General features: G+C 41.6%; 5 protein-coding genes and 1 long non-coding RNA gene across 9 annotated transcripts; 4 read left to right on the forward strand and 2 right to left on the reverse strand.

Annotated features, from left to right (window-relative positions):
* Positions 1-12,059: 12,059 nt before the first annotated feature.
* On the reverse strand, positions 12,060-17,099 carry fbxl15 (F-box and leucine-rich repeat protein 15). The gene is made up of 6 exons (XM_010868588.4): positions 16,930-17,099; positions 16,481-16,640; positions 15,860-16,362; positions 15,520-15,667; positions 15,050-15,135; positions 12,060-13,111 (listed from the first exon to the last, which is right to left on the reverse strand). The coding sequence occupies exons 1-5, from the start codon at positions 16,953-16,955 to the stop codon at positions 15,094-15,096; spliced, it is 879 nt and encodes a 292-aa protein (XP_010866890.1). The 5' UTR covers positions 16,956-17,099; the 3' UTR covers positions 12,060-13,111; positions 15,050-15,093.
* Positions 17,100-17,833: 734 nt separating this feature from the next.
* gpx9 (glutathione peroxidase 9) lies at positions 17,834-19,503 on the forward strand. 2 transcript variants are annotated; one of them, XM_010868608.4, is made up of 5 exons: positions 17,834-18,130; positions 18,307-18,413; positions 18,691-18,821; positions 18,945-19,075; positions 19,209-19,503. In XM_010868608.4, the coding sequence occupies exons 2-5, from the start codon at positions 18,341-18,343 to the stop codon at positions 19,297-19,299; spliced, it is 426 nt and encodes a 141-aa protein (XP_010866910.1). In that variant the 5' UTR covers positions 17,834-18,130; positions 18,307-18,340; the 3' UTR covers positions 19,300-19,503. The 2 variants fall into 2 exon arrangements, with proteins under 2 accessions (XP_010866910.1, XP_010866901.1); XM_010868599.3 differs by having other exon boundaries at positions 17,835-18,130; positions 18,320-18,413.
* Positions 19,504-19,827: 324 nt separating this feature from the next.
* On the forward strand, positions 19,828-22,937 carry ndufb8 (NADH:ubiquinone oxidoreductase subunit B8). The gene is given in 5 exon segments (NM_001303745.1): positions 19,828-19,934; positions 20,712-20,838; positions 21,826-21,925; positions 22,334-22,489; positions 22,780-22,937. Coding segments are annotated over 5 exon segments (567 nt in total). The 5' UTR covers positions 19,828-19,843; the 3' UTR covers positions 22,873-22,937.
* A 1,127-nt stretch (positions 22,938-24,064) lies between these two features.
* On the forward strand, positions 24,065-42,769 carry sec31b (SEC31 homolog B, COPII coat complex component). The gene is given in 27 exon segments (XM_013134167.4): positions 24,065-24,189; positions 26,878-26,993; positions 27,198-27,321; positions 27,707-27,902; positions 28,030-28,125; positions 28,253-28,261; positions 28,779-28,919; positions 29,306-29,448; positions 29,766-29,865; positions 31,107-31,268; positions 32,269-32,421; positions 32,649-32,882; positions 33,289-33,456; positions 33,652-33,778; positions 34,051-34,229; positions 34,733-34,859; positions 35,037-35,182; positions 35,534-35,707; positions 36,087-36,261; positions 36,805-36,897; positions 36,899-37,024; positions 37,700-38,113; positions 39,279-39,334; positions 39,836-39,994; positions 40,452-40,571; positions 40,668-40,739; positions 40,847-42,769. Coding segments are annotated over 26 exon segments (3,753 nt in total). The 5' UTR covers positions 24,065-24,189; positions 26,878-26,914; the 3' UTR covers positions 41,027-42,769.
* An 867-nt stretch (positions 42,770-43,636) lies between these two features.
* Positions 43,637-47,365, forward strand: LOC105009118 (amine sulfotransferase-like). 3 transcript variants are annotated; one of them, XM_034292594.1, is made up of 6 exons: positions 43,637-43,781; positions 45,733-45,884; positions 46,021-46,223; positions 46,305-46,389; positions 46,504-46,674; positions 47,219-47,365. In XM_034292594.1, the coding sequence occupies exons 1-6, from the start codon at positions 43,657-43,659 to the stop codon at positions 47,344-47,346; spliced, it is 864 nt and encodes a 287-aa protein (XP_034148485.1). In that variant the 5' UTR covers positions 43,637-43,656; the 3' UTR covers positions 47,347-47,365. The 3 variants fall into 3 exon arrangements, with proteins under 3 accessions (XP_034148485.1, XP_034148486.1, XP_034148487.1); XM_034292595.1 differs by lacking the exon at positions 46,504-46,674 and having other exon boundaries at positions 46,305-46,431; positions 46,914-47,325; XM_034292596.1 differs by lacking the exon at positions 46,504-46,674 and having other exon boundaries at positions 46,914-47,325.
* Positions 47,366-60,395: 13,030 nt separating this feature from the next.
* LOC105009110 lies at positions 60,396-64,852 on the reverse strand. Its single transcript, XR_827749.3, has 5 exons — positions 64,724-64,852; positions 64,401-64,491; positions 62,714-62,827; positions 62,488-62,631; positions 60,396-60,583 (listed from the first exon to the last, which is right to left on the reverse strand). It is a non-coding gene; the product is annotated as an uncharacterized LOC105009110 (long non-coding RNA).
* Positions 64,853-71,571: the final 6,719 nt, after the last annotated feature.

Genomic DNA, 71,571 nt, shown 5'->3' on the forward strand with positions numbered 1-71,571 from the left:
ACTGAACATGTTTCATTCACAGCTGATATTATAATCTTGTATGTAGTATCCATCCAGCACTAAAATGGAGAGTGGCAATTGATATTATAATCGATTGGATGCACCTGTATTCATCCATCATTCATCCATCCATTCAACCATTAATTCATCCATCTCTCCATCATCCCTAAAATCACGATTCAATGCTATTCCACTATTACTATGGCTCTTTTGTAGAAATACAATACAGCTGTTGTTCAATTTCTTTAACCTGCCTCTAAAATAGAATCTCTTTCTCAAGAAGATGAACTGGCTCAATCTGAGGTCAAGTTAAACTCTCTGCAAAATGTGAGATGACTTATAAAAGTATTGACCACTAGTCATCATTACAACAAATAGCTGCAACTCTTAGTTTCTGAACATGTTATATTCACAGCTTATATTATAATCTTGTATGAAACATCTATCCTTTACTAAAATAACACGTAGATGCAACATCACTAATTTAGAGTTAAAAGTAAAAGAGAAATGCTCATTTACAGGGGTTCACACTTATTTGTGAACACACACATAAAAAAAACACTATGTCAACCTGACTGATGATATTGATGTTTCATATGGTAGTGTGTCAGTTGGTATTCATCTATCATATTGTACAGTGTCAGCTGATATTCATGCTTCATACTGTACAATGGAAGCTGATATTCATGCTTCATATTGTACAGATTCAGCTTATATTCATGTTTTCATTGGTACGGTGTCAGCTGATATTCATGTTTCTTATTACAGTGACAACTGATATTATTATCGGGTGGATGCATCCATCCATTCATTCACCCATCTCACCAACGCTCGAATACAAATTTAATTATATTTCACATTGAACAATGATATGTATAAATACAAAATTGCTGTTGTTTAATTTGTTTAATCTGCCTCTAAAATAGATTTGCTGTCTCAGGAGGACAACGACGGTCAAAATGACGGTAATTATATTTAAAATGAATGTATTTATTTTCTATAAATATATAACTTTACTGATAGTAGTAATGACCACTAGTCATCATTACAACACCCAGCTGTAACTAACTTGAATGTGAACATTAATATTATATTAATGTTTCATATGTTAAGTGGCAGTTGTGTTCATGTTTCATGTGTACAGTGGAAGCTGATGTTCATGTTTCATGTGTACAGGGGAAGCTGACATTAATGTTTCATATTGTCTATAGGAAGCTGACATTCATGTTTCATGTTGTACATAGGAAGATGATATTCATGTTTTTTATTACAGTGACAACTGATATTATTATCGGGTGAATGCATCCATCCATTCATTCACCCATCTCACCAACGCTCAAATACAAATTTAATTATATTTCACATTGAACAATGATATGTATAAATACGAAATTGCTGTTGTTTAATTTGTTTAATCTGCCTCTAAAATAGATTTGCTGTCTCAGGAGGACAACGACGGTCAAAATGACGGTAATTTTATTTAAAATGAATGTATTCATTTTCTATGAATATATAACTTTACTGATAGTAGTAATGACCACTAGTCATCATTACACCACCCAGCTGTAACTAACTTGAATGTGAACATTAATATTATATTAATGTTTCATATGTTAAGTGGCAGTTGTGTTCATGTTTCATGTGTACAGTGGAAGCTGATGTTCATGTTTCATGTGTACAGGGGAAGCTGACATTAATGTTTCATATTGTCCGTAGGAAGCTGACATTCATCTTTCATATTGTACATAGGAAGTTGACATTCATGTTTCATATTGTACATAGGAAGATCATATTCATGTTTCATGTGTACAGGGGAAGCTGACATTCATGTTTCATATTGTACGTAGGAAGATGATATTCATGTTTCATGTGTACACTGGAAGCTGATGTTCATGTTTCATGTGTACATGGGAAGCTTATGTTCATGTTTCATGTGTACAGGGGAAGCTGATGTTCATGTTTCATGTGTTTACAGTGGCAATTGCAACAAAATTACTGCAGGAGATCCAGAACCCTCCCCCAGGCGTAAAGTTGCAAAGTCTTTGTTGGCGAAGACGTTGGTTCTCATACAGATTTCTCAGGGGCTTCTATCCCCGCAGATGGCGCCGCTATTACCGCTGTTTCTGGTGAATATGCACCTTTATGTATAGTCTCTGTTTGAGAGCTCAGTTGAGTGTGTGTGTGTGTGTGTGTGTGTCTGTCTGTTAATTTGTGTTTGTATGGTTTCTTATTATGTCATTTATTGTAGAAGGGATGGAAAATCCTGGATGTTTAAACTCCACCGTCTGGTTTCATTCAGGTCCTTCCATAAGTATTGGGACAGTTAAGTCCAAATTGTTATTTTTGCAAAACTCAGAAGCCATATGACAACGGTCCCATAAAAGTGCTGTTATTTAATTAAATGTTGAAACGGACAGAAATAAAATGTGACATTCTACACTTTTGCCTCATATATTCATTTTTTCATTGTATTTTCATATGCCTTGAGTGTACAACAAAAATAGCAATTTTTACTTTACTGTCCCAATATTTATGGAGGGTGCTGTATTTTTTGAGCACAGGGATGTTGTCCAACAATTGCAAACAATCAAGTGTACATTTCAAATAAATATTACAACAATTTGTAACATGCAACATTTGTGTGTGTGTGTGTGTGTGTGTGTGTGTTCATCAGGTATTGAGGATCCTCTCCAGTCTCCATATGAAATGTACCACAATGGAACTCACACGTCTCCTGACATCACCTCTCACCAACCTGATGTATCAACAACCTCTTAGACTCACATCATCACTATATCTACTGATTAATGTCTGCAAAACCAGACCTTTACGTCACCTTTTCTCGGTCTGTATTGATACTAAAACAATGATGATAGATGATGAACACTGACTATGTGAAGACATGGTGGTAATGTTGTATGGCTGATCTGTCAAACTGCAAACCTTTAATAAACATTTATCAAGCATCATACATTATCAGCTGTGCTTAATGATTTGCCCAATATTTACAACCCCATTTTCAAAAAAGTTGGGACACTGTGTAAAATGTAAAGAAAAACAGAATGCAATGATGTCCAAATAATGTAAAGCCTATTTTCAATAGAAAATAGTAACAAGACAACATATCAAATGTTGAAACTGAGAAATGTTATTGTTTCTTGGTATAATACATGCTCACTTTGAATATGATGCCAGCAGCACGTTTCCAAAAAGCTGGGACAGAGACACCAAAAGACTGGAAACATGTAATGCTAAAAACTTAAAACTGTTGGAATATCACACAACTAATTAGGTCAGTTGGCAACAGGTCTGTAACATGATTGAGAACCTGGAGTAATCTCTGTAGGCAAAAACCAATACTGGATGGCCGTGATCTTCGGGCCCTCAGGCTCTGTAGTGAAAGAACTGGGTGCTAAACTGGCTTGTCTACAGTCCAGACATGTCCCCTAATTAAAATATTTGTTGTATTAGGAAATGACAAATAGAGCAAAAAGGACCCCGAACTCTTATATTGAGAATGAATGGGAAAACATTTCACTTTCAAAACTACAGCAATTGGCATCCTCAGTTCCCAATTGCTTTACAAAATATTGTTAAAAGAAAAGATGATGCAACACAGTGTTAAACACGCCCGTCCCAACTCTTTTGAAATATGGTTGCTGCTGGCATCAAATTCAAAATGAGCATGTATTTTCCCAAGGTTGTCTTTGTGCTATTTTCAATGAAATGTAGGAATAAATGATTTGCACATCATTGCATGCTGTTTTAATTAGCATTTTACACAGTGTCACAACATTGTTGGAAACCGGGTTGTACAAACATCACTGTCTTTTCTCATCAGATTGACACAAGTTCATTGATTATCATCAATGGTCCTTACATTTGTGTAAGGTGATGCCCAGCTTACCACGGCACCAGTTTTGTCCACACTTATCCATTTAATGGCACCAGTTTTAGCCATGCTCATCCCTTTATTAGAACTAGTTGGACTTTGGAGACGTACAAATGTAGAAGTGCATGACTGCATTCATTCTAAAAAGTCAATTTAAAAGTGAACGAGAAATGACCAGGAAATGTTACTCACTGTACTTTTGTTGAGACTGAAAGACTGCTGATGAACATAGTGTTGTATAGATAGTCATGTAAACTGCTGCATTGTTTTTAAATGAGGATGCCACTGATTACATACTCACATTGTCTCAGAAAGGCATTGTGTTTAATTTGTGGAACTCCAGTATGATGTATATTTAGTACCTGGCCCAGGGCATGTCTTGACCTGGACAACCTGTGTAAATATTAAGTCAGGCCTGCAGCGGGTTCTCTAATAGGATGAACCAATATCACGGATTAGTTCCCTATAAACAACCAACCTGGTGAGATAAACAAAGTGGTGAATAAAAAAGAAATTACTCCATGTTCTTTATCTACCATATTCACATCATATAATAACCATTTATTGAACAACTATAGCCCATTTAATTGATCCTAAAAGCCCTTGAAAATCCTATACCCAACACGCAATATAACGTGATGCTGATTACCTAGGGTTAATTTTTTGATCGCTTCAACATCCAAAGATTGAGAGGGTCACATCATGGCTTAAGCAGAGGGAGTTAAGGTTGGCAGAGGAAAAATCTGTGGTTTCAATTGACGAGGATGATTCGAAATTCAGGGAAAGCATATGTTTTATGGAGATTTTTTATCTATATTTAAATATAACAAATCAGTTTTCAAATAACAGGCTTTCCACAAACACAATCATATACCACATGCTGACATTGAAGCAAAACCTCCAGCAGTGCTCTACATTCCATGAAGGGTACAAAACATTCAAGCATGAATTCATTTTGCAGATTGTTCCACTTTGCCTACTTCAGAAGCTACACTTGGAGTATCAAGTACTAACCTATCCTGTGTTTTTGCCCTATAGTTCATTGTATTGTTATGTGAGATATTCTGGATGTTTCTGAAAGAGCACTTACGAATAAACCTGTCAGTGTCATTAGCTTCACAAATAGATAGTATGGACAAATGTGTTGACAAACATTTTTATATGTTTAAGAATTACAATGAAATCTCTCACTTTATGTCAGTGTAAAAGTACAGTATTTCAGATTGCAATTCATGAACCCCATTATTGTTAAAACCTTTTTAATATTTTGTTTGTGATTAAGGCCCATCGCCGCAACTCTTAGTAAACACAGACAATCAAGATATTATTTTCTCCAGAGCACAACTGATGTTGTTCTAAACTAATCCAGAAACTAACTGTAATCCTTACACGCCAGAGAGAACACACGCTCCTGAAGCAGCTAAATGTAAGGCAGCAACTTTAAGAGGTTTTTCAATTATTTTGAGCCATTGGTCCCTGTTTTGTTTTAAGGATATGTTGTAGATGTACAAATGTACAAAAGTGCGTGAAGACACTTATTTTAAAAAGTTGACTAGATATGACCAGGAAATGTTGCTCATTCTACCTTTAATGAGACTGAGAATGCTAATAAAGATGTTGTTTAGATATGTAAACAGCAGCATTGCTTTCAGACATAGGAAGATGCCACTGATTACATACTCAAATTGTCTCAGAAAGGCAGTGTGTTTAATTTGGCAAATTCCGGTAGAAGGAGGATCTGATATAGGATGTAAACTCAGTACCTGGCCCAGAGCACGTCTTGACCTGGACAACATGCTGCAAATATTAGGTCAGGCCTGCAGCGTGTCCTCTACTAAGAATATCACAGATTAGTTCCCGGTAAAGAACCAACCTGGTGAAATAAACAAAGTGGTGAATAGAAAAAGGAATTACTCCATTGTCTTTATCAATGTCACGATGGTGTTGTGATAGAGAGGAGGAACCAGGCAAAGGCAGAGTGGCAGTCAACGATGAGTATTTTAATAGAAAACAAACACAGAGCACTTACACAAACTGAATCCAAAAATAAAGACTTAAACTAAACTAAACACTCACCACGTACATGAAACATGCGGAGACAAGGAACAATGACCGATATATGAGGGGAGCAGAGGAGCAACATTCAAACACATACTCATGACCGAAATGGGACCTGGTGTGACTGATTTTTAAAGACAAGACACATGACAAGTGTGTGATGTATTCGTGGATGAAAAGAAAACCGGGAAAAGCTGGAGATGAAGAGGCTGTCCGTCACCTCACTGTCACAATTTACCATATTCACATCATATAATAACCATTCACTGAACAACTATAGGACCTTTAATAGATCCTGAAAGCCCTTGAAAATCATATACCCAATACGCAATGTCACGTGATGCTGATTAACTAGGGTACATTGTTTGATCGCATTGAGCCAGTAACGAAAATGTTCCAGGTTTGAATCACAGAACAGTAATGTAGAGTCAAATATACTATGTGTATAAACTGTTCATCACTCACTCTGCCCTTGATCAAGACACATATACTTAAGCCGCTCTGGGTAAGTGTGTGCAAAATGACTTAGATGCCATATATAATATACGTATATACTATAACCATTATGCAACTTTGTAGTAAGCACAAAGAAACATTAATACAAAGGAATTGAATTTTCAGGATTCATAACTTCTGTCAAAATAATCCCATTCACGTCTATCCAATTGAGTTTTTCAAAAATATTTCACCTCTGCTTCTTAACATGTTTAATCACTCTCTTGAACTGTCAACCCTCCCACGGAGCCTCACAGAGGCTCTTATCACAGTTTTACTGAAGCCAGGCAAAGATGCAAAGGACTGCAGATCTTATAGGCCAAAATCTTTGTTGAATGCAGATATTAAGATTCTCTCAAAAGTTTTGGCCACTAGAATAAACTCTGTCATATCAGATAAAATTTCAATTGATCAGACAGATTTTATGAGAAGGCGTCATTCATTCACCAGCATCCACAGACTCTTTAATGTAGTGCATTCCCTAGCGTCTGGGGTCGCACCAGAAGTGGTGGTGTCCCTTGACGCGGAGAAGGCTTTCGACATGGTCGAATGGGGCTATCTCTTTTCCGTGCTAGGTAGGTTTGGGTTTGGTCCATATATAATATACGTATATAATATAACCATTATGCAACATTGTAGTAAACACAAGGAAACATTAATACAAACAAATTGAATTGGCAGGATTCATAACTTCAGGATTTCCCATAACGCTTCTTTGGTTTCTTGTTGTGGAGGGGGGTTCTATCAAAAGAATCCCATTCAGTTACTGTATGTTGAGGTGGAATCATCTACTCCATGTAAATCTTGGTCACAATTTAGGGAAACGCAGGACACCAGGTGCAGAGTTAACGGACAGTGATGTATTTATTGAAAATAAACTAGGGCAGGCAAAAAACCCACAATTCGTCAGGAATACAAGGCTGGACACAAACAAAACACACTCATGACTCGACAAGGGCTGAACAGAACTGGGCAGACTAAATAGGGGCTAACAAAGGGATAACAAGACAGGTGAAAACAATAATGACTGTAGGACAAGCTATTTTCAAGTACAATGGACAAAAACCATACAGAGCAGGCTACATTAAAGGATAATGGCAAAACCAACATGGAACAAAACAGAACCTCACAGGTCAAAACACAGAAAAGATATTTCACATTTGACTTTTTTACAGTCAACTAATGTCGTATCCAACCAGGTATTCCATTAGCATTTTACAGTGTATCAGCACATCAAACATAATGGTATTCTTAGGCAATGGCAGAGAAACCCTTGTGAGTATAGAGACACTGACTTTTTCTAAAATATTTTGCAAGATTTACAAGATTAGAGAACACATTGAGAGGGATTGTTGTCCTCTATAAAATACAACATTTTGAGCAACTTTTTTATAAGAGACGGATGAATGGATGGATGGATGGAAGGATAGATATATTGCCTTCTTCAATTCAAACCTCGGATGTTCAGTGTGGTTTAAGTCTAGAGACTGATAAGGCCCTTGCAAAATGTCACCAAATATAAAGGTATGTGGAATTTAAATCATTTTGGGGGTTATTTCTTTCAAATGCGGCCAAGTTTCAGCTTTTTTTATAATCAAATATTTGATACTGTATGCAATATTCCAGGTTTTTGGCTAAAATATCCCGGGAACATTGCATACAGTATCAAATATTTTACAGCATCAGTTTCATTTTAGGGTATTTTTGGAGGATTTGTGACTGAAGTCAATTCTGTATGAAAGCTCTGATACACCTGCCTAGTCTTAGACCAAGATAATAATGTATCTTAAATCCTAAATTAAAATCCTGTATTTAAAAACATTTACCAGGCATTCATTGGATCAATGATGAATTTCCTCAGAATTTTGTCTGCAATTGTTTATTGAAAACAAACACATAAAAACTTTATTGATACTCTTCAGACCCTTTTTACAAAAGTGTAGTGACCATGTTCATTGAGTATTGCTGTCTTCATAGCCTGGAGCAGGGACTTCTGAAAAACATATTTACACAAGTTCACATCAATTCTTAGGAAATCAGGTTGTGGAAATTATCCTACCAGGTAGGATAAAAGACAGCCAAAGGTGGTAGATACGCAACTTAGTCACTTGACTCCATTGCATTCTGCATCTAACAACTCTGTGTCTCCAGAACAGGTGAGTTAAATTCAAATCATTATTGATATCCTTCAAGGAAGTGTTTTCTGCTGTTGCCTTTGCCATCTCTGGCAAGCAGGTTATTGTAAATGACTGTGGGACATTTTCTGATATAATAAAATCTTTAGGAATTCCTCCATTAAATTATTAATTGTTTGGTTGATTGACTTATTGCCCAACCTGAATGGGGGTTGTTTTCTTCGTAGAAGAGGATGAAGACCCTCAGTGTGATAGTGATGTTTGCCCTCCTGGGTGTCCTGTTGGCAAACCCTCCCAACGAGGTTAATCTGGAGGAAGGTAGGTGTAGTGTGGATGTGGGTTTGTCTGCACGTGTACACGTGTGTGTATGAATGTGCGTGGGTGTGTGGAGGACAAAGCTGATCAAGCTTCTTTTTTATTTGTATTTTCTGTACTTGTGTGTTTGCAGAAAAGGATGCATTGAATTCAGTTTAAACCAATTAATTGGATGTACTCTATGACAGATGTGGTTGTCAGTGTGTTCATCACAAAATAATAAACTAATATATTAATATTACAAGATTGATAACACTGTAATAATAATCATAATAATAATAATAAAAAACATTTCAGTAAATGTAATAAACTTTTGTTCAATCTGTCTCTATGAAAGATTCTCTGCCTCAAGAAGACAAAATGGCTCAATATGATGGTAAGTTAAACTCTCTACTATTTGTATGATAACTTATAATAGTGATGACCGTTAGTCATCATTACAACACATAGTTAAAAGGATTAGTGGAATTAAGATGTTTCATTCACAGTTGATATTATAATCTTGTATGTAGTATCCATCCAGCACTAAAATGGAGAGTGGCAATTGATATTATAATCGATTGGATGCACCTATGTATTCATCCATCATTCATCCATCCATTCATCCATTAATTCATCCATCTCTCCATCATCCCTAAAATCACAATTCAATGCTATTCCACTATTAGTATGGCTCTATTGTAGAAATACAATACAGCTGTTGTTCAATTTCTTTAACCTGCCTCTAAAATAGAATCTCTGTCTCAAGAAGACGAACTGGCTCAATCTGAAGTTAAGTTAAACTCTCTGCAAAATGTGACTTATAAAAGTATTGACAACTAGTCATCATTACAACAAATAGCTGGAACATTTAGTTTCTGAACATGTTATATTCACAGCTTATATTATAATCTTGTATGAAACATCTATCTTTTACTAAAATAACACGTAGATGCTCATTTAAAGGGGTTCACACTTATTTGTGAACACACACATAAAAAAACACTATGTCAACCTGACTGATGATATTGATGTTTCATATGGTAGTGTGTCAGTTGGTATTCATCTATCATATTGTACAGTGTCAGCTGATATTCATGCTTCATACTGTACAGTGGAAGCTGATATTCATGCTTCATATTGTACAGATTCAGCTTATATTCATGTTTTCATTGGTACGGTGTCAGCTGATATTCATGTTTCTTATTACAGTGACAACTGATATTATTATCGGGTGGATGCATCCATCCATTCATTCAACCATCTCACCAACGCTCGAATACAAATTTAATTATATTTCACATTGAACAATGATATGTATGAATACAAAATTGCTGTTGTTTAATTTGTTTACTCTGCCTCTAAAATAGATTCGCTGTCTCAGGAGGACAACGACGGTCAAAATGACGGTAATTTTATTTAAAATGAATGTATTCATTTTCTATGAATATATAACTTTACTGATAATAGTAATGACCACTAGTCATCATTACACCACCCAGCTGCAACTAACTTGAATGTGAACATTAATATTATATTAATGTTTCATATGTTAAGTGGCAGTTGTGTTCATGTTTCATGTGTACAGTGGAAGCTGATGTTCATGTTTCATATTGTACATAGGAAGATGATATTCATGTTTCATGTGTACACTGGAAGCTGATGTTCATGTTTCATGTGTTTACAGTGGCAGTTGCAACAAAATTACTGCAGGAGATCCAGAATCCTCCCCCAGGCGTAAAGTTGCAAAGTCTTTGTTCGCGAAGACATTGGTTCTTTCGGAGACTTCTCAGGAACTGGTATCCCTACCGTTGGCGCCGCTATTACCGCTGTTTCTGGTGAATATGCACCTTTATGAATAGTCTCTGATTCAGAGCTCATTTGAGAGTGTGTGTGTGTGTGTGTGTGTCTGTCTGTTAGTCTGTGTTTGTATTGTTTCTTATTATGTCATTTATTGTAGAAGGGATGGAAAGTCCTGGGTGTTTAAACTCCACCGTCTGGTTTCATTCAGGTCCTTCCATAAGTATTGGGACAGTTAAGTCCAAATTATTATTTTTGCAAAACTCAGAAGCCATTTGACAATGGTCCCACAAAAGTGCTGTTATTTAATGAAATGTTGAAACGGACAGAAATAAAATGTGACATTCTACACTTTTGCCTCATATTTTCATTTTTTCATTGTATTTTCATATGCCTTGAGTGTACAACAAAAATAGCAATTTTTACTTTACTGTCCCGATATTTATGGAGGGTCCTGTATTTTTTGGTCACAGGGATGTTGTCCAACAATTGCAAACAATCAAGTGTACATTTCAAATAAATATTACAACAATTTGTAACATGCATCATTTGTGTGTGTGTGTGTGTGTGTATCAGGTATTGAGGATCCTCTCCAGTCTCCATATGAAATGTACCACAATGGAACTCACACGTCTCCTGACATCACCTCTCACCAACCTGATGTATCAACAACCTCTTAGACCCACATCATCACTATATCTACTGATTAATGCTGTGTTCCAAATGACACCCTATTCCCTTTAGAGCACTGCTGTTAAGATGGTCTAAAGTAAAGTTAAAGACAGGGAATATGGTGACATTTCAGACACACTTGGTCACCATTTCTCTGTTTGTTTTGATACTTTAGGAATGATTAGAGATGATTAACATTGACTATATGAAGACATGGTGGTAATATTGTATGGCTGATCTGTCAAACCGCAATCATTCAATAAACATTTATCAAGCATCACACATTATCAGCTGTGCTTTAATAATGTGCCCACTTTGGGTCTTGGCCCATCTGTTTGACACAAGTTCAATGATTAACATGAATGGTTCTTAAAATCATGTAAGGTGATGTCCAGCTCACCGCAGAACCAGTTTGGGCCACACATATCCATTAATTGGCACCAGTTAAGGTCACGCTCATCCCTTTAACAGCACTAGTTTTGGTCACGCTCATCCTTTCAACGGTACCAGTTTTGGCCACACATCCATATTAGGCCACCAGTTTTTGTCACGCTCATCAAGATTGACATCATTTAATTTTGGCACTTAAAATGCAAATCACAATGTTGAAGCTCAAAAATCAGTCATTGGTATGCAGTTATTTGTAGCTTATTAGTTGTGTGGTGCATTTGCACAGAACCCTGGCCTTGGGGAAAAGATAAAGTCAAGAAAGCTCATGTTAGGCTGCAGAATAGCAGAATTTATTTTCTTTAAGGTGCCATTTTTGTATGCTCCTCCAATTACAGTAAAATAAATGCTAATATAATCCCTCAGTAAATACAAAACAGTGTGTGCGTTCAGCCAATCACATTTACACGGAATAACGTTTGCATTGTTCCTCCAAGATGTAAAACTCTGATTGTAAAATGTGATAGTTTAGAAACAACTAAAATCACAGTAAATTTATAACAAATATAATTTGACAAATGTTTGTGTTGCTCCCTCATAACCTACTATATGAGAAAGATAATGAAAGATAATTATTAAACTAATTCAGTTTTTTACAATTAGGCCTGTATGTTTCCAGACTTTGTAATAGAAAACTAGATGTGCAAAGGTAAACAGGCAAAAGGACGACATATATAAAGATATAACAACATATATAAAGATGGTATCCAGACTTTTTAACATTGGCTGGACAGGAAAAACATGATCAGATGAGGTACCATAAAATAATGTAAGAACATAATAGCTACAGTTAGTCAAAGGCAAATGCAAACAAACCCTGCTAAATGTTTTCCTAAAACCTACACATTTTGAAATGCTTTATTTGTAATGACACATTAAGAGGTGAAATACAAACAACAGAGTAATAGTATGCAAACAAAATAACATACAAAAACATGTTATATGATGGAAAAAAACAATGTATTCTGTTTTGGTTGAATTTGCCCTTCTTACAACTCACTTCACCACAACATTGTATATTACCTTTGTATAAGTGCGAGATAAGATGTAAAGAAATACTGCAGGAATCTATGCGATTCATGACAGCATTATGGAAAAGTGCATGGATCCTTCAGTCTTTTCACAAGTGCATAATTATAATCAACAAATTAAAGATACACAATTGTCTCCCCAGAATAATACAGAGATCCGACACTGTAATAAATTAGACGTTACACAATATATGTTTATCATATACATCGGTTGCTGCTTGTCCTTGCATTGCTTAATTGATGTCCCAGCACAACTGAAAAAGGCCATTCTAATAGTCAGGGAAAACCTGCAAAGAAAACAAACTGATTATATACTGCAGAAACATTTTGTTGTGTCCCAGCAATCCATTTTCAGAGCCACCGTAATTCTATTGTTCAGCATTTTTTCCCCCAAGTGCATCTATGGCCCTGACTACTGCAACAGCAGCAAATTGGCTCAGGAGAGTTGAGGATCACAGCAGACCTTCCCGCTAAGCCACACTGCTTGCCCAACCAGGAAGTCACATGGGTCAACACGCAGTCTCGCACACTCACCAGACCTTTTAGCTTGTAGACTCTGGATGTCACCTCGGTGCTACAAAAGAGCGCCTTAAGGCGATTGAACTACGTGGGAGGCAGAGTGCTGGATTCGAAAATAATCTACTGGTATGAGAAACATAGTAAAAACGACCCTGTATGTCCAATATATGATAGGGATATATGATATAATTAATCTCTTAAATGTATTATGAGGTTTATGGTATAACAAAGTGGATGTATATTGTTGTGTGATGGCTGTAAAAGTACAGAGTGGATAAATATTTCTGAGTGATAAAAATGGGAATGTCTGAAAGGGGAATTGAACCAGGAGGAAAATGTCAATAATGTGCATCAAGGTCAGGGATGTTCCCAAAAGACCACAGGGCTTTCAGGGACTCAGATCAGCTCTGTATAGTCTCCAAAAACTATTTTTACCTCAGCCATGAAATTATTTTCTGAAATAATGTGAACAACAGAACAATTATTAACGGAACTAAAGTGTACTCTTGTACAAAGATTGCTTTAGATGGCTAGCTAATAGCTATACAGCCAACCTATAATGAAAGTCATGGAGTGACTTCAATCACTCCATGACTGGTTCCTTTCTTTAGAAAACAATAACAGTATAAAAGGGTCACGTAATACAATGATTCTCTTAAAATTATGACATTCATGGTATTAGAGAGGATGCATATTGTTGTGCAACAGCTAAAAAGTACAGAGCGGATAAATATTTCTGAGAGACAAAAAATGTGAACATCTGAGAGGAGAATTGAACTGGGGTCAAAATATTAAAGGTAAGGGATTTTCCCACAAGACCACATGGCCTGCTGGTACTCAGTTCAGCTCCGTATCATCGCCAAATGCAACTTTCACCCCAGCCATTACATTTTGCTGAAATAACAAGGGCAACAGATTGTTTATTAACAGAACTAAAGTGTACTCTTGTACAAAGATTACTGTAGACGGTCATCTATGCAATAACAGTTGAATAGCTAACCACAACGCTATGTGAACGACGCTATGGAAATTTAAATCTAAAGCGATATGTTTATTGTAGGTGCAGTTCATCCATCGCAATAGAACCAGAAAGTTTTATTTTACACTTTCTACAATGTAGCTACTGCAGATTGTAGGCATGAAGGTTTAGTCTGAACAAATCCTAACGCCTAATTTGTTTGGTCTGTGGTGAGGATCGAACACAGGTCAACTATGTGAGTCCACGTCTCTAACCACTAGGCTATTTAACAATGGGTAGTTAGTCAGTCAGTCAGTCAGTCATACAGTCACTCAGTAAGAGCCATCCGCTTACGCGGTCCGGCAAAAGAAATGATATTTCACCTGTGCACGGCTTCAGCTAACGGGTTACTTTCCTAAAATAATTATAATTTCTCTGGTTTATTTTCTTCTCTGGACCTTATAAGTGCTCTCCAGATGTGGTTTAGGCAATGTTGTAATTATAGAACATCAGATTTCTGTGTTTTTCAGTTGAAATGTGTTATTTTGATAGCATAGGACTGAAAACACTAGGAAAATGCAACCTTGAAAAAACAAAATGGAGGAAAAACGTTAGTCCTTGCATAAAGCGTAGTGAACGAGTGTTCACATCAGGATATTTGTAGGCATACTGCATGAATACTAAGGCAAACACATCAGCTCAAAAAGATTCAAAGCCGTTTCTGGGAACCGCTGGGTATCCAGCCTACCTGTTTCAAGTTGGCTGGATGGAAAACTGCAGATGTCCCCAAGCCTAGATTTGAAGATTGATGAAGGGAGCAAATCCCACCACGTCCTTAAGTAACATGACAGAAACATTTTTAATAAATTGACACTATTCATTCTTTCACAGCACAAATGTTTTCATCAATGCCTCAGTGAATCAAAATAAGATTTCTGCTCAGCCATACACATCAAGGAACGGTTTCACAGACATTACACCTTGGACTGGACAAAAAAATATATATCTTAATTCCGTTAAAAACATTTTGGCCAGGAACAGCTTTATGCTGTGTCAACGAAACCACGCTGACACAGACAGATGGATAAGACTGGATAACTCTTTACGGCTTGATAAAACATTTAGTGACTATTCAAATACCCTAGCCGTTACTTTATGAGCACAGTAAACGGGGCAGGGTGAAATAACTGCGCGTGAGCGTGACCCCTGACCTCATACCTGCAGCAGCACCAGGGCCCGGTGTAACGGGGGATCCACGTCGATGTCGACGCCGCGCTTCCGCAGGGCGTCCAGACTGGACTCGGTCACGTTGTGACAGTGGTTCACCTTCAGGGAGTGCAGCTTCGGGCAGTACTCCGCCACAGTCCTGCACGGGCAGGGAGGACACATGTGGGACGAGAAAGGAAAGGAGATATGGCCCGGAAACAGGGACCTGGCTGGTACTCTCTACGAACACTATAGGGGTTTACTAACACAGCACAGGCTCATTGGCTAAATAAACACACAAGGCGAAACCCCACATTCCATGAGCACATTTGACGTGTCCGAAAGGCGGTACCTGATAGAGTCGTTCCGGACCCTCAGGCACCCCGTCAGGTCCAGCTGTTCCAGCTCCCGGCAGTTCTTGGCCACCTCTTCCACGGACGCATCAGTGATGTTGGCGTTGACGGCCACGGACAGCGACCTCATCTTCAGACACTTCCTGGCCAGGTAGCAGATGGCCTCGTCCTTCAGCTGGCGGCACGCGGTCAGGTCAACGGACCGGAGGCCCGCGCAGTGGTCGGCCAGGCTGCGCAGGGACAGGCTGTCCACCCACTCACAGTGCGCCAGACCCAGGTGCTGGAGGCGTGCACAGCTCAGCGACACGGCCACCAAGGAGTGCCGGGTCAGCCGAACGCACCCCCTCATGTCCATCCGCTGCAGGTGCTGGTTCTGGCCGATCACTGGCAGCAGCTCCTTGTCCGTCACCCAGTCAGAGCAGTTCTGGACGGACAAGTTCTGGATCACTTTGTTATCCCGTAGCATGTTGCAGAAGGCCTCCTTGGGAAGGCTAGGGCCTATCTGTGAACAGGATATGACATTAATGATCTTCGAAATGCATATTTGCGTTGAAAAATAGTACCTGTCCCAGAAACAGTAAGGAAAACCAGGACTGAATGAATTATTACGTGTAGTCTACCTGTGTGAGGTCAAAGGTACGGCAGTTGGCCAGGTACACTTGGATGAGCGCATAAAACTGCTTGCTCACTCTCTGTAGCCGCACCAGGTGGCGTAATGGCAGGTGGCAGAAAATGTGGGTAACAAGCACATCCTCCCAAGGTAAATCCAAGAGCTGACATCTGCCAACAAAGATCGCAAACGGGATCAAGGGACGAACAGGTTAATGGACTGCATAGATCAATATTTTCCTCGCGTTGAAACCAGCTATACAAGTATAATCGGTAGTGTGTAGTTTAGCCGTGTATCCAAACAATTATCCCGGAAGGCGTGATGGTGTGATTCTGCAAGACAAGGAAGGACATGCATTTTCCGACTGCCGGAGCAAGCTTGCTAACTATGTTAGCAAACTTAGCTCAAATAACGAGGTGGCTCAATTTACACTATTTTATTACAAAATATATTACATACTTGCAACTCCCTGTTTCCACATCCATTTGGAATTCACAGAAATATGCGACAAAGCTAAACAAAATAAACTGTCGTCAAAAACTATGGTAACTAACCCCGTCTTTGCTCATGTGTTTCAAACCCAAAACCCAGTCGTAGACACCGCTATCTAAGCGTTTTTGGTCAAAACTTCCGGGTTCGTCCTTCAATGGGTGTGTTCCATAAAGCATGAGACCTGGATGCACATATAACTTCATTGCGCAGGAATAGAGCATCAACATCTTCCATAAAATGAAGTCGAAATACAATCGTTTTTAAGGTGCATACTGCCACCTATGTACTGGAATAACCAATCAATAGCTTAAAGACTAAAGGTCTTAACCTAAACAATTACACAGAAGTTGCCTAATGTACAACTATATTAAATTATTCTACCAACTCCTGTATTATCCAGAAAAAAAACAAACATAAGAGCCTCAGCTACAGCCAATCCCTCCCCCAGCCCCAAAATCCCTATTAACATTCCAACTTTATCCACCCTTGCACATGAACGTCTCAGTATTGTGTTTGAGTTAAGAAAGATAAAGTTAATGAAAAAATAATACATCAGAATGATCATTGATTTTCTTTACCAATTATGTGGGATGTACCGGTCAAACCAATAAGGCTGACTAAGAGTTGGACAGCGAGGGATCTCAGTGTAATTCTACCACCTGTGGACTAGTTTTAGCAATTACAAAATGCACCCACTGCCCGCATACCTGAAAACGGAGCGCTTGTCACATGGAAAACACTATCACAATGTAACTGCATCAATGTCTAATACCATCGCTAAGTATTTCCAATAAACCAATGACTATCTGTCACTAACAGGATCTGCAGAGCCACGCAAACTGCTGAACAATGGCCTGTCAATTCATCTCTTGGCAGACAGCGACACAATGGAGTTATTCACGCTGAACAATTGCTGACCCAAGAGTTATGGTTCCCTGAATGAAGAGGGCCAACGGAGGCTGACTGCAGGACACCCACTACTGACCGACTGCTCCACTCTGGATACAGGCTACAAGCTAAATTATTAACTCTAATGGCGTGTATCAAATCAATCTATGATTTCAACGCTGAGACTTTGGACGGCCAGACCATTCCCCTGAGTATCTACAGGGGCAAGGTGCTCCTCATTGTCAACCTGGCCACCTTCTGAGGGTCCACGATAGAAGAGGTAATGTGATGGCTCTTGCAAGCCTACAGGGAAATAGCCTCACCTGGTCAGCTCACATGACTATTAGTTGATTGTGTTGTGTGGCATTAGGGATATTGTAAGTGAGACCAAATTCATTTCAGGTGCTTTTGGTGCAAAATTCAAAGGAATTTTCAGGTGGTGTTCTCATTCTACAGTTCTGTCCGACAGTATCACAGACTGAATGCACTCATGGAAATGTTTGGTCACCTGAACTTCACAGTCCTGGGATTTTCCTGTAATCAGTTTGGTCTTCAGGCACCTGGTAGGAGTCTATTTTAATAGAATATAGCTTTTATATATATATATATATATATATATATATATATATATATATATATATATATATATATATATATATATACTGTATTACTAAGTAAAATATATATTAGGCATACTTTTTAATACAGTCAAATGTGTTGACAAATGACATATGTGTAGTTTGCTTTTCATATTATCATGTGGAACATTAATAACATATTTTGTCTTGTAAGCTTAATAAATCACAGTTTTTTTCTGTATGCTGTGGTTTCTACCTTTAGAGGCAAATCATGAAACCCTCAACATTCTCAAGTACGTAAGACCAGGTGGTGGTTTTGTCCCCAAGTTCCCTGTGTTTGGCAAGATAGAGGTCAATGGGTTAAATGAGGAACCTCTTTTCACCTATCTCAAGGTAGTATAATTGACATGTCATTATGGAATGTTATTTGTTGCCCTAGGGGCAAATTGAATATGTGATTTTTGTCGACTACACATATTTTAAGATCTAACGTTCTTTAGTTCTTTGTTTTTACAGGAGTCTTTGCCATATGTGAACCCTGTCATAGGAGATATTAAAAAGTTCTATTGGTCACCCATCAAAGTCAATGACCTTCGCTGGAACTTTGAGAAGTTCCTAATTGCTTCTGACGGGGAGCCTTACAGACGGTAAATTGAACACATCATACACATCTCAACAACAACATGAAGGAAATAAAATCTAAAGATGTTTTCATTAATTTACTATAAATGACTATGTGTAGAAATACGTAATTGGTTGGTCTGTCCTTTTCCCCCCCAGTTATGAACTTCATGGGCCAATTGAAAACGTGGAGAAAGATATTGCTGGCCTCGTAGATGGAGGCATCTGCTCTTTTCTGGGCTGTCAATAAAGCCGGGCTTCCAGCAGCAGAGGCACAGTGACGATCCCTCAGTAAATGCAGGCCAAATGTACCTGAGCTGGATCTGATGGAGGAGGGATTTAGGACTCTGAGTTTCAGTGCATTCACTCAGAGTATTAGATCCCACTAGCCCCTGCTGATGATCAGTAGGCCGATCAGTATACAGTTGTAACTAGCCTAACCCTTTTGGTGTGGGAAGTTAATAAATCTTTGACTGATGTCTTAAAATGCGTTGTGTATTGTTTTTAAATGTGTATTTGTACGCTACAGAAGAGGCAAACTGAGTCTCGATACCATATGGAAAGAAATTCAATATGCCTTCTGGTATGGAATGGTATACCATAAATAAACAAATGCATACAAAATTAACTTATTTTGAAATGTTGGACGTTTCCATGCCCTCACATTTTTCTGACCACATAGTGGAGTAGTTGTCCATTCTTTGCACTCGATCTGAGAAGACCCTTCTGACTTGCCATAGTTCTCATGGGACGCATGCGTATTTCACTCTTTAATGTCACTGCAACCATCGAATATGGCTGCGGTTGGTTTCAGAAACTGGGCTAGAGCCCTTTCCAAGGGGAAAGGGCCGGGCTTTTCTGCGCTTCTATCCCAAGTCAGAGCGGGTTAGTACATTTATCTTAATGTTTAATCGATGTATTGGTCTGATGCAAAATAAAGTGCATTAACACTGAAGTTACAAGCTGAAGTTTTCGCTAACCTTGACGCTTGTCTTGAGCTAGCCTAGCTTACGAACAACAACACAGCAAAATCTCGCAAATGTTGGTACAGCACGTAACTGTGGGAAGCTACCTAAATTTACAAAGCTAGCTTTCCGTTGTCCTGTGTTTAGTCTTGCCACCAGACTGCAAAAAGACCGAAAACAGTTATTAATTTGACCGTACTATTGCAAGGATAAGGGAAGATCGTAGCAGGTTATCGTAGCCAGTTTAGTTCCCTGTCTAAGTACAGTAATTCTTAGGTGTCGGATATTCAATTGTCAACCCTCTACTAGTGGTGCATTGTTACTTACAGTCGTGGCCAAAGGTATTGCCACCTTTGCACTTCCTTCAAATAACTCGCATTGAAGAAGTTTTTTTAAGTCTACAGGCCATGCCAATGTCCGCCATCCAACTGTCCACTCGGTTACGGCACTAAGCTAATTTCGCACCAGGCTCAGCTGGTTATCCGGTAACGTCAGTGTACCATGACCAGGATATAAACGCTTGGTCGACATGGCGCAAGGCATTGACTTGAGTTACTGTGCCAATCCGGGGCTTACTCTGAGTGTTTATGGGACCCCACATTGGGTCTTAGATACTTTTTGTGCATATGGCTGCCTCTACATGGAAATATTAGTTTACTGGTGCCGTATTGTATTGACTGGAATACCTGTTTTATAGCCTCTGGACCTTCCAAGGCCATGTTGCCTGGTCCATACCCCAAGACCCCTGAGGAGAGAGCTGCGGCTGCCAAGAAGTACAACATGACAGTGGATGAATACGAACCAATGCCTGATAATGGCGAGGGGTAAGGAAGATGGCTTCAATGAGTGAGAATGGTTGATTGGGTAATTCATGCCTCATTTCCACCGGTGCTTTCTCCCGGGTACCAGGGCTACACCAGTGATTTATGCTAATGTTGGATCTGGACTTTCCTGTTTTGACTACATGTTTAGTACCAAGGACATAAGGAGAACTCCGATGGGGAGGGAAGAGTTAACTAACAATGTGATTTGTTTTTCCGGCTATGAAAAATGAAGGCGATATTTTTCTGGTAGTAAAATAACAAACAATAATGCAAACTATAACGCCGTGCTCAGTGTGTTTATAATACGGCTTTGGAACTTGAGTAATAAATCTAATTTCTTCCTGAAACTCTTGCGACCGGCTACTTCTCCACCTACATTTGTGACACAGCAACTAAGCCTGTATATTCAGTATTTAGTTTAATTAAGTATTCTGTCAAAACTCTCTCCCATTAATAGGAGTTGGGAGAATTCTGAGGCAGCTTTTTCTTATAGGTTCTGTTATAACGTCTCAGTCTAGCTGCTCCGTACTTCTATTTAGTCAGTGGTATCGTACCACGTTTGTTCATTCCAACTCTTTCTGTTGTGAGTCTTTCCGGTACTGTTGCTTTATTTTCTTTTATCATGGATCCATTTGTTAGATTGGATGAAACCCAACACGAGAAGCCTAAGAAAAAGCAAATCATACACATTGCTATTTGAATAGCACATGTGGCGTTTCCAGAGCATGTAACGCGTCAACACGAAACTCGGCTGACTGGTACTGGTCCGTGTCAGTGGAAACAGAACATATTCTGGACTTTGGGGTAAAACACCAGTGTTTGGCACCAGTGGAAATGAGGCACAAATGTGTCATTCAAAATGGCACACGATGACTTGCACTAGTTCTGATCAAAGATCTGTGGGTTGCACTGTATGGAGACATACCAATCTGGACAGCAGTGATTTCTGCATTAGCCTATGTCGGGGTTTCTGTTGTGTTTTTGTAGGTATGGAGACTACCCTAAATTGCCTGACAGATCCCAGCATGAGCGAGACCCCTGGTACTCCTGGGACCACCCTGACCTGAGGAGGAACTGGGGAGAGCCGGTAAGACCACAGCATAAACACTGACTGACTGTGTTGTAAAGACACCCTGTCGTGGTTCAAACAGGACTCAGTATACTAATGAGGAAAATCTGAATATGCAAATCTGACCACCTGTGCAAAGCAAACAAATGAATGTCACCTTTTGATCACGTGACTGTACTTTTTTGTATGTGCTTTAAGCAGACCTTAGACATGCACAGAGTTGGGTTAAAAATTAACTGTACAAATTGGCATAACATGGCAGGTCTCTCAATGAATTTACAACTAGTAAACATTAGAGAAAACACTATGGTGGACAATAATTTGACCCCTAGTTGCACCACACTTCCCGCTGTATCGTGTTAAAATGTACTTGTATGTGTTAAACAATAGTGATTCTGGTTGTCAACCATATATTTTTGCTACTAGATCCACTGGGACTTTGACATGTACATCAGGAACCGAGTGGACACGTCGCCCAGCCCCGTCGACTGGAACACTATGTGCAAACGTCTCTTTGGGTTCATTGGATTCATGATGCTAATGTTCTACTTTGGGGAAAAGTTCCCGTCTTACCAGCCTGTGGTGAGCATTGCAATGAGTATTCTAGTTTTCTGATTTACCCCCGGTTTTTCTTTCATTCACAAAGCAAAGATTTCTAATAGAAAAACCTCAAAATCTGAAAGAAACTTCCTCTGATTAGTCTCAATTGTTGGTACTCCATCATTATTTGCTATATTCAACTGTGTATTTCCTCTTTATATTTCTGTGGTAATTATTATTGTATAGCACACACACACAACCTGTGCCCACTTAAGGTGAATAGCTCTAAATATGTCCAACCTCTTAGGATAAACCCGGTTCTCTATTTACAGGCACCAAAACAATATCCTTATAAAGACCTGTACCTAGAGCGAGGAGGGGATCCTGGGAAACAGCCTGAAGAAGTCAAGCATTTTGAAATATAACAGCTTAAATGTATCTGCTTCACAATGTGTATATTACTATCTCTAAATAAAGTTGTATTAATGTGACTTTGCATCGCCAACCCTCAACTTACCCTCTAGTGTGACCTGTTTCAGCACACACATTTTTCACATTTTCTTGGGGAACGCTACTCCTGTTACTATTAATTTCAACTTACTAGTTTTAACCGATGCTTTAATATTTTGTTTTATTAGATTAATAGTTCAAATCAGGGGTGCTCAATCCTGGTCCTGGAGAGCTAGGATCCTGTAGGTTTTCACTCCAACCCTTATTTTGCACACCTGATTCTAATAACGAGCTGGATGAAAAGCTAAGTCAGGTTTGTCACAACTGTTGTTGGAGAACCTACAACCTCTAGATTTCCAAGACCAGGATTGAGCACCCCTGGTTTAAATGGTAGTGTAGTTGTAAAATGCTACAGCATCACCTCGAGTGCCACAGATGCACACAAATCACTTGAATATGTATTTAAATTGATAATGACCGATTTAAAATAGACAATGACTGATGTTGCTGTCACTAAAAATTAATATCCAAAACCCCATATGCTCCCATTTTTTCTACAAATGTGACAGAAGCCAAAAGTTCTTATCTAGTGTGTTATTGCAGCATGTTCAGTACAGTATATTTGCACAATTGCAGTTTTTGTGTCAATTAACACATTTAGAAATTGCCACTTTCTCAATTTGGCAAACACAACAGGTGTGGATTTTGTTTACAGGAGTCTTTATAAATCAGATGTACAACTGTTACTCATTTTTGCCTGACGTCTGCCTGTTATTGATATTGGATGTTTTAACGTTGCACAAGAGATTTCAAGTGGTTACAGTTAACATTTCACCCTATACCAGTAGCCGTATTGGGTGATATCACCCAATAGATAATGTCTTGGTAGGTGATGAAACCTCCGTTCAAATTGTTATCATGATAAACGAATTCAAAACAATGTAGCAGTTAAAAGTCTGGATGCTTGAAACCAAATGTTTCTTAATGGTATTAATTAATTTTATCAAAAGTATTTTCACTTGTAGGTCTACCACAGACCTTTTAAATAAAAATGATTAAGTATTTTCAACAACCATACAAGTCCCCTACAGAAAACTATAGCAGCTTGCACAAGACCCCATGAAACACAAGAATCAGTTGGTCAAATAAAGAGTTACTGCAATGGTTAATGATACCATGTCGGCCACCGTAGACGAGGACAACATAATATCTAACACTGCTTTGGGAGTGTCGAGTGGGATTCTTTCATTATCTGTAGCCGACTTGAAACATTTATAACAATACATACCTACGTAAGTACTGTATATTGTGTGTATATACATGTGAGGGCACAAATTATGTAGTATTAGAATACAAGTATTTTGCACGTATTTATATTTTTAGACTTCGCTTTTTACTGAACGACGCGTCTGCTCGATGTAGGTAGCATCGCTACAGCAGTGTTGCTGGTTCTAACGTTACTTGCTAGCTAGCTGGGAAGCTAACCAGCTAGAGATATCTTATTCAGCTAGCTACCTAACTATGGCCTCTGGAATGGCGAACTTTTAGCTGACAAGCTAGCAACACTAGCAGCCAATGACACGTAGCTGTAACTAGCCTAGTGCAGTACCTATCTAATGTTGGCTGAACTATAAACTACCTAGTGGATTACGGTAGTATAGCAGAACATATGTATATACATCCAAGTAAGTTGAAGGTGAATAATTCTTAGTTCTAATTGTGCGTATTAGTTTGCGTTAGCATCGCCTTTGCAGCCGTTTTGGCTGTTAATGGACTGTGCGTAGCTGTGGTGTCCAACATTGGCTAGTTTTTATGTCACCCAACAGTAGTTCAATACCAGGTTACCAGTAGTACTTCACTGGACAGAAATGCAACATGTAACGTGTTGGTCCGGTGTTTAATCATCTGAAATGGGCCTAGTCATTAAATCCATAGATTACGGCCCAATGAATTTATCTGGATTGACTGATTTCCTTAAATGAACGGTAACTAATTGAATGCTTTAAATAGTTTCATGGCGTTTACATTTCAGTTCGGTACAGTATAGTTGTAACTATCCATAATACATACAGTCGCGTAGCCGGTATTAGTTGATTGATGAGTGCCTAAACTTGATTCTTCTAGCGAGTGTCAACTGTTTCAGTCGCAGATAACTGGAACTAGTACAGTATCTATCTAACGTTAATTAATTAGGCTACCTAACTAGTGTAATTACTCAGGAACTATGGCTTAACTTTCTGTTTGAAATAACCACGTGAAGATGGGGTCGTGGCGTTTAAAAATGGTCTGTCCATTAATCCGTGTGATCCATTATCGCCTCTTTGGGCTACAGTACCTCAAAAGTTCAAAAAAGGTTTATTTGTCATTTGCAATAAGTTATGGTAATGAAATGCTTGGTTTTCCTACTCCTGACAGTGCAGTTAAAAGTTAAAAAGTAACAGTAATTATAATTTTAAAAAATGAGATAACAACATAATCAATCAGTAATAACACTATACAAAAACACCCTTCAATAATAACTATACAACCATAGTGCAATGTAAAAGTGACAGGTGTGCATGGACTATGGATGGAAGGGAAGAGGGGTTCCTGAGTTGAGCCGCCTTACAGCCTGTGGAAAGAAGCTGTCCCGTAGCCTGTTTGTTTTGGACTGAATACTCCTGTACCTTCTGCCTGATGGCAGCTTGGTAAACAGTCCGTGGCATGGGTGGCTGGGATCTGTAATGATCCGTTTGCTCCTCCTCCTACACCTCTCTGTGTAGTGATCCTGCTGGGATGGCAGGTCAGACCTTGTGATGCGCTCTGCTTTTTCAATTACCCTCTGAAGTGCTTTACGGTCGAGGGCGGTGCAGCTGCCATACCAGGCGGTGACACAGCCGATGACACAGCTCTCGATAGTGCATCTGTAGAAGTTGGTGAGTATCCTGGAATCCATGCCAAATCTCCTTAATCGGTGTAGGAAGAAGAGCCGTTTCCTGGCCTCCTTCACCACGACGTTAGAGTGATGAGACCAGGTCAAGTCATCACTGATGTTGACCCCGAGGAACCTGATGTTGTGAACTCTCTCCCATTGATGTGTATGGGGGCGTGGTCTCTCTGCCACTGCTTCCTGTGATCAACAATCATCTCCTTAATTTTGCTGATATTGAGCTGGAGGTTGTTATCCTGACACCACAAAGTCAGTGACCTTACTTCGTCTCTATAGGCCGACTCGTCGTTGTCAGAGATCAGGCCTAAGATGGTGGTGTCGTCAGCAAACTTAATGATGGTGTTGGAGACGTGAGTTACCAGGCAGTCATGGGTGAAGAGAGAGTACAGGAGCGGGCTCAGCACACAGCTCTGGGGGGAACCAGTACTGAGAGTCAGTGAGGAGGAGGTGGCGTTGCCCATCCACACCACCTGCCTGTCAGGAAGTTCAGGATCCATCTGCACATAGAGGGATCGAGTCTCAGATCCGCCAGCTTTTGGGGCACAATGGTGTTAAAGGATGAGTTATAGTCAATGAACAGCATTCTCACATATGTCCTACCTGCTGTCCTAACAGTGGTGTTGTGTTCAGTATGGCAAAGAGGTGTTCAATGTGGTGACTGCTCTGTGACATCATATTTAACTGCATAATCAAGACAGTTTGCAGATAGTCACGTTTGATGATTGTGTATCACTGTTACTTGGTATACAGGCTCTAATGAACATTTGTCCAACTCACTGTTGATTATGGGTTATAGTGCTTCAGTTTTGAAGGATCCTGCACGCCATTTAACTGCCATGTTATTACCTGGTGTAAACTGTATGTGACAGTTGAAATTTAATTTGTCATCGGTCACACCAACCCAACAGGAGCCATCGAGCGCCTCAAACATGCACAGCAGTGCTCTATGCTAAATGTCGTGTTCATCACATACCACGCAGAATGTGCAAACATTAGACACATGCCTTTTCTTGAAACGTCAAATTAAGTGCTTGTTTTCCCCCTTCTTCAGGACTTTGATCGAAGCATCTCCTAGCCAAGTGAGGAAGATGAGGCTGAAGGAGGTCCAGAGGACTGCCCATCCAGCATGGAGTCCTGCCCCCCACCACCCTATATGCCTGGCTCTAGGTAGGGCACGGCTACTGGTATCAGTCCAGAGTATACCTGAGCAGTATGGCGTGAGGGGTTGTGGTATATGGCCTTAACAGATATGGGAACAAGCTGGCAACTGATGAACAGGGGTTTGGACGCCTCACTTTTAATGGGGGACACTTTCATACTTGAGGTCTGTTTGAGTATCGGCTTTGGATAATAAGTTTCACTCGTTAACAGGTACATCAGCACAGCAACTGGATGCTTCGTTCAACACCACGGCCGCCCTGGAAATATTTGAGTTGGATTTTGCGGATCCTTCTCTTGACATGAAGCTCAAGGGCTCTTTACCTACTTCTAACAGGTGAGCACCAGGCTTAGCATTGAGGTAGCTACTAATGCAATACACTGTTTTTATTTTTTTTACTTCATTTGTATGGCGAAATCAAACTGAGGCCTAGGTAGATTTTTGCAGTTGTGCCCTGTATTGCAGCAGTAATAAAAGAGAGCATTCTCAAATATTTTGACAAAACAATCAAAATGAACAAAAACAGCTAAAATAATTCCTCAAGCTTCTCAAATTCTTCATGGGCGACAGAGCGTCTAGCTTAAGGCTACCTTGCAAACCGTTCCAGGAGTGGCCTGTGTAGCAGCCCAAAGCAGTTCATTTTCATGTGGTTGTAAGTCGACGCTGCCGTCTGTACAGGTGAACGTAACACCTGCATTTGTGTCCACCCATCCAACCTTAGGCTGCATAGTCTGGTGTGGGTCGATTTCGGGGCGGGCGAAGACGGTTTGGGAGGGAGGCTCATTGGAGGCAGTGAGAATGGCACAGTGACTGTGTACAGCCCTGAAGCCATCGTAACGCCAGGAGAGGAGGCCATATTGGGACAGTCCGACAAACACACCGGACCTGTCAGAGCACTGGACTTCAACCCCTTTCAGGTGGGGACCAGTTCTCACGAAATAATGTTTTGTTTTTTTTTAATGGAAGATGAGCGTTATTGTGTTTGCTGCAGTGTCCACGTTCCATGGGTACTTTTTGTTGCTGATCGTTTAACTCACCTTTCAGAGTAATCTATTGGCGTCAGGGGCGAACGATTCGGAGATCTACATCTGGGATCTAAACAGTTTCAGCAATCCAATGACACCCGGGACGAAGTCACAGGTAATGTCTTGCCTCCTCCCTCTATTTCCTTGTTATTCTCTTGTGTTTCTCCTCAAAATTGAAACGGTGCGCGGCGGGGATCTTAATTTCGTTTTGAGCGTTTTTTTTCTGTTTCCTATCTCTGTAGCTGTGTGAGGTAAGACTGAACCCCACTGTGTGTGGTTACCGGTTAGTATCTGTTTGAGCTGACTTCAAGCTGTGCGGTGCTCATGGGATTGTGGAATGAGGACTGTGAATAACAATAACTGTATAAACTATGTTTATAAAGCGATATAGACTTTAACACTACAGCGTGGTTTTGTGGCCCATTGGATGCCGCTCAAGGATACAGGCCTGAATGTTTTCGCCAGAACCGGTGTCATTACATTAGTCAGAGCTGCCTGGGGACAAATGACTAGCTTGGGGGAAATCAATTTCCACATCTAATACTGTATTTGTAATATGCCAATGCATTTTTTTAAATGCTTAAAAAAAATGGAAATCTGAAATGCATTTTCATGTGGAAGAGCTGGAAGTGTTGGCTGTGCATGTTAGTGTGTAACAACTTTAGTTTGAATCTTGTAAAAGGATAATTTTTTTAAAAAACTTTTTTTAAAATATATTTTATATCTTACCTGTGTTATATAACAGCAGTCCTTCTCTCACCCACCCAGCCTCCTGAAGACATCAGTGTGGTCTCTTGGAACAGGCAGGTTCAACACATCCTGGCCTCGGCCAACCCTAGTGGGAAAGCAGTGGTCTGGGACCTGAGGAAGAACGAACCTATCATTAAGATTAGTGACCATAGCAACAGGGTGAGTAGAAGGAGTCCTTAACCTATTCTACTTCGAAGTTGTATTCTTTATAAAAAGGGCCATTTTTGTCTTTGGCTTACGGTTGGCTTATACCCATATATTGAGAGAAAATTAACTGTATGCCTAAGGCATAGCCCTAGTGTCATCATTTTATGTGGTCAGTTTCCCAGACACAGATTAATCCTAGTCTAGGACTATGAAAGCGATCTTAATGGAGTTTTCTATTGAACTAGATTTTTTTGTGTCTTAGACTAGGCTTAGTCCATGTCTGTGAAACCGCCCCCTGCGCCTGGCCTCTCGGCCTGAATGTGCCTCTAACAGCCCTCGGTGGCGTCTCTTCGCGGCCGCAGCACATCTAATGTGGTGGCGGTTGCCCTGTGTTGTAGATGCACTGTTCGGGAATGCTCTGGCACCCAGAGGTGGCCACACAGCTGGTCCTGGCGTCTGAAGACGACCGCCTGCCCGTCATTCAGATGTGGGACCTGCGCTTCGCCACGTCCCCCCTCAAGGTCCTGGAGAACCACACCCGGTGAGCCTGTGGGCCGTGGTGCCGTGTCTAGATGTGTGTGCTGCTGTAGAACGATTGACGGCAGGCCGGTGTGTGTGTGGCCGTTTAACCTGGTTCACAGAGGATTAGCTGGTGCATCGTTGAGCGTGATGTGACAGGGAAGACTAGCTATGTAGAGCAGCTTGCAGCCTTGCAGTGGAAATTGTACTTGCATTATTGTTTTCAAGTGATTACACCTGAGGACTAGAGCAACATCAATTGTAAACTTTATTAGAGAGATAATGTTTGTAATGTCAATAATAATCTGCTCTGAATATATATATTTTTTCCCTTCTCAGTGGACTCCTGTCCATTGCCTGGAGTCAGGCAGACCCGGAGCTGCTGCTCAGTAGCGCTAAAGACAACCGGATTCTCTGTTGGAATCCCAACACTGGAGAGGTACGTCCCGATGTCTGCTTGTAAAGGCCTTGTCGTGCCTGGTGATGCATGTGGCCTCTACAACAAAGCCCCTCTTCTCTTTCGTTGGATACATAGGTGGTGAGCATTTAGGACAATGAGATGGGTCGTGAACATATGACACACATTGATTTACAAACTCTAGTTTAATGCCAAATCAAAATGGGCCGAGGCGTTCTCCATTTAATTTGTTATTAAACGCCTTTATTTTGGGTATGGGTTTTTCAGTTTTATCAGAACTATGCCAAGACGTGCTTAGGAAATGTCTAAAGATTGCTCTGTGGGTGTTATATCCCACAGGGCAGATAGCCCGGTGGTTGTTGGTTCCGACCAGTAGCCAAAATGTTGCTAGCTCAAATCCCTGAGCCAGCGAGGTAAAAATAAATCTATAATATTGTCTTTTAGCAAGACCGTTAAGTGGACCTCTCCAGTTTTAAGGGTTTAGGCAAAAAGCTGAAATCAAATTTCCTTTTGACACTGTTTTTCAGTTGACGACAAAATGTAACCCTTTAACCCTCATCAGCTGCATAAATAACAAACGACATTGCCCGTCGTATAATAAAATGTGAATTACCGTCTCTGAGAATGCCATTGTGTCCTCGGATGGCGCCACAAACCAGGCGCCAACACTACGAACATATAATAGAAGTGTCTTAAGCATTATTATTATTATTTTATTAAGCCCTTATTTCAACAAGAAACAGCGATTGAGCCCAATGTCCCTTTTACACCTGGGCCCTGTGTATACATGTTTACACACACAGTTTAGGTTATGTGATTTAAAAACTAACACCGATAAGAGTTGACTGTCCCCCAACAGCATCATGGGCATTGCAGACGGAACCACTTTAATATGTTTTGTTGCTTTAACCCGTTAAAGGAACACAATGAATCCGCTGACCCATGGAACTCATGACTTTCCTGAAAATAAAATTTTCTATTTGTGGCAACCCACAAGTAAGACTGAAAGAGACATTCACCAGGGGACTGTACCTTTAAGGAAGAGGTGTTAGGTTATTGGAGTTCTGGGTAAACGTGGGTGGCTGCTGTTGTTCTCACTCACTGTACAGTGTGATATAAAACAGGAAGTGGAGAGAAAAGCTGACTCGACGCATCTCCGTCTCTTGTCTCCTCATTTATTGCACTCCACTTATTACACTAGGGGATCTATTTTTCGATGATCCCAATACGAGCTTGGTGTTTTCTCCCGTTCGTGTCTGTAGGTGATCTACGAGATGCCGACCACCAACCAGTGGTGCTTTGATGTACAGTGGTGCCCCAGGAACCCAGCACTCCTGTCGGCTGCCTCGTTTGATGGACGTATCAGCGTCTACAGCGTGATGGGAGGAAGTCTGGAGGCTCAGCAACAGAGCAGGGCCGACAAGGTAGAGGGAGGCTCGGCGACAGAGCGGGGCCGACAAGGTTAGAGGGAGGCTCGGCGACAGAGCGGGGCCGACAAGGTTAGAGGGAGGCTCGGCGACAGAGCGGGGCAGACAAGGTAGAGGGAGGCTCGCCGACAGAGCGGGGCAGACAAGGTAGAGGGAGGCTCGGCGACAGAGCGGGGCAGACAAGGTAGAGGGAGGCTCGGCGACAGAGCGGGGCCGACAAGGTAGAGGGAGGCTCGGCGACAGAGCGGGGCCGACAAGGTAGAGGGAGGCTCGGCGACAGAGCGGGGCCGACAAGGTTAGAGGGAGGCTCGGCGACAGAGCGGGGCCGACAAGGTTAGAGGGAGGCTCGGCGACAGAGCGGGGCCGACAAGGTTAGAGGGAGGCTCGGCGACAGAGCGGGGCCGACAAGGTTAGAGGGAGGCTCGGCGACAGAGCGGGGCAGACAAGGTAGAGGGAGGCTCGGCGACAGAGCGGGGCCGACAAGGTTAGAGGGAGGCTCGGCGACAGAGCGGGGCAGACAAGGTAGAGGGAGGCTCGGCGACAGAGCGGGGCCGACAAGGTTAGAGGGAGGCTCGGCGACAGAGCGGGGCCGACAAGGTTAGAGGGAGGCTCGGCGACAGAGCGGGGCCGACAAGGTTAGAGGGAGGCTCGGCGACAGAGCGGGGCAGACAAGGTAGAGGGAGGCTCAGCGACAGAGCGGGGCAGACAAGGTAAAAAGGGGCTCTCAGATCTTTCACAGTGCTGTTGATGTTACTTAAAATAACCAATTAATGGGAACCAAACTGAATTAGGATGCCTTTGTGAACGTTTCTTTACTCCTCTGACTGTCCCAGAGCTCTGCCTTCCCCCCTTACCAACCAGGACCTGGACTGTATGTTCCCCTGTATGACCAAAGACAAAATTTCCCCGTTACCCTTGAATTTACTGCTTCTGTAACAAAGAGAAGATGGCCTTGTATTTCTACCGTTTGCAATCCTGTTCTGTTCACTGACCGCAGATCTCGTCGTCCTTCGATGCCATGGATCCGTTTGGGACCGGTCAGGTTCTGCCTCCGCTGCAGGTCCCCCAGCCCGCTCCTCAGACCACCCTCGTGGCTCCGCTGAAGAAGCCCCCAAAGTGGGTGCGCAGGCCCGTAGGAGCATCATTTGGCGTAAGTGACTGTTGTACATCGGAAGGTGATTAACATGAAGGGTATTTGTCCTGTGAGAATTTCTTTCTGGACCCAAACACCCAGTGTGTTGCTGAATAAGCCACAGTGATCTCCTCGTTAACAGGTCAAGCCGAGTGTTTCGGGGGAGTGTCTCCCAGTACGACAGACTGGATCTGTGTGTTCCGTTGTTAACCCTTGGTCGGTGTTCCCGTCTTTTTCTTTCGTAGTTCGGTGGGAAGCTGATCACCTTTGAGAGCCCCCGGCCCCCCGTCCAGAGCCCCCAGTTGGCCCCCGTCCCCAGGCAGGTGTTTGTGAGCCAGGTCACCACGGAAACCGAGTTCCTCCAACGCTCCAGAGAGCTGCAGGCTGCCATGCAGTCCGGGTCCTTCTCGGACTACTGTCAGGCTAAGATCCGCAATGCCCCCACCGACTCCGAACAGGATATATGGCGGTTCCTCCTGGTAGGAATGTCGTTTATTTAAACTTTTCCGTTTTACTCATTTAGCTGCCACCCTTGTTCAGAGCGATTTTGTGGTTGTGAATGCATACATTTCCAGCAAGGTCCCCCATGAGAATCAAACCCTCAATCTCTGGCATTGCATGCCCCATGCTCTACCCCCTGAGCTACATGGGACTATAAAAATCCAGGAACAGAAGTACTGAAAATAACTGACCACGGATGGGGTCAAACCCTTAATCTTCTGATTCAAAGTCAGACGCCTCATCCATTTAGCCCCGTGGTTTAACATGGAATCCATCATTCAAAAAAAAAGACACTAGAACCAGGATCAGCATGATGTCTGTTCTGATCACAAGTTCAATGCTGTGTTTTTATTTATTGTTTTAAATGTTGTCCACCTGTTGCAGGTCAACTTCGAAGATGAAGCCCGTGTGAAATTCCTCAAACTGTTGGGTTTCAGCAAAGATGAATTGGAGAGAAAGATCTCCACCTGCTTGGGAAAGAACCTGCAGGCTAATGGGCACGGAGTGGATGCTAACGACCTGGCTGAGAAGATGCAGCTTCTGTCTGCTCAGGTAACACCAGCGACGTAGTCCTTCACATAGTCCTGTGTTCATGTTTCTACCATCTCCGGTTGAGTCTGCATTTCTCCCAGCGTCCACCAGAGGGCAGTCATGAACATTGAAACGGGCATGATCACTTTCTGGTGCAATATTGTATCCCTAGGAAAATCACTTGTGCCATTGATCTATATTTTTGTTTTTCCACAGAGATCGGAGGAGTCTGGTGAGACGGTTGAATCCACCAAGACCCCTAGTTCAGCCTCCCCTTCCGACATCTTCAGCCAGGTGCCACCAGAGAAGGAGAAGGTCAGCTTCCAGATCCCCGTGTCCGCAGGTACCAGTCACCCTCCTTTCAGTGGCATAACAGTTGGATGTTCCTCTTCCCGCGCAATCGAAACATTTCAGAACGGTTTCCAGGCGCAGGTGGATCTTTGTTTAACCCGTTGTCTCGTTTAGTTGTATTTTGTGTTGATTTCAACCGGGAGCCCCACTGAGGTGTCGGTCTCTTGGGGCTCCCTTAAGAGATTCCTGCGTTTTAGGCGCCTCTCACACATTTGACCAAACACGGGCGGTGTACTTGACACGGTGTTCCTCTTGGGGTCGTAGATACAGACGGTCTGATCAGCCAGGCTCTGCTGGTGGGTAACTTCGAGGGCGCGGTGGACCTGTGTCTGAACGACGGACGCTACGCGGAAGCCATCCTGCTGGCGATCAGCGGAGGGGAGGAGCTCCTTCAGAGGACACAGCGGACGTACCTGGACAAGCAGAGGAGCTGTGTTTCTATGGTAACACGGCATACATTCCTACATTGGACCTCCCCTCTGGAACTCCCTTCCTGACTCCCCTTCCCTTTAACAGTTGGCCTCACATTCCCTTTAATCAAATTATACTGTACGTTATTATATAATAAAATGTATTATAATTTTTGTTTAGTGTATTATCATTATAGTTTAATATATATTATATTTTATTTTATAGTTCTGTTATTTAATATTATTTTCTTTTTCATGCACATTTGAGATTATGCCTCTACAATGCAAAGCTTTACAAGCTTTGCAAATGCAATACATTATTATTATTATTATCATGACGTGAAAGCTGGTTCCCTGACAACGGCCTGTTTGTTGTGTGCTTAAAAAGAAAATGGCGCTCTAAATTCGGAATTTGGGCGCCTTTTCGCGCACCCCCTTAGAGCTGTCTGCTAGTGGGCCGTTTGTATCACTTTTCACCGTCTTGCCCGAGTCAGTTGGGAGTGCAGCTGGTGACGCCGTCGTCTCTCTGTCCTCAGTTGATCTCGTCTGTGGTGACTCAGAACTGGCGCGACATCGTGCAGAGCTGCGAGCTGGACAACTGGAAGGAAGCCCTCGCTGCCCTCCTGACCTACGCCCACCCCAGACAGTTCGCCCATCTGTGCGGTAAGAACGCTGAGACGTCGGCCGATGCCTTCTTCGAAAATCAAGGGAACGAAGCAGCAAGGGACCTACCTGGGGAAAAAATAAATAAAAAAGAAAAAGAAAACGGACAATCTTCTGCCACTGACGTTTCTGTGGTTTGAATTCCGACTCTGTCCTCTACCCTCCTCCCATGAACAGACACTCTGGGTTCCCGTCTGGAGGCGGAGGGGAGCGCTAAGTGCAGTCTGCAGGCCTGTCTTTGTTACATCTGCTCTGGGAACGTGGAGAAGCTGGTAGAATGCTGGGCCCACCAGAGGGACTGCTCATCTCCCCTGGTCTTAGAGGTACGGACAGCTGTTGTTCATCTAGGAACTGTTGTTCATCTGCAGTAGAAAGATTGAAAGAAAGAGGTTCATCCTTTCTTCTAGCACACCCCCAGTTTTGGTTGGGGGATAGGTTCAAATCCAGCCCGGTGCCGTTTGTCTGAACCTCTCTCCCTTTCACCTCTGTCCCCCTCTAGCTTCAAGTCATGGACAAATTGCTTCCGATAACATGATGAGGAATTATGTTTGGCCGTCAATGTTCAATTCCTTCTAGCCGCTGTGACAGTTACTAGCATTGCTATCTGCAGTGATGTCGTGCTAACCGATGTTATCGCTAGGGAATGACCGCTGTCCCCTGTGCCTGACCGCTAGGACCTGGTGGAGAAGGTGATGGTCCTGCGGAAGTCGATTGAGCGTCTAAGGAACGGCGAGGTGGCGGTGAACAGTCCGGTCCTGGCCGACAAGCTGACCCAATACGCCGGACTCCTGGCCTCCCAGGGCAGCCTGGCCACTGCCATGACCTACCTGCCAGGCACCTCAGACCAGGTAACCACGGTGACACCTCAGACCAGGTAACCACGGCGACACCTCAGACCTGGTAACCACGGCGACACCTCAGACCAGGTAACCACGGCCACACTTGAGAGGACAGAGACCTTGGAGGACTGCGTGACCCTACAGTGTTGTGTGCCCTTTTAGCAAACACTTTTCTCTAAAAGAGCTTCATTGCTTCATTGCCAGCATAATGTTTTCCTCGAGGTCTGACGTGCTTTAATAAGCCAGCTGGGTTTTCTTTTGTCTTGCCCGGTCCGATAGAAATGTGTCAGACATTCCCTACTGTTTAGCGTCAGACGGGTCTCGGCTTATTTAAAGGAGATCAAATGTTCTTTGAACCGGGGTCTGAGTCCTGTGCTCCGTGCTGCAGGCTTGCATCGTGACGTTGAGAGACCGGCTTTTCCACGCTCAGGGAGGACAAGCTGGGGGGGGGCCGCCCTCCTCCGTCCCCCTACAGCGGAGTCGGTGTGACGGGGTGTCAGCCTTCAGCTCCGTCGGCCCCCACTGTCCCGGCACAACCGCCACAGCAGAAAGCACCAGCACCGGTATTTATCAGCAAATTAATACCGTTTATTTGACATGTCTGCCACGGCCATGATTTTAGAATAAAAAATAACTTATCAGCTGCTGAACAGAAAAACATTTCAGAGTTAATAGGTACGTCTGCTACTCTGGTGGGCTCGCAATTTATTTTTTACACGCAAGAACAAACCACGTTTCCGTTCAGATGAGCGACCTGACAGAGATCCCGTTCGGATCAAAATGTTGTCTGTTCTTGTGCGTTTAAATGAATTCACCATGGGAGCATAACAGAGTTGTCCATATTCCTCTATATTTTTTTCACAACAGCACAGTCAAGGAATTTGAACACGAGACCTCCCATTGGTCCCATTGATGGATTGAATAAGTATGTCATAACAGTTGCATAACCGTACATTCAGGTCCTGTGCGTGCGGGCACCCTATCCCCGACCCCGTTTGACCTACAGACGCTGCTCAAAAAGCGCCCGGCTATATAAGGCATCGGGTGCCGTTTTGGATGCCGACTGTAATATAAAATAATGGTGAGTTGGTGGCTTTTCTCTCCAGGGTCTCTACCATCCGTCCCCGCCTCCAGTGATGCCCGTGGTGGGCCAGCCCCAGCCTCCCGCGGCTACGCTGTTTCCTCCACAGTCTCCTGCTGACTCTGGACCTCCTCTGCCACCTACCTACGGGGGATTGCCCCCCTCCTCCCACGGTCCCCCGCCTAGTGGACCGCCCCGTACTGGGCTACGACCCGCCTACCCCCAGCGTCCCACCGCGGCCCCAGGTACGCCATACTCCCGGTCGGGGCAGGTGGAGGTGGGATGGGACTGATGCCGGGGCTGGCTGTCAGGCAGGCGTTACTGCTCCTGAGTAACCTGCCAAACCAGGCTCTCTGTGCATCTGGCTTCACCCTGTTAACCTGGCCATTGGAGTAACGTCTTTGTTTGGTTGTTGGAGCGAGCTGTGCATTCGCTAGCGCACCTCAAAGCTAACGTGCATTTTTTTGGTGGGGGGCTAAATTCTTGGGTGTAGGGTCGTCAAGGTTTTGCTGGTGTCTGTCTGCCCTTGTCCTGTTTTCCCTTTAACTATTCATATGAACGATCTGCAGTTGCTTCAGCCGTTTTTGGACTTAAGAATTAGTGGATTGTTCACAAAACGCAGAAGATTGGTGGATTGTTCACAAAATGCAGAAGATTGGTGTTTGTAAACTGGGATTTTTTGTTTTATTTTGTCATTTACCATATGCCCTTCTCCAAAGCAACCTCCAGTTAGTGGATTCGATTTTCATAGCCAGACTAGTTGAAATAACCACAGTATATATTAAGCCCTTTGAACGACTGTAGAAGATGATTGCTGATGTTTTCATACTGCTACCAAATCACGGGCTGACTGAAAAGAGTTACCGCGATCGGCGCCACCAGGGGGAGAACGTCAGATGACTTCCCTTTCTTGTTCCCAGGGTTCCCTCCATTCCAGCCACAGCTGCCACCCATGTCTGCAGGTCTAGGGGGCCCGGGCCAGCCTGCCTTCCCCCCCAGACCCACGATGCCGGCCTGCAGCCTGTCCGGGCCCCCGCCGCCACCCCCGTCCTCAGCGCCCGGCGGCCTCCCTGCCACGCCCAGCCCCGGGCTTCCCCCGACGGCCTTCACGCCGACATCGCTCCACTCGGGCCCCATGCAGCCCGGCTACCACCAGCCCGGGGCCCCCGTCGGCATGTACCCCCCGGGGGTGTCTCACCCACACAGCCAGGGCCCGCCCGCAGGTCCTCCCCCAGGGCCGTACCCACCTCTGGGACCTGGTTACCCACAGGGGGGTCCCGGAGCCCCAGCCGCCAAGTCCTTCCCCGCTCCGCCGGTCGCTCCTCCTCCTACAGGTACGGCAGTGCCCCGATCCAGTCGATGAGCTGACCGGGCTGCATCCCAAATGCTATACTATCCGTAGTGCTAGTTTTGACCGGGGCCCAATGGGAGGTAGTGCTTTTACAGAGGGAATAGGATGCCGTTGGGGATGAACAGATTGTGTAACGCGGCTGTTTATGGATAATAACCGAAGACGGTCGGCGTAATTCTTCTTCATTCATCCTTCCCTCATTCATGCTTTAACGGTGCATTATGTATTCTTATTGTACAACTAGCATACATTTAAATGTTCTCGCCCGTGCGCCTCAGTTTGCATTGACTGGTAAACTCCTCATACTGGGTTTAGACATTAGGAGCTCTGTCCTTCCCACTCTGGACTAGATGATACAATTCGGTCTCGCTCAGTAAGACGAGGAGAAAAGTTATTTCGAGGTGGAATTCTACTTGGTCCCCCTTTAAGAGCTCCATAGTGGTCAGAACCTGTTGGACACGTGGTGTTCTTTGTAAACACACACACACATTTGAGATTTGGGACGTGAATTACAGCATGATGACCTGTTAATCGATAAGTGCATTTGATTCAGCTGTCCCCATTGTTTGAATTTCAGGGTACTTCCCTTGGCTGAGTACTCCCCTTGTGGAAGGCAATGAAGGTGACTGAGACAGGCAGGGCCTTGAGTTTGGATGTGGTTGGCCGTGTTCATGCAAACGTGTGTTTAAACGTGTCTTCACAGGGAAATGTAGCGCCAGTCCCGGGTCGGAAATATTGTCAAATTAAAGTGTACTAAATGTGTCCGTTAGAGTGTTGGGCCTTAACGAGTTGTGAAGATAATTGCAGCAATTATCGGTTATTGTTGTTAATGAAGTGTGGCCTCTGTTCCTGCTGCTCCATGATGCTGTCTAACCTGGCCTTGGCACATATTGGTTGACATAACTTCATTCAACGCTGATTCAGTGTGCAGACCTTTTGGTACAAGGTTGAACATATATATATATTTTTTGACTAATGTAGCTTCAAAGAGAAATAACCCCAAAACATTTGTACCACAGCGCTTTCTAATGAAACGTATGGAGCCGCAGGTTTTTATTCTTGAACATACATGTTTTTTTTTGGGGGGGGGGGGGTTGTTAAAGCCCCCATTGTATTTTGGCTAACAGTTTATCTTTCACCATGGACAGGACAGGACGGCTGGAATGACCCACCTGCTGTACGAGGCGGTCCCAGGAAGAAAAAGGTAAATCCTCTGGATGTACAACCTCATCATCCACAGTATCTTCTCTGGAAACATGGCCTGCTGTAGTCTTGAGGGGGCCATAATGTCAAAGTCTCACTACAGTGTTCAGACGCACGGATATTGAAAAGAGGATATTGTCCCACTGGTGACATGAAATCAGATGTTTGGGGGATTTAGAGATGTTTTGAGGTTTACTAGTAGAAATGTGAAAATTGTGAAGTTATGAAAGGACCTTGAGCATGTACCCCTTTGGCAAATTATTTGTGGAGGTTAATGTTTAAAAAATCCCTTGATTCAAGTGCAGTGGTCTCTTAGATTTTTCTAGACCTTTATGTGTGTGTGTCATTCTCCGACGCCAGTATAATGACCTCCATATGATATTCTGTTAATGTGATCGTGTTTAAACATGCATTCACATCTTAACTATGTATGTGAACCTGTGGTAGATTTAAATCTGCTGAAAACCTGGCATTGACTGAATGTGTTCGGCCTTTGCTTCAGGGAGTCTCCGAGAACTACACCCCACCCGCTCCCATCACTGCCCCAGTCATGGGCGGGTTCCCCATGGGGGGCCCCCATCAGTCCCAGAGCCAACAGGGTCTCGACCCAAGCCGTACCCAGCAGGTCCCCCCAGGGGCCCCTCAGGAGCCCAGCGTACAGGTCAGTGACAATCCTGTCTCGAACACATCCTTGCTCTTTGTCTGTGCCCAATGTTCAAGTGAGAATATGGTTTGATATCTGGAAGTATGAGATTGGTGCCCACCTAACCCAGTGCCAATATACAGACGTCCCCAAAGACCTGAAACATCAAAAGAGAAGTAAAAATGATAAATTCCAGTTTCTTATTAAGAGCCTGGCTCATGACTTAATCTGACATTCGCTCTGGTTTTTAGGTAAATATAAACCTCCTTATGCAAAGTTCAAGAGTCCTGAAACTTAATTCTGGTTTCCCATTGAGCAAACAATGTTGAAAAGACCTTCAAAAGACATCTTGAATAGGTTCAGTGTTTGCTCAATGGGAAACCAGAAACCAGGGTTTTAAATTATTATTTTGGCTCAGACAGTCTTCTGGATATGTTACCATCTAGTTGTCTGTGGCTCTGGTGTGTCACTTCAGCTCCTGCAGGCTCTGCCGGCTGAGAGGGTGGAACAGAGGGAGATCCCGGCCGAGCACATAGTCCTCAAACAGACCTTTGACAGCCTGGTCCAGCGCTGCCAGCTAGCTGCACAAGACCCAGTGAGTAATTACACAGCGACACCTTTCTGGACGGATCCATAGCTGCGGTGGGTTGCGGGAGTTGACCTGAAATCTAATCACGCTTTCCTTCGCCAGCAAACAAAACGAAAACTTGACGACGCGTCAAAACGCCTGGGCTACCTGTACGACAAGCTACGGGAACAAACGGTAGGAACCTACGCGGCCGTCACAGTCCAGTCGAGGTACTTTAGAAGTGTCTGTAGTTGCCTGGTGACCGTAACACCTCACCTCCTCCTCTGCTGTCCCGACTGCAGCTGTCCAACAACATCCTGGGTGGTTTACATGAAATCAGCCGGTGCGTGTCCAGCCAGAACTACCAACGTGGCCTGGAGGTCCATACCGCCGTCGTCACCAGCAGTAACTTCAGCGAGATCCAGGCCTTCATGCCTATCCTCAAAGTGGTCATGACCATCGCCAACAAGCTGGGCGTCTGACCTACGACCTGACACCCTGGCTACGTCCGAGCTGGCACCCGACTCCCTGCGTAGTACACTGCTTTTGACTGGAGCCGTGAGTGTTCAGTGGGGACCCTATGGGCTCAAGTCAACAGTAGTGCCCTATGTAGTGAATTAGGTGCTATTTGGGACGTCCTCCGAGACAACAACACTCCACCAGACTTCAGTGTTATCACATGGTTGGATCATAACGTGATATATGATGTATTTATTAGTATTTTTTTCAAGCTGTTAAAAAGTGCTTTCATAAAAACAAAACAATAATTTTTGCGGATTTCACCTGCTCACGTGACTGTGGTTGACTGCCTGACTGGACCGACGAAGTGTTCTCTCTCTCCCTCTGAATTGACGAGTTATTGTGGTCATCAACAGCAAAACGCTGAATATAATTTGAAAGTTGTACGGGTGCTTTTGCTTTCCACGGAAAGATGACTGAGGTAAAACATTTTGGTGGTGGGGTTTATTATCTAGTTTGGTGTTTATTACTGAATGACGTTAGAGGTTTGAGAGCCCAGAGTCACTGAACATCCAAAGTTAAAAATAAATAAATCCCGCAGTAATAAAACATTGTAATGAATCCAGCTGGGGGGGAAGTGACTTTAATGAAGTCAAACCCCCGAACATCCAGCTGATTTTTGAGTAAGAAAAGTGTCAATACAAAACCCTCTTAAAATACAACTGTGCTCATATCATTATTACTTGGCTGACTTTTCGGTGTGTTGAACTCTTTCAGCCGGGATCATCTCATTTTCACACCAAAGCACTGCGACATTGCGCTCAGATCCCAGGGTGTTGCGCACCGCTCGCTTACAACTGCGCTACAGAAGCCGGGAGTGACCCCATTGACCAGAGCTATGCAACACCATGTCATTTGATGCTACTTGTTAGGGTGCTGTATTTCAGCCTTTTCAACATGGCCACCCGGCTGTCAGCTAGCCAGGGGAATTGAAGAATGAGATCTGTGCGTCTCCTCTGATTGTTGGCTCTGTACCTCGTTCGTTGTGTGCCGGCCTTCGTTTTATATCAACTTTAATAACCACACCACTGTAAACATCTCAGGTGTTTATATTGATATTTCCTCTTCATTAAAGAACTTGAATGTTATCGACTGAAAAGCGGTTCGTGTCGAAGAAATAAGTAAAGCTCCTGAAATGCTTTGATCTATTGCAAATGGTGCATAGGCTCTGTGTTTTGTCTGATTTCTCCCTGTTTAATAATGAATTTGTATTTTATGACTGGTTACACAATAGGTTTCACTTACGCATAGCTATTGCAATGGCATCTCCCAGTTTTAATCTCACTGAATCTGATCCATTCTGTTGTTTTGTCACTTGGGGGGGGCGTGTCCTATAGTAACACATCTACTTCCTTTTGGTCTAGATGTTACCATTCAAATCGAATCGTTTTGTTGTTTTGAACGTAATTATAATAACAGAATTATGAGATGTGTATGATGGGGGATGTTAAAGTCTTTTTGGTGCCTAGGTGTCTGTATGGGTCGTATGCCCTGGTTGGGGAGCTGCGTGCCCAATCGATTGTCCAGACCATGAGGAATACATGCATTCACCATCAGCAGAAGGCCCTGAAGTGCCTCTGTCAGCAATCAGCGTTTGTTGCAAAATATTGTTGCGCACACATTTATACAATCCATTGTTGCTTATGTCGTGTCATCATTTGCTGTATATTTGTCTTTTTTCGAATAAAAACATTGATTCTGCTGGAGACGAGGTTGCTCCCTCTGGAACATTTTGTATTTAGAAACAGTAATCTAATAAAGGAGTGTAGCGCCTCTTGTTTCAAAATCAATTCAACCATTTCTGTAGGTAGTGAAATGCCAAGCAAGCGTTCAATAAAGAGGAGCAGGGGGCATCAAAAGAACGAGTGGAAAGAGTAGTCTACTGAGAATGCCTGTGATGAGAGTCACTGAATTATGTTGCCCATAGAGCCTGGTCAGCCAAGAGCCCAGAAGTGGCAGAACATAGAGCCCGGTAAGGGATGCATGGTTTGAGCATTGCCTAAATGGCAGGAGGAGAAGTTCCCCTTGCTGCTCAGTAGGCCTTGTAACAGATGTAAAATTCAAGTGGGGTGAGTGGAAGAGTGGAGTGACATGGCAGAACTTGGGAAGATTGAACACCAGGGGGGTCACTGCATTCTGGATTGCAGGGATAAAAAGCTGCGTGGGTTTGGAACAAGCCCGAGATTCATATAGTTATTTTCAGTAGTCCAGACATGAGATGACAAGTGCCTGGATTCAGGGGTGTAGAATTGGTGGGGGGGGGGGTCATGACCCGGCACAGCCAGAAGCGGACTGGTCACCCCTCTGAGCCTGGTTCCTCTCTAGGTTTCTTCCTAAAATTCGGCCTTCTTAGGGAGTTTTTCCTAGCCACTGAAATTCAACACTACTGTTGTTTGCTCCTTGGGGTTTAAGGTCTGGCGTCTCAGTAAAAGCACTTTGTGACAATAGCTGTTGTAAAAAGGGCTTTATAAATACATTTGATTGATTGATGAACCCCTGAATATTACAGATAAAAAGAGTGAAAATCCTGGGATTCATTGACCCTGACCCCCCAATATACAATACAACGCTACGCTGTTGCGTGGATTACTTCATGTGTGAGGAAAGATTGTACTCTACGAATACTGTCAAGCAGGGCTGCCAAAACTCCTTCCTGGGAGGCAGAAACATTTCTGGTTACCGTTTTAATCAACAACTAATACAGACCTGGGACACTAGGTGAGTGTTATTAACTACCAGGTAGAAACAAAAAACTAACTTTTACCGTCCTCCTGAAACGACTTTGGGCAGCCTTGCTGTAGATCATTTGCAGAGAACGACAAGGTTTCGTCTCGGTTCACACCAGCGTTGTGATTTTTCTCTGGGAGCGGGACAGCGGACTGGCCTTCCACCAAAAAATGTAATTCATAAGACATGTACTTTTTCTCATGGGCACCAGAACATTGCGCTTAAGGCTACTTTGTGAGGCATTCCATGAGTGGGGTGTGTAATAGCAGTGGCGCAGAAAGTGGGTATGCGCTATATGGGCCGCACCGTGGTGGGCGCCGCATTTTTTTAAATAATAAAAGTTATACAAATGTATATAAAAGTTAGATAAGTTATTATATATATATATATAAAGTTATATACATTTTAGAGGACTAACAGGCTAGGCACCGGTGCCCTCATAAGATTCCATCATAGAATTTATTTAGACATAGAAGGGTAATATCGCGAGTGAGCGGGGGCGCCGTGAGCGCTGAGTGAGCAGCAGTAAAGTTAGTGAGTTGTCGTTGAAATTTGAATTTGAAAAAGATGGATAAACCAAAAAAGCTGTCGGGGGCTAAAAATAGTAAAGAAAGAGGGAAAATGAGATGGCCTGTCAAGGGATGCGACAGCAGCTAAATAAGTGGATGGTGAAAGGCAACAGGTAGGATTTAAAATGTGACGTCTATGCTTGCAAATACAATATTCATGTTAACAGACTAGCTAGCGTTTGCTAACACTGGGAATGTAGCAGCCAGAATATGTAGCTAGCTTAGAATATGCAAAACCGAGGTTGCTGAGCTGAAAACTGAAAAATATAAGGTAGCCTGTACAATAAATGACAACAATCTGGAAAACGACTATAATATAACATGCATAGATTTGCTACCAAACTTGGAGGCTTGCAAAAATAAATGTTGATATAAATTGTTTCTGCATACCCCCCTAACACTGGGTAGTTGCGCCCCTGTGTAATAGCCAAAAGCAGTTCTTCCCACAGTAACTCAGAGTTTCAAGGACTAGCCACTCTGAGTTAGCCTGTGGGATCACAAGGACTAGCCACTCTGAGTTAGCCTGTGGGATCTCAAGGACTAGCCACTCTGAGTTAGCCTGTGGGATCTCAAGGACTAGCCACTCTGAGTTAGCCTGTGGGATCTCAAGGACTAGCCACTCTGAGTTAGCCTGTGGGATCTCAAGGACTAGCCAATCTTGAGAGGTGCTTTGGGTAACTGCATGTTTCGCAACAGAATCCGAAATGTTAATCTTAACTGACTAACTTGAAAATAGCTTAGAATGAAGTGTCCCCACTAAAAAAATAAACTGTGGTTAATATTTTTAAAAATAACCTTCCTGTTGGGTGGAGCTCATCACGGTGGTAGATAACCCACCTGTCTACGAAGGAAATAAACACTAAGAAGCATCACACACAGACATTGGGTTATTTGACCTGAGGTAAGAAGCTTTATTTGGGACATATTTCACATAAAAAATATTTAGATGTGAAATATGTGAATTCACATGTTGACAATTTAGTTGAATGTTTAAATTATTTACATGCTCTTCAAAAGTCGGACGTGCTGCCAAAAGTTGTTTACTATGTTTTTTTGACAGAGATGTCACATCCTGAAATAATAAGTGTTAAGCAAAATAAGAGAACTGATTCTATCTATTATTATTAGCTTGTGTCATGTCATTGTTGTGTAATGTCATTGTTTTTTATTAGGACCAAACTGGGAAAAAATCCCGCAAATATGGCTGCATGTTTTCACCGGTTTAAGCGATAAAATAAATATGATACCCCAGTCACTGAACGAGAATAACCTGTGTCCTTCTGCAAAGCCAAGGCTGATAAGGACAGAGTTGGTAGAGAAGGTAGATTCAATTCTGATTCAAGTTAGTAAACATAACAGGTTTTCCATTTCAGGATGGAGGAACAACGGAATCCCAATTCAGAATTGTTTCAACACAAAGGATTCAATCTGATCAGAGGTGTTCATGACTCTGAACACATTGACTCACTGAAGACATTTGAAGTACGAGAGGATGACATATTAGTCGTTACCTACCCAAAGTCAGGTAAAGGACAGAATTTGCATAGCTAGAGAAAAAAAAGTAACCTAGAAAAAGTTGTAAATTATTAGTGTCATTTTTTTCATCCATTTGAGGATGTTTTCCTTGTAAATATTAACACATTGTATATAACTCAATACAGGAACAACATGGATGCAGTATATCATATCATTAATGTTTCATGAAAGTGAAATGACCCAAGGCGATGAAGTTACAATGAAGCATGTTCCTTGGCTTGAAGTGAAATACCCAAAAATAGACTTTGGTAGGATGTCTTCTCCACGTACCTTTGTCTCCCACCTGCCAACTTTGATGGTTCCTGATGGGTTTAAGAGAAAAGGAAAGGTAGGCTATGTGGTTAAATGCATATGTGGTTGAATTAGACCCCTTTGCTAAGTAAAGAACAATGAGATGAATCTCTTTTAGGTGATGTATATAAGCAGAAACCCAAAGGATGTGGCTGTTTCTTTTTACCACTTCCACAATGTTTTCAAGCATCTGGAAAACAAAGGTGACTTTGGTGGATTTCTGCAGCAGTATCTTATGGGGCAAGGTCAGTTATGATGACATCTTGAAACCTGTAGAACTCTATAGATTGTATAACTTCTGTTATACAATCTGAAAGGTTCCCTGGTGAAGATATCAAGCTTTTTCGGAAAACATTTGGATGCTGAAACCATAGACGGCATAATAGAGAAGAGTCATTTTCACAACATGAGAAAAAATCCCAAAGCAAATTATGCTAATAATTTTCCAGAGTATTTTGACAACAGCAAAGACTCACTACTCAGAAAAGGTACCATCAAAAACATCTACTTCATAATTTACTTTAACCTTGAAGAGTTTCCTTTTGTCTTGATTATAGTTGGGTAATTTGTCTGCAGGGCTCCTGGTTTTATGGCACATAAAATGTTAATCTGATGGAAAACATTTAGGGGCTGGCATCTAGGAAGTGGTAAATGTAATGTTGTAATAAGGTTGTTTTCAGGCCCGGGCTATCATCTCATTTGTATTTCTAATTACTTGTGTCAACAGGAAAAGTTGGGGACTGGAAGACGATGTTCACTGTTGATCAGAGTGAAATGTTTGACAAGGCCTGTCAGGAAAAGATGAAAGACTTCCCTATGAAGTTTGATAGTGATCTGTAAAAAAAAATACATTAACTTATGTACAGTCCTGTCTATATGATGCTATGAACTAACTAAAATCAAACATTTACAAGAATTGTGTGAATGAATTGTGACATTGTGACATGTCAGAGGCATCAATGACTAACTGATGGATCATCAACCAGGGTTAAATATGTATTTTTCAGGCATTTGTTGTTCTGTATTGGACAGGGAAGTCAAGAAACTTAACGAAGAGGGATCTTGCTGAAAGAGCAAAATGGCCAGACCACAAACCCTGTGTTTTAGAGGTAGCTGCCCAGAACCAATGGACCACAAAGCCTACCAACTACCAGAATTAACAATAAATTACATTTCCAAGACTGTGTGTGCTTGTTAACTTTTCATTGGTTGTGAAAGTTACTCATAGTAATGTTAGTGACTAGATAAAAAGTTTTGAGAAGGAAAGACTGATTGATGGATTTGTTGATTGTGTAACCAAAACACCCCCCTGCTCATAAACTGTGAGAAAATGTATTTGTTGTCATAGTAAGTTTGTGTGGCTCTATACAACCCTCATTCTGTCTGTGCTGCGGTCTGTGACCGTTTTTACACTATGATAGTTTTATGTAACAAGTCTTGTTGTAACAAGTCTCTCCCTGGAGTTAAAAGTGATGAAAACACAAACGTGGCACTCATGTATTTTAGACAAATTAGTGGTGATGTTGGATGTCAAAGGACATTTCCCTTTGTTGACAAATACCAGAGGTAGAAAAGGCATGCTAATTCTCCATGACACAAATGGATTGCTTCATAAAGTCGTAATTATACTCTCTCAAAATTATTGAATATCAGTCTGTCATTCAGCACAGTAGAACAATTTGTGAGAACTCATGTGTTTAACACAACCACAGCTAGTTAGCATTTGGTGTAACATAAATATTAAGTGTCATGTGCCTATAGAGTAACCAGACTCTGATGTTTGGCAAACCCTCTTATGGCTGTGGTGAGTGAAGATTATAAGAGTTCATAATTTTTTTTGGCCAACGTCAATGTTTTTACATGATCAGATGAGAAGCAGGTAAATAAATGCATCTCGACTGTGTCCAGAGTCCTCAAACAGAATCCAAGTCAGTTACATAACTGAAACGGGTCAATCAGGTGGGCTCTAAACAGGGGCCGCAGGATTCATTGGGCAGAACCTAATCTACAGCACAACCATGAGGACTGGACCGGGACATCTACGAGACTGCATGTTTAAGAGCTATACTCAGAAAAGCATATCTTAATGCACATCAAATGGTGAAACAAATGTCCCTTTTGAAAACATGTTTACAGTTACTAATGGGAGGGATTGTCACGCAATACATTTTATCTCACTATTGCAGTTAGATTTATTCAATTTACAGCTTTTCCCAAGTTATTGAGGGCTGGACAAACAATCAGAAGTGGGGGATTTTTTTTCTTCTCCTCTGGTTCTGGGGGAATGAGGCATTTCCTTGCATATCCATTTAGGCTGTCACTTCGGTATGACACACTATGACAGTGTTTCCCAATCCTGGTTCTAGGGACCAGTTTCAGTACCAGGGCAAAAAAAAGCATGCACCGCTTGGGGTCCCCAGGACCAGGGTTGAGAAACACTGCACTACGGGGGCATGTGCAGTCACACCCCAAACAAGCGTTGCAGAACACTGAACGAGGCTGACCACAGCTGCCGACCGGAGCGATGGCCAGTAGGGTAACACAGAATACGCAGGCCTACCGACAGCACACTATGAGCTAGGCTAGGAGACGTGACAAGGGCGATAAAACCCTCAACAATGAGGTGATTCCTCAGCCGCCAGTCACATTTGCCCCTCGCTGTGTCAGGCCGAGCACAGCAAACAGCCCCTCACACAGTGTGTTATCCAATATCCAGTGAGACACGCCCAGTTTTGACGGCGGGAGTGTCGGCAACAGGCTCCCCACAAAAACCGAAACACATCAGAATGTCCCCCCTCGAATAGCCACATTAATTCCTACATGAGAAGTACATGAACAGACCAGCAGATCCCCTCTCTGTGCACTAAGATTCAAATGTCTTCCACTAATATGCGTGCATGAAGTGTAAAATTCTGTTGATTTAGGCAGCGCTTGACTTGGGATAAAATAAGTACAGGAACTGACAAATCAAAATATGTGTTAATGAGGCTCTTTCCATTAAAGTAGCCTATCCCAGAAGTCCCAGACGGTTCTTTTTCCTAAAAAAGGAACCAGAAAGCTGTTTGCCTAAAATTAGAAATGCCAAGTCAAGCACTGGTGTTGGGGAGTCCCAGGGTCAAGTAGTGGATGTTGTTTCTTTCTTGTCATGCTTAGTTTTGTCCTGTAGGTGGCGCCAAAAGGCAACTATACCAATTAAGATGGATACAGGCTAGAACTCGAGACATTATTTATAATCGACTACACTCACCTAAAGGATTATTAGGAACACCATACTAATACTGTGTTTGACCCCCTTTCGCCTTCAGAACTGCCTTAATTCAACATGACATTGATTCAACAAGGTGCTGAAAGCATTCTTTAGAAATGTTGGCCCATATTGATAGGAGAGCATCTTGCAGTTGATGGAGATTTGTGGGATGCACATCCAGGGCACGAAGCTCCCGTTCCACCACATCCCAAAAAGGCTCTATTGGGTTGAGATCTGGTGACTGTGGGGGCCATTTCAGTACAGTGAACTCATTGTCATTAAACGATGCCCAATTGGCACTAAGGGGCCTAAAGTGTGCCAAGAAAACATCCCCCACACCATTACACCACCACCACCAGCCTGCACAGTGGTAACAAGGCATGATGGATCCATGTTCTCATTCTGTTTACGCCAAATTCTGACTCTACCATCTGAATGTCTCAACAGAAGTCGAGACTCATCAGACCAGGCAACATTCTTCCAGTCTTCAACTGTCCAATTTTGGTGAGCTCGTGCAAATTGTAGCCTCTTTTTCCTATTTGTAGTGGAGATGAGTGGTACCCGGTGGGGTCTTCTGCTGTTGTAGCCCATCCGCCTATAGGTTGTGCGTGTTGTGGCTTCACAAATGCTTTGCTGCATACCTTGGTTGTAACGAGTGGTTATTTCAGTCAAAGTTGCTCTTCTATCAGCTTGAATCAGTCGGCCCATTCTCCTCTGACCTCTAGCATCAACAAGGCATTTTCGCCCACAGGACTGCCGCATACTAGATGTTTTTCCCTTTTCACACCATTCTTTGTAAACCCTAGAAATGGTTCTGCATGAAAATCCCAGTAACTGAGCAGATTGTGAAATACTCAGACCGGCCCGTCTGGCACCAACAACCATGCCACGCTCAAAATTGCTTAAATCACCTTTCTTTCCCATTCTGACATTCAGTTTGGAGTTCAGGAGATTGTCTTAACCAGGACCACACCCCTAAATGCATTGAAGCAACTGCCATGTGATTGGTTGATTAGATAATTGCATTAATGAGAAATTGAACAGGTGTTCCTAATAATCCTTTAGGTGAGTGTATAGACAACATTGCTGTTATGGGAGGCTGCTTATTTCGATCTACATTAGCTTTTGCGGAAGAAGCAGCTACTCTTAATGGGGTCCACACAAAACATTACAAACAATCAAACACTGATTTAGTTCATTGAGAGACCATAACAATCATACACATTTAAGATTAGGGGGACATATTTGTGAACATTTAGTCATATCCAGATTCGATATAATCTTTTTGAGTTAGCCCCATAAAGGAGCTGCGCGCCCTGCTCACCAGCAGCCAGGGAGGCAGACTTTCTCTTTCGGACTTCAACGGTAGCACAAGTCTGTAACAAATTCTCACTTGTCATGCTTGCAATTGGAAGAGCTATTAACTCATTTTACTTTCAAAGTAAAATCTCCTAAAAGATGACTGTAGGAGTGACACTGCTTGTGCAGGATATGGGGCTGGAGCATACAGGACAGTGTCATTAGAATATAAATAAAAAATTACAGTTTACAAAATGCCCCAAATTACAACCTTTTTTGTACAGCAACATATTTAGATTTTATATAATCTCCAATAATAGCCTGGGATCTATTGCTGACATAATAATAGCCTGGGATGTATTACTGAGATAATTCTGTAACCAAGGGAATGTGTCTATGGCCAAGCCCAGTGTGGTCAGTTTTTCCATCAAACCAGAATGATCAAGTGAATCAAGCATTTGACAGGATGATAATAAAGCAACATAATTTAATTTCTCATCTAAAGCTCAGACATTATCCTTCACAGTCACTGTGGTTGCTGTAGCACTATCCCCAGGTCTAAAACCAGATTGATATTTGTTCAACAGATAGAAAATAAATGATCAGCCCCTCTGAATTTCTTATTGTTGACAGCAAGCAAAGCATAATGGATGTAACTTTCTGTTAAAAGATATGCTCTTTTTTGAAACGTGGTGATGAAGGCATCAGCAATAGTATTCATGTCAGTAATGAGTCCTCTATCCAATATCTGTTTTGGCTGGGTGGTGTATGAACTGTTCTTCAGAGATTTGTGTGTTTCCCATAATTTGGCTGGATACAATCCGATAGAATAATTACATAGTAATAAGAGATGATTTTTCTAAAAAGCTGATAAACAAATTTCTCAGCTGTCTGAAAGCTGGCCAGACGGAACTTGAAGCTGTTTTCTACCCTTAGTTCATGCCACATCTCTATCATGAATGGCATCATACATAAGGTAAATAGACCAGTGGTTTGATCTGTTCCACAAAGCAATTGTCACAGTCTTTCATTACTTTTAAAGATGCCTGGTGTTAGATCTTCAATGTTTTACATTTGTCACAATACTGTATTATATCGATTCAATAAGCGTACCTTGCAATTCCGGATGTATTTGATAAACATAACTATGATAAATTTAACTGCCATCTCTAGACGTTTTAAAGGCAGCACTGTGAAAGATGAGCACAAATATCAATCAGTCAATGTTCCTGGCCAAAAACTGAATTAGCTTTTTATGTTATGGGTTTTGTACAGCGCCTTTGGAAAGGGTTTCTAAACCATTGCTTGCAACTTAAATATGATTGGGCCACATCTCTACATTACACACTAAAGGTCTGTCAGATATTCAGTCATTCCAATAAATGCAATAACCCTTGAAACTTACTTTTTATCTGAACATAGCCCAAAATCTAAGGATGTGTTATGTACATTTCTTGATTATGATGTATTCTTATTGATTAATGTATTGAGTCCCCATAGATGTGTTAGCTGTTATTTGTGTTTTATTCATGTTTTTAATTGCTTCAAGCAGGGTTAATTGAGCAAGTTTTCACTTGAGGCGGCTTTAAAGTGAAGGCATAACAGTACTGTCTCCAACTAAAATATGTAAATATATTTCATGATGTGGTGCATTCCTGGGAATAATCACTTTGGATGTAAAATACACAGTTTTCAAAATATGACTCTTAAAATAAAAGTGGTATCTTGGCTCAACTTGCCCCCAGTGAGGGGTAAGTAGAGCCACATCGGGGTAAATTGTGACATTGATTATGTTGAAGTAAAACAGAAAATCTTCAGCTCATATAGGCTAATGCAGACAGATTATTGTCCCCCTCATCATTCAGGTCATCTTCTGAACTGTCATTGTCAGTGGTGTCATTAAATACAATTTTATGTAACTTTCTTCTGAGCTACTGTAAGTGTTCTCTTCTTGGGTTTGATTTGTTTTTCTTCTCTTTTTCAGTCCATTTATTTTCTCTGTCATTGTGTGCCTTTCCAGCTCTAGCTTTTCTGGCGTGTTGGTCAAGGTTTTTGTTTTTACTTTCTTCGTTTTCATTTTAGGTTTAGTTGCTGTGGCTTAGGGAAGGGAAGGATGTCTCCTGGGGACACCCCCCAAATGGGCAGGAGATCCAGTAGCATCACTTATGTGTTCAGGAGTCATGGTTCTGTTTAATGGTTCAGGCAGAGTAGGAGGTGGCTCCTCTGGGTCTGGAACTGCTGATGAGCAACCAGGACTCATGGCAGGGTTTGATGGTACAGGGAGGTCCCTGGCTCAACTTACCCCAACCCTTTTGGCTAGAATTACCCTATCCCTACCATTTCAACACACTTGTATCATCCTGCAGTTTAAAGCTAAAGTAATGCTAACAGTATAGCCTCGTGTTGTAACTTCCTAAAGCACTAACACGTGTTTTTTTCAAACTTGACTCCTTGAACATAAAAAAAATCACCTGGAATGGCAAAAAACAGTTTTTTTTAACTTAAATGTGCTTACTTGTCATTACATGTGCCTCCACCACAGGGTGACTATAGATGATGTCATTAGTCACATGACCAATTTTGTCTATGCTGGCCTAGAAACAAGGGGTGGCTCCACTTCCCCACAGGCTCAAAACACCCCCGTTCTCCTGTACTGTTGTAGCCTATATAAAAATCAAGATATCCTTAGCTTTTTGCCGTGTACAGAAAATCTGCAGTAGTCTGATGTTTTGCTCCGCAACCAACAACATTGTCAAAACGTTGCAGAAACCCCAGGCACGCGAATGCACGTACATTTTACCTGCGCGAACATAACCTCCCAGTATTAGATCCACCAGCGATGGATTTTCAAAACGCAAATGAAGGAAATATACTGATCATACACCTGCACTCTTAGCTTAAAGTCAGGGTCATCAGCAGGCAATGATAACCAATCAACAAAATGTTCTGAGATGCAAAGCAAGCAGAATCACATGGCCTACAGTACCTGTATGGCCGGAGTTGATGTGGCTGCGTCAAATGCAAATCATCATCTTTTGACAGTGCTTCCCAAAACACCTTTCTCCTACAATATTGTGATTAATTCCACATGTTTTATCTTGAAGGCAGCGCCATATTACAGCTGTCTAACAAATAGTTGCCTAATCTTCTAAACAGTTCCTGTCCTGGCTGTGTTGTTTGGTGCATTTGACAAATAAACCTTGAAACCTGAAAAAGGTATAACACCAGGAAGGCCTCTCATTGTTCTAAGAAAGATGCATCGATAGTAGATAAATAAATCACATTTTATATGGGTAGGCTAATATAGATATACTGTTTTTACCTGCCATCCAACCAACCAAAACTGGAGAAAACACTTCATCTGTCAATGATCTTTAGCGCACAGCATCATCTAGACTGAAATGTACACAGGTTAATGTAGTTTTCTCCCCTCACAGAGCCCAAACCAACATCATGGGGAAGTGTCATCTTTTCCTGATAGACCGTGTCAAACATTTCACTCTGCTCAGCAGTGAACCGTCATTTAGTCCCCAACTTCCTGTAGACACGTTATGAAGCCTGTGGCTCTGGAAGTCTATGGTGGATGTTAGGGAGACCCGTAACAATCATGCAAATTGCTAGTGAAAATGAATAGTGAGAACAAAAAGACACAGACAACCAAAGCTACCATCAAACATGAAACATTTATTATAAACACACGGTAAACGGTTTGGGGAAAGGGGGCTGAGCAATGAAATAACAAATCCAAAAATGTCTAAACTGAACTTGCCTGTGTATGCCTAAGGGTCACTTGCTAAAAAAAAACTGCAGCAAACAAGACACCACAGCAATACATACTCAGGACAAAAGTGAGATATATGCGCTAAGACTGTGGTGTACGAATTAACTAAGAACTCTCTGTCTCTCTGTCTGCCTGTCTCTCTGTCTGTCTGCTTGTCTGTCTGTCTGCCTGCATTCCTGTCTGCCTGCCTGCCTGCCTCTCTGTTTGTTTGTTTATTTGTCTAAAAAAGCTATGTACAAAGCTTTTGTGTCTATAATAACCCAAAAAGAGTCTGGGGGAGAAACAACTGACTGGGTTTTTAAACCATGAGATGTGTGATTTGATTGGGTAATGGACAAAAGACAAAAGACACAGGTGATACAATCAGGAGGAGTGTCCACTGATTGGTCCACCTCGGCAGTTAGAAGATGACCTGATGACTGCCAGGTGGGACGCACCAACGACAACTATCAGGAACCTAAGGGACACCTGTGATTAGAGCAGAAGGAGGGGAAAAAGACAATCTACTTCTAAACTATGTTGCTCCTTGCCCTAGCACAGGAGATCACCAATTGTTATTGGTCCATCAATTCTGTATTAATTGATCAATGCTGAGAATTCTGAGGTGACCATACCTAAGGCTTTTTCCCTTTCTGGCTCCCCCATTTGGGTCTGAGTACCAACAGAGTTAGGGCACCTTGTGCCCTGTGCACATATATTGTGTTGAGCAGAACCGGAGTTCCTGATTTGTGCAACCAGCTTTTTATCTGCTTTGCCAAACCAGGTCAGGCCAAACGATGTTTGAATGGCAACAGTTGCATTTTATTACGCTGAAGCATCAAATATTTGGTGAGATGGTAACGTTTTAATTTTACTGCTCCCAGCTAAGCACATAGTGTGTTGTCGCTGTGTGAAAATGGTACATTGTTTTATGATTTTATAGTACATGATTTTGTTTAATTCTGCGTTCTAAGTACTCCATGTAAGTGTGTTGCTGTGACGAAGGTGAACTGTGTTCAGGTGGCTGTTTCAAACAGTTTACACCTCATGTGGTTAATGTGTGATATGCTGAACATCTCATTTTATATGCTAACCAATGCAAACCTATTTCTTAGAATTTGTAATAAGTGGAAAACTTCCATTTATATGTATTTGCTTAGGATGGCAGATAGATAAGGAAGCAAACGCTGCTTAGGGGCATCTGTAAAACTGGATAGAACTGGCCTTGTGGTTTGAACAGTTGACCTGTTAAGCTACAAAAGAAAGCGCCCACCACAACTTTCGGGATATGTTTGAATTGTTGACTATGTGTGACTGTTGATGTGCCTTCCTCATGCACATAAAATAAAATACATTAATAGAACTCTGGACTCAGAGTCAATTATTCCAGTACATAATCTTGAGCAAAAGCGAGTCATCTGGCAGTCTTTAAGCAAGCGAAAATGTTTTTGGTTCAGAAGATCTATTTGTACGAGTCAGCTGACAGGAGGCTGATGCATTGAGTGTTGTGTCGTTGATGACCTGCAGGTTTGCATGGATTGATTTCTGAATAATCAATTTACATCATGTTGTCATTCCACATGAATTTAAAACGTGTGTTCTTAGGTAAATGCTTAGTCGGTTGGCTTGTGGCATTACCTGGACAGGTACTTTAAAAGAAGGCAGCAAACAGCCGAAAGTCCACTCGGTTCCAAGACCATATCACAGAGTACTTCAATAGCAACTCCAGGACCAGTAAGACAAACTCATACTAATATGTCTGCTTCTGCTTTGAGTCTGGGCCGTGCAGTTTACTTTAAGATGACTTGGTGACAATTTGCTGATGTAATAAAGGCTTTATGAATTAATTCCATTAAGTCATAAAAAATATGAATTGATTGACTTATTGTGCAACCTGCATGGGGTATGTTTTCCTTTTAGAAGAGGATGAAGACCATTGGTGTGATAGTGATGTTCGCCCTCCTGGGTGTCCTGTTGGCAAATCACCCCAACCAGGTTAATGGGGAGGAAGGTGAGTCTATGTATGTCTGTCTTACGTGTGTGACAGTCTGTAGTATTTCCTAGAAAGTTTCAAATATCAGCTGATGTGATATTCATGTTTCTGTTTTTGGTAACACTTTCCATGAACATGAACTACCCATTAACAAATGCAGTAGTGAACATGAACGGATGATGAACGAAGACAACAGATGGTTAACAATGATAACCCCTACATTATTAATGTTTTACAAATGCATTAACAGAGTGTAGTGGCATCCCCAGTTGGGATTCATCTTTTATAAGTTCAGTGACATCTGATATTCATGTTTCAGCTACAGAAGCATTGCAGCGGAAATATCCCCCTTCCGATCTCTATCCCAATGGTCCTCCACCTCCCCTCCCTCCACGTCTTGGTGCTCCGCCTCCCCTCCCTCCACGTCGTGCTGCTCCACCTCCCGTCACTCCACCTCCCCTCCCTCCACGTCCTGGCGCTCCACCTCCCGTCCCTCCACCTCCCCTCCCTCCACGTCTTGGTGCTCCGCCTCCCCTCCCTCCACGTCGTGCCCGTCCCTCGGGCTCAGTTTGATCAAAGCAGCTGGCGTAGAGGATAAAGGTATGATTGTTGAAAAGTATCCTATATCCAGCATATCCTATTTATGTTTGATTTCAGCCCACTGATATTTAAGCACATTCTACTTTATCTTTCCCAACGCACACAAAACAGTATATATGTATATAAAAGAATTGATCTCTCCATATGGAAATCACGTCTCCTGACGACACCTGTCATCTTTCCCAACAGATGCAGATCTACAGTCTATAAACCTCTATCATCAATTTCCCCATCAGAACCACATCATTAAATTAGCTTCTGAATAATAATGACAGTGTCCTAAATGACATCCTAATCTCTATAGAGCACATTTGAATGACAGCCTATACTGTAGTGCTTTACTTTAGTACTTTAGTAAAGCACTTAATGCCAAAATGTTGCTGTCTAGATTGATACAGTGGCCATGTTGTACGGCTGATATGTTGAATAACGATCCTTCAATAAACCTATATTAAGCATCATATTCTGTGTTCTTAGCTGTGCTTTTTATTTCAAGATTGTCCTAATGTGCAAATATCACCCACTGCTCATCTGTTTGAATCAAGTTCACTAATTGTATGTAGGTGCTCTATTCCTTTTATAAAATAATCTGGTCTAAAGTAGTGCTCTGCATGGGCAGTGGTTCCTTTGAGAAATAAAATACAACTTTTAGCATGTATAAACATATACCTATTTAATATGTGAAAATGTAGTGCTTAACTGAAAGTATTTACTACATCTTTTAAGGCCCTGACAAGGTGTAAATTAAGCATGCAAAACTTTTTTGTACACTGATTTAATGTCCAGATTTGGGACAGAATGAACCATTTTTCAGAGTGTTTCATGGCCCTAAATAATATGTAATTCACGGACGTTGAAAGAAAATACGGAATTGTTGGATGATGAGCCAATGTCCAGATTTGGTGCAGAATTAAAGTTTATATTCATCTTTTATAACACAAAAATAACGTAATTTATGGATGTAGGAACGACAGGTTTGTCGGACATTGAGCCAACATCCATATTTGGGTTAGAATTATAGATTTACTACGTCTTTCCTGGCCCTAAACAATATGTAATTCATGAGCGTTGAATATATGACTTTGATGGACATTGAACTAACTATTTTGAAAACAGAATAAATGTGTTTACTATGTTATTTGTGGCTCTAAAAAATACTTATTTTACAGGCATAGAAAAGACAGCTTTTTTTGGACGTTGAACTAGCCTCCAAGTTTGGACTAGAATGAAAGCTTTTACTCCATATTTTGTGCATATTTTATAGACATAGTCATCTAAATGATCGCTTGTACCTGCGATCTAGTTCTGGGTTCATGACCCAGCCTTCATGACCATAGGTTAGGGTAGGAAGGAAAATTTACTGGTAGATTGAGAGCTTCATTCAGGGTGGTTGCGGTTGGTGGGTGCCCCTTTGGTTGATGCCTGGCAATGTGGGTGGATTGATTTCCTGCCTGTTGGGCCTTGTCCGGGGCCTTGTCCAGGTAGGGCCACAGTGTCGCCGGACCCACCCGTCTCAGTTCCAAGGTCTTACGCTGCTATACTATTGTGCTAGGGGATTGGGTCATTTCTCCTTCCCCACTAAGTTCTACTTCTCCACTATAAATCGTTGTTGATGTGAGGAATGCACTTTCTGAATTTTCCCATTCTCCTCCCGTTTGAAACTTTAGGAGGACATGGGGTCTTGGTCCACACCTGTGGAGTACCTGGTTTGGGGGGCCTGTTGCTGTCCCTGTCCTTGTCTGGTCATACTTCTGACCTAGTCTAAATTTAAATACACTCTGGATTTAGCCCACATGCATTTATTTATTCTTCCATTTATTAATTATTAATATCTCACCCGGCACAGCCAGAAGAGGACTGGTCACCCCTCTGAGCCTGGGTCCTTTCTAGGTTTCTTCCTAAATTACAGCCTTCTTAGGGAGTTTTTCCTAGCCACTGAAATTCAACACTACTCTTGTTTGCTCCTTGGGGTTTAAGGCCAGGTGTTTCTGTAAAGGCACTTTGTGACAACTGCTGTTGTAAAAAGGGCAGAGAGTTGTCGATAAAACCTTATTTCGCCACTGCTCGACAAAACATACTACCTACAAACTTCAAAAACAATTGCTCAAACTCGTTAACAAAATCACTAGTATCAGTATTGTTGGAGCAACACGCAGGTACAGCCCTGAGCACCAGAGTCTGATCAGGCAAAATAAATTCAAGAGAAAAACATGTATTTATTGCTGTGGATTTGTGCCCATACTCTGTGAAACTATCTGTGAAACTGTCAAACTATCTGAGCAATCCAAAACACAAAAAAGAGCATACTACACACTTAATATGGACCAATCATGGAAATCTGTTTCTTGGGCTAGATCACAACAGGAAGAAGTGATTGTGGTGATCCAGGGAGTGGTCTTGAAGAGCTGTTATTTATGGGCTAAACAATTTCCTTCGGGATTAATAGTGTTCTGAATCTGAAGGCCATCTTTGTTGTGGTCAATCCTTGGTTTCTGTAAGTGAAGTTGTTCATGATGGCAGCACGTATGGAGATGGGGAGTCTGTTTAATTCCCCTGTCACGGTACGGTGAGCAGCAGCGCCGCGGTGCACCTTCAGTTCCCAGCATCATACGAACGCATCCCGGACTTGTTTCGTGTCACGTCCTAATCGTTCACACCAGGTCCCTATCATCTCGTTAGTATGTGTTTAAATGTTTCCCCTCTGCTCCCCACATTTGTCGATCATTGTTCTATGTTGTCGTGTTGTGTTGCCGTCATTATATGTTTCAAATGTACCCGATGAGTGCATCGGTTTTGCTAGACCATTTCTTTTCGTTATTTGGTTGTGCTCGGTATTTGTTTATTAAAAAGTCGACGTCGACCGCCTTCTGCCTGGGCCTGGTTCCTTACCCCCGCACCCCATGACATCCCCATTGTTAAAACATGAATGAGTTGGAGTTTCAAGGGATACACGCATTACTGTGTACAATACCGTTCAAAGGTTTTGGTCACTTCGAAATGTCCTTGTTTGATGATCCTTGTTGTATGATCCACGGTGGCTGGAATAGACAGTCTGCACGCAATCAGTGAACTTCAGTCAATTTGATGGGCGAAGAGTCATGTAAATTAATATTTGTCACATCTTCAAAAAAAAAAACACTGCTAACATACAGTATATGATGCTTGATGTAGATTTATTGAAAGATCACAGTTCAACAGATAATCCATACAACATTGCAACTGAATTGTCATCACCATAGTTTAGACACTAAATTCTTCAATTCTGATGTGTCAATCTTAACAGACAACTATTAACTATGAAGTTTGTCCCAAATGGCACGTCATTTCCTATTTCATGTTTTAAAAGAGTGCATTATGGGAACTTGGAGCACATTAATCAGAAGCTATAGTGTAGTTGTGGGTCTAATAGGGATGATGATATATCAGGACGGTGACAGGTGATGTCAGGAGTTCCATCGTGGTACATTTCATATGGAGACTGGAGAGGATCCTCAATACCTGAAATGACCACGCATACGCACATGCATAAACACACACACCACACTTGTTTTACAAGTCAGGACCTTTTTGTGAGCAAAATGTATTCCCAAAGAAATCCCTTATTTGCATTAACTTCTAACTCTGTAACCAACCTGAACCTAAGCTCAAGAACCTAAAACCTGAAATCTACCCTTAAACCCTAACTTTTAACCAATGTTAGGGGTTACAGAGTAAAACAGTATTAATATTCCAAAAAATAATAATATGATAACGAGTATTACAATGGAGTACTATTCTAATTTGAGTAATACTATATGTTATTGATCTAATATTTTTAAATCTTACTTATGTTCTTGACAAAAAAATATTTAACCAATGTGTTCAATATTTAAGAAACCTCCTGCCCCATTATGTGCTCAACACTACTGTTGTTTGCTTCTTGGGGTTTAAGGCCGGTGTCTCTATAAAGCACTTTGTGACAACTGCTGTTCTGAAAAGGGCTTTATAAAAACATTTGATTGATTGATTGATTGTATTCAAACTCACACTGAAAATCAAAGTAAACTATGGAAATCACAGACTGTTCCAACTTGCGTGAATTTCATCACGGCAACTCAGTAGTGTATATGGCCCCCACGTGCCTGTATGCACTCCCGACAACGTCTGGGCATGCTCCTGATGAGACGGAGGTTGGTGTCCAGGGGGATCTCCCCCCAGACCTGGATCAGGGCATCAGTGAGCTCCTGGACAGCCTGTGGTGCTACTTGGTGCCGTCGGATGCACCGATACATAAGGTCCCAATTTGATTCATGTGCCATCCTGAAGGAGCTGGACTGCCTGTGCAACCTGAATGGGCTGCAGGCACCGCCTTATGCTACCAGTAGTGACAAGGACACTAGCAAAACGCAAAACTAGAGAAGGAGTCAGGAAGGATAAGGAGAGAGCAATTGTCTGTGGCCACCAACTGCAAAACCGTTTCCTACTTGGGGGTTGTTTTGTTGTTGCCTCTCCAGTGCGCTTGTTGTCACTTTCATTTGCACCAAAACAGGTGATATTGATTCACAATCACGTATGCTTCCTAACTGGACAGACTAATATCCCTGAAGTTTAATTGACTGGTGTAATACTGTGATGATTACATGTTCCCTTCATGTTTTTGTGCAGTGTACGAAGCCACTTTGTAATGCAAACAAAATTACAGAAATGCAGTTTAGCTCAGAAGGTCCAAATGATTGAAAATAAAGATACGGAAGCAACTGAATATTTAGATAAGATAAGGTGTTGCCTGGGCATGTTTTCTACTTTTCTACCAAGCTTGGTCAATATGTCATGATTACATTTCAAGTGTAAATACATGTTAATAACATATGCAAATGTTATTTACTTAAATTTGTTGTCAAAACAACATTTGTTGTGCAAAAAGGCTTATATTTTTGTCATTTTAATCAGCCTGTCCTCTGTCGATTGTAAAAAACAAGCTGTAGCCTAGGTCAAATAATTTCACAGAGTTTCTGATTTGTCTGTTCATCTTTTTCTTGGATAATCCAGGTGGATGAAGGCGTAGCCCAGTGACAAACATTCAAATGTTTTTTTTTTTTATTCTATTAGAATCTATTTTTAAATATGCTCTTTGGTGACCAAGATCCTCTCCCAGTTTACACCACTGAGTGAAGATTTGGACAGATTTGTTCAAACAAATTACTTATCATAGGTAGTAATGAAGTAATGACTAATAAGTGTTTGATGACCCCAACCCTAAACCGAGAATGGCCCTTTAAAGGTTTTAAAAGTAATGTCTGGTATGTCCTCACTTAACTTGACTTGCCATGGTTTACTACACTTTTGTGGACTCCTGGCTTTCACAAGTGCAGTAATAAACACCCACACACAAATGCCCAGCCTTACAAATAGTACAATCGTACCTTAATCTTCTCTTACAGCTCTGCGTTGAAGTTGAGAGGATCCACTGCCACCATGACCACTGTCAATACTTGAAAGACTGCGGGATCCACTGCTACCATAAGTAGCACCAGTAGAGGACACACTGCTGCCACCATTACCATTGGCTATAGATTCAATTAGATTAGATTAGATTCAACTTTATTGTCATTGAACAAGTACAAGTACAGTACAAGGAAATGCAGTTACCTATAGCGTTTAAGGAAGAAGAACGGCGAATGGGAGCAGGACCTGAAGGGGATGTGGGAGGGGGAACGGATTTGGAACGGACTAAGTCCTGCAGAAGTACTCCTGGGGCTGTCCCTGTAAATATGAAACATGAACATCAGCTGCCAGTACTGATACAATATAATACATTAATTTATTTAACCAGTTTAGTCACCAGAGAACAAATTCACATTTTTGAGGACGGCCTGGCCAAAGACATGTAAATGGAAGACAGGATAGTAAACTAACAGTATACTAAGAAAAATAAATAAGGTAAAATAGTATTATATTTATAAATCCAAATATACAAAAATGTTATTGAAAATAAAGACAGTGAGACAAATGTACAGATAAGAATAGGGGATTCAGCAGGTGCATTTTTCTGGTATCAGCTCTTTTATTGTACAGCTCTGGAAAAAATTAAGAGACCCATGCACCTTATTCTTTACTTTCCAAAAAAGTTGAAAAGGAAAGTGAGTGGGGAACAGAAGCCTTCAATTTGCAGTGGTCTCTTAATTTTAACCCTTCTGTTCCTCACTCAAAACCTTCCTTTTTGACTTTTTTGAAAAGGAAAGAAAAAGGTTCAGCAGTCTCTTTTTTTCTTTTTTTTTTTTTCCTGGAGCTGTATTTCTTAAGTTGTAAAGTGAGATGGGTGTGCCAATTTTCAGGGTCTTTTGCAATTCACAGGCAGCAACAATGTGAAAAGAAAATCAACTGAAGGAAGAATAGACTTTACGAGTAACCAGTGACATATTTCGGAGCAAATGTTACTATTCAAGTAGCAAGGGCATTTACTTAAAACTGACTTATGAATAAGTTGGTATCTGTGAGTCTGGTGTTGAGTGTGAAGGGAGGGCCAATTAATCATGATCAAAGTCACAGTGATGAGTGTATACTCTATGGATGGCAGAGTAGTACATCTATCTTACGGAATAACTTTATTCATACTATTCTGCTAATACTTCTGCTCCCTATATTTAATTGAAAATAGTACAAAGACAATATATCAAATGTTGAAACTGAGAAAAGTTGAGCCGGATTACTTGAAGAGGAACTGAAACTGGAACTAAGGCCACTGAAAGACTGGGGGATCCAGCAGCAGCAGTAGAGGACGCACTGCCACCATTACCATTGGCTATAGATTAGATTAGTTTCAACAAGTACAAGTACAGTACAATGAAATGCAGTTACCTATAGCGTTTGAGGAAAGAGAACGGCGAATGGGAGCAGGACCTGGAGGGGATGTGGGAGTGGGAAGGGATTTGGAACGGACTGAGTCCTCCAGAAGTACTCCTGGGGCTGTCCCTGCAACTTTTGCCTAACGCAAAAACTATGTCATTTGGGACATTTAGAGATGCTGAGACTCATGGCCATCTCTGAAGCCTAACTGAACCACTAAGACAACACTGTATATATAGGAAAGATAGTAGCTTTTGATTTCTCAGTAGATGAACATGACTAACAGTACATGACTATAATGTCACTTGAAAAGATAAAACATGAATATCAGAGGTCACAGTACGTTTGAAAAATGAATACAAGCCAGCAGGAAGGAAAGGCACTATAATCAACACACTCAAAACACCTTTCTCTGTGACTGTGCTTTCACAAATTGCTTTCACAATTACACACATACAACCACTCCAGCATGTGTACACTCTACACTTACCTTCCTGAGTGTTGACCTGGTCGGGAGGGTTTGCCAACAGGACACCCAGGAGGGCGAACATCACTATCACACTGAGGGTCTTCATCCTCTTCTATGAAGAAAACACCCCCCATTCAGGTTGGACAATAAGTCAATTAATAAACAAGTCAACCAATAATTTAACCCATCAATACAATTAATAAAGTATTAAAGCCCTTATTAAATCAGCAATTGTAATAAAGTAATCTTACAGTAGACCTAACCTGTCAGCCCAGAATCTGAAAAACAAGCAAAAGCAGACATATTGTCTACGTATTCCTAGAAGTGCATTAAGTTGAGTTTACCACAACTGGAGGTCCTGGAGTTTCTGTTGATGTACTCTGTGATATGATTCTGGCCTTTCTGTGGTATGATCCTGGCCTTTCTGTGGTATGATCTTGGCCTTTTTGTTGTATGAAAGTGGCCTATCTGTGGTAGGAAAGTGGCCTTTCTGCTGTTTGCAGCCTTCTTTTAAAGTACCTGTCCAGGTAATGCCCCAAGCAAACCGACTAAGCATTTACCTAAGAACACACGTTTTAAACTGATGTAAATTGACTGTGGTTCTGTAGGCTACTATGAAAGGTTCTAAGCCATTGGGGGCACCATTAGCCCAGGGCGTCCAGGGCTAAAGCCCCAAATGTTTTGTGAATAGCCCCAGATCTCGTATCGTTTTGTTTTACAAAAATAATATTTAAAAAAAAAAGCTCTGGATCTATTCATTTGTCATTATGATCGTACATTAAAGCCCTCGAAAATAATATGATACCGCTGATCAGAAATGTAAGTACATTTGTGCTCAAAGGTTTGCATACCCTTGGAGAATTGGTAATATATGCATCATTTGTAAAGAAAACATGAGTGAGCAGGCAAAACACATCTTTTATTTCTTATGGGATTCAGATTCAACTGTAGGTCATAAAAGAATGACACAATCATAAAACAAAACATGGCAACAAGAAAAAAATTAACTAACCCCTATTCAAATGTGTGCATAGATGTTAGTTAGATGTTAATACTGTGTACTGCCCCCTTTAGCATCAATGACAGGGTGCAGTCTTTTGTAATAGTTGTGTATGAGGCCCTTCTTGCAGGTGGTATAGCTGCCCATTCATCTTGGCAAAATGCTTCCAGGTCAAGTCTTTGGTCGTCTTGCATGAACCGCACGTTTGAGAATTCCCCAGAGTGGCTTGATGATATTAAGGTCAGGAGACTGTGATGGCCACTCCAGAACCTTCACCTTCTTGTGTTGTAACCACTGGAGGATCAACTTGGCTTTGTGCTTACGGTCATTGTTGTGCTGGAAAGTCCAAGAGAGTCCCATGCGCAGCTGTCGTATTGTGCTCCTTGAAACAACCACACCATCGTTTTCCAGAGCAGCCTGTATTTCTCCTGAGGTTACCTGTGGGTTTTTCTTTGTATCTCGAACAATTCTTCTGGCAGTTTTGGCCGAAATTTTTCTTGGCTTGGTATCAACAGATCCCCGAATTTGACACTTTTCAATAAGTGATTGAACAGTACAGACTGGCATTTGTAAGGCTTTGGATATCTTTTTATATCCTTTTCCATCTTTACGACGTCCTATTACCTTGTCACGCAGGCCTTTCGACCGTAATAAATGGCTTCATATGATCACTATCTTGAAATAAAAGACAGTATTTTCAAAATCAATGCCAAAACAATTTTTGCCAGGGTAATCTACTTCACACTACATTACTTGGCACGTACGCATTTGTGTGAGTGGGGAGAAAGAGAGCCACATCATTTATGAAAACAAGAATTTCCAAGGCATCCCTTTACATATGATTATAGCTATGTAAATCAAGTGTGTTTGTCTAAAGAAATCTCTTTTCCAGAATTATTTGACAAATGGAACTATTTAAAAGGTTAACTTCTGGGAAATTATTGCATTGCAAGGAACTGTGTTTCACATCAAATATTTGATGAGGTTTTCGCCTTTACGCTACTAACGAACTTATTGCCTTTAGTTAGTTAGTTACGCTACTAACTAACTAAAGGCAATAAAACTGCTCCCATTTGAATACACAGTGTGTATTATTTTTTTCAATGTTCAGGCTAAATGGCAGCCCTCCCAACCAAATACATAAACATCCTGTCCTTCTCTGGGGTTCAGAACCTTTGAAGGAGTCTGCTGATAGTGTAGCTTGACTGTTGATTATTTGATGTCCTGCAGCAAGTTGGTGTGGAAGGATTTCTGAAGAATCTATTTCCATCATGTTTTTCTTCCATATGAGTCAAAAATATATGTTCTTAGGGAAACACTAAGATGGTTGGGTTTGGCTTCACCCTGGACTGCAGGGCTTTCGTTTTATGTAACCATTTTCAAATGTTATCCAAGATCCCGATAAAATAAAGTAGAAATTATGTCCTTATAAAATAATAATATAACAATAGGTTTTATTGGAGAGCAAAACAATTTCCATTGCATCTTCACTGTGAAATCATGAATATTTTAATAGAGATATACACCTATATAGCCTACACAATAATAAATACATGCTGTTTGGACATTTTAAACAGCCTAATAAATAGCTAATTCACACAGCTAGAGCAATGTAATTCCTTGTAAAACAATTGCCTCAAAAACGGGGGTGGGACCATACCCAGGTTAGGGGTATCAGAATGTTTTTTGATTAGCCCAACTTGTTTAGTGAGCCAGACGTTAGCGCTGCTGGTGTGCTGACAGACGCGCAGGGTAGGGACATTTGGCACAGCAGGGACATCTGCTGCACAAAATGAAATATGACGGTTGACTCAGATGTATTGTATGTAGCCCAGAGTGATGTATTTGTATGGTAACGATGAATGAATAATGAATAACCATTGAAAAGGGTATCCTCGATAAAATAGGAATTTGTTGAGGGAGAAAGGATGACATTTTGTATACCATGCAATAAGGAGAATTGAACCCATGTCCATGTGAACAGCAGCCTGGAGTAATACGGTTGCGCCCACAGTACCAGACATGTTTGTTTGGTATTCAGTCATTTGTGCACTGTGGGATGTTGTGTTCCAGTTTGAAAAGAACTTGGTCAAACGAAGCTTCAGACGTCATAGACTATGTGATATTAAACTAAAATATCTTTCAGTTTAGTCAAATTCATATAATTTGAATAATGATTGAGCCATTTTAGTTAACAAAATGCCCTTATGTTTTAGTTTGATTTTAGTCCAGTCACAGTTATTGCCTCATTAACCTATAGTAGCCTAAACATATCACCATATCGAACCAGGCTAATGGGACAGATCATAATGTTTTGCTTACAATGTTGATATTGCCTGCAATTGGGGCTATTATTTTAAGTGCAGCAATGTGCACATTACGGAAGTGTATTTCACATCCACTATTGTTTGCACAGTTTAATTCACATGGATGGAAATATCAGTTTGTAAGAAATGTAAGAACTAGGGGAGAACAGAAGATTCAAACAGTTTTGATAGTTAACACATTAGGGTATACCCACGCCTCCAGGCACCACACCACGGTCTTGGCCTGTGCATATATACTGGGATGATGCACTTTCAGAAGTATTTTGATGACATCTGAAAGCGCATTATGAAAAAGAACACTGACAACCACTCTTTTCAAAATCCTCCTTTCCAACTATGGTAGTTAACTAGACTCATTTTTATCAACCCATATGAAAAGTACTTTTTTCTGTTTCCATTCAGTCAGTTATCGTCTTGTCAACTGCCACTGAAAAATAGGTATTTAACAATTATCTTCACTTTTCTTTGACGTAATGAACACTGTCAAGTTCTCCATTGCTCTTTAATACACAGTCCTAATACCCTTTCCAAGAACCTAGCTAAGCAACACTCTAAATAATGATCTTGTCTACTTCTCAAATTCTAACCAACAATAAATTATTCTCTCGTATGACTCTTAAATTACTGTTTTATGACTACTATCAAATAACTAACTCTCTTGACTAACTTGCTCTTTCAAATATTCTGTATCGCCTACTGACAACCCTCGAAGTGACCAGATTTAATTAACCTCTTATGCATGCAGTTTCAAAACAGCCATTTCAAAAACGATATCTGTTGGGCCCGGTTGGAACTCAAAGATTATTTTGTGATGTCTGAAGCTTCATATGTCATTGGTCATGTGGTGTTATACTTTGAAACAAGCTGTTGGTACACTGCATCGTAGAGCGCGGAAAACTGAACAGTGCTTCAGAGCTTCACGTTCATTTGTCCTATCATTACCTCCCACTGCTCTGCGCAGCCAAACAACCATAGAAGCCTGCATTTTACTGGAGGCTTTCGAAAAAAGCCCATGTTCAAACGAGGCTTCGGATGTCATCAATCACGTGGTATTACACTGATGCATGCCTCGGCCTGTTCGCACGGCTTGGAATGAGTTGAAAGACTTGATCAGAGAATCTAAAGCTGAAGGTATTTCCAAAGCCATTTATCCATGCCACTCTATGTATGTTTCCTCCAATAATATTAAAAAAGCCAACTCCATTATTTTCTAATTTCTATGGAGAAATAAGACTCATTATATTAAAAGATCACAGCTAGTTAAAGATTACGATTGTGACGACAGCGCCCTCTGCTGCCTCACCTCCCCCGGCAGCAGACAGGCTCCAGCCTTCTGACACCACCGCCCATCTCATTATGCATTTCACCTGTGTCTTGTTTAGCGCACCTGATCCTCATTTTCAATCAGTCCCTCCAGTATAAATGTTCCCTCTTCTCCCCTGGTCTTTGTGTGTTATTGTCCCGCCCGCTAGAGCATTGTTGGGCTACGCTATTTTGGAATCATTAAATAACCGTCATCAGTATGACTTCGTCTTTCTGCTCCTCATTTCTGACAGAATAACACACCTCAATAACACACCTCAATAACACACCTCAATAACACACCTCAATAACACACCTCAATGGTTATACTGCGACTAGTTCTGGTGGATTTTTGAAGTACGCATCCGTGCATGCTTTTTGGGGTAATATACAGTAGATCACAACCCCTTGGGCAGTAAAAGAGGGGGGGTTTGTACAATTCTCTCGTCTTCTCACTTGACGAAAAAGTCAGTTATCGTCACTTATATTCATGGTTATTGTATCAATGTCATTCACGAATGACAAACGAACATTATTGTGACATGAAATGAAATAGGTTTTGCAGTGTAAGTTAATCTTCAGTCTCGCTACCAGTTGCTCAATTCTTATGACTATTCCAAGTAGTAAGTTAGTAGATACAAGTAAGCCTATTACTGGCTAATGAGCTGTTAAAACAGCCAGTGGCAAAAGCCATATATTTCAAAGATGCTATTTGTGGTGGAAGTAAACTAAATAAGCAACATTAGTTAAACACAATGCTGAATGGTGTCTAGCAAAATATTCAAATTTAGCGAGATGTTAATGCGTGACAATATGATCTAATGTTCGAGACGCTGTACCGACACTCGACACGTGTGTAGCTTAGTGGCCTACTGTTTAACCCCTTTGCTTCTTTCACCCGCGGACCTACAGACAGAGTGCATAATGTATATTTCTATAAACATCCAGAACAGTAATCACTAGATTCATATGGTTTTCTTTAGCTAATACCTAGACACTTGTTATGGTATATTTCCATTGACTTGAACTTTAAATGGAAGGATGTACAGAGACAAAATTCTCCTGGCACAATTAGCAGTTTATTTGCAAATAAAGAGACACGTCAAAGATTACAGGATAAGTCGTGAGGCCTCTCCGAAGTAACACAGAATAATCCTTAGTACTTACACAGATGAAAAGGGGTGAGGCAAGATACTGCACAAGTGAACAGGACACATTCCCTTTGTTCCATCAATAACCTAGGTTCCACCCAAAATGGCAGGGTCCCCCCCACCTTACCTCAAGGACCTAAGGACACTGTAGGCAACCTATTCAACTCAGAAGGGACACACACAGAACAGACCAAGAACAGATACACTGATTGTTTAAACAGACAGATAGATTGACAGAGGACCCAATGATCCACTGATACCATTCAATGATGATCGCAACAGAACCCAGATCCTCCTCTCACACATTCCTTTTCTTATCTAAACATGGGGACTCAGTACTTTAACCAGTAACTCCTTTATACATTTATAAAATGAAGAATACATCAGTTCAAGATATTCTGTGAGGTATCACAGCCTACATGAGACAAAAGGGAATTCTCCTTATCCCCTGTCTGTAGGTTTAATCCTTGTTGCCCAATCACAAATGGTGCTTCTATTATGTCATAATGCCTGGAAACATGACCTTTAGGAAGTAGGATTGATAGGAAGTCTTAGGGGTCATGTTGAATTTAGATGACAATAACAAAGGCGCACAGCCAAGGCAGTGCTCCATTGACGATTACCAACGCAGTTTTTGGTTCTGTTTTGCAATATGGCTGTTGTTTTCATCCCAAAACGTTTGAGGACATATTTTTGAAAGTAACGAAGAGGCTGAGGAAGTTCTGTCCAGGAACACCCTTCCTCAGACAGGCAACTAAAGACGTGATAAGAGGTTGATTGCTATTTATGATATATAGCACTGTATTACGTTGTTTGTATTATAAACATAATATTAAAAACTGTTGTCTCACTGATTTGATAATGAGACGGAACTACAACTGCGCTACCAGTCCTCTGCTCCCATCTGGTGGCCGTTTGGTGTAATTACTTCATGAAACATTAAAGTCAGCATCTATCAAACTTTTGAAATATGATTTGATTTGTATGTTGGGGTGAAATAAATGTTTTACATGGTATTATTAGTTTTATTAATTAGTTCCAGCCTAAAACACTGTAATGTGACAGTAAAGGCATGGAGGCATCAGAAAAAGCCATTAAAACTAAACATCATTATGGTTTCAATAACATTTTATCATACCATATCAAAGAAATGTTCTCCACAGACCATCTTTTTTGCCTTTCCAACTCCTGAATTTTCTAAATAATGTCCCAGAAGTCTTATTATGTGTTTATATTGTAGCTGAGAGGGTAGTTATTACATAGATATACATGATAGGGCAACAACATTCATCCCTTCTAGTTTCCCTTCAGGCAAACTTGCTTGGTTCCTTTTATTTTTGTATTATTCACGAATATCTGGTCTGGTGGGAATGACAAGGGTTTATTTAATGCAGCACAGATGAGTTAATGTT

This window comes from Esox lucius, chromosome 6 (genome assembly GCF_011004845.1).
Source record: "Esox lucius isolate fEsoLuc1 chromosome 6, fEsoLuc1.pri, whole genome shotgun sequence".
Taxonomy (NCBI): Eukaryota; Metazoa; Chordata; class Actinopteri; order Esociformes; family Esocidae; genus Esox; species Esox lucius.

Coding starts and splice junctions, on each gene's coding strand:
- fbxl15 (XM_010868588.4), bottom strand. CDS start 16,955: ATGGATGTGGAAACAGGGAGTTGCAA. Junction 16,641..16,929: donor GTGGAAACAGGGAGTTGCAA/GTATGTAATATA, acceptor CTTTGTTGGCAG/ATGTCAGCTCTTGGATTTAC. Junction 16,363..16,480: donor GTACCTTTGACCTCACACAG/GTAGACTACACG, acceptor TCCTGTTCACAG/ATAGGCCCTAGCCTTCCCAA.
- gpx9 (XM_010868608.4), top strand. CDS start 18,341: ATGGAAATGTTTGGTCACCTGAACTTCACAGTCCTGGGATTTTCCTGT. Junction 18,414..18,690: donor GTTTGGTCTTCAGGCACCTG/GTAGGAGTCTAT, acceptor TTCTACCTTTAG/AGGCAAATCATGAAACCCTC. Junction 18,822..18,944: donor CTCTTTTCACCTATCTCAAG/GTAGTATAATTG, acceptor TTGTTTTTACAG/GAGTCTTTGCCATATGTGAA.
- LOC105009118 (XM_034292594.1), top strand. CDS start 43,657: ATGTGTGAGGAAAGATTGTACTCTACGAATACTGTCAAGCAGGGCTGC. Junction 46,224..46,304: donor GGTTTAAGAGAAAAGGAAAG/GTAGGCTATGTG, acceptor AATCTCTTTTAG/GTGATGTATATAAGCAGAAA. Junction 46,675..47,218: donor AGACTCACTACTCAGAAAAG/GTACCATCAAAA, acceptor TGTATTGGACAG/GGAAGTCAAGAAACTTAACG.